The sequence below is a fragment of the Macaca mulatta genome, chromosome 13 (genome assembly GCF_049350105.2).
Source record: "Macaca mulatta isolate MMU2019108-1 chromosome 13, T2T-MMU8v2.0, whole genome shotgun sequence".
Lineage (NCBI taxonomy): Eukaryota > Metazoa > Chordata > Mammalia > Primates > Cercopithecidae > Macaca > Macaca mulatta.
The window spans coordinates 48,407,559-48,479,647 of NC_133418.1; positions in this window are offsets into that span (position 1 = coordinate 48,407,559).

The following is a 72,089-nucleotide window of genomic DNA, read 5'->3' on the forward strand; positions in this document are numbered from 1 at the left end:
GTAAAGCATCAGTTTCAGAGATCGGAGTTCCAGTTATTATCCTGGTTATTCTGCCACCTCCTCTTCTCCCTCTTCTTCTTCTTTTTCTTATTCTAATCTGGTGTTCAATTTAGCCTGGCCTCCTCTAGAAAGAGACAAAGTTATTTTAGAAAAACAAATGCACTGCTCACTTTTTTACTATAGTTTCATGTTTGCTTTTCAGGTTACCCAATGGGGACATTTCTGAAAGCTACCAATTTGCAGTTGCAAAAGGGGTACGACGTGTAATGTGCCCTGCATTATTTCTCTGTGGCCAGCACCACTCATATCCCTCTGATCAGTTTAGTTACCATCATAGGTATGGGCTGCAACATATTTGTGCTCTAGGGTTGCTGTTGCTGCCAGACAGGATGTTGCCTGCCCCACCACTATTACAGGGACAAATTTAAAACAAATGTGCAAACTCAGGAAATGTTTAGGTGTAAATGCAAGAATTAAAAGAATTCCAGTAGAGTGGCATCTATTTTTAAGACATGCAACAAGTGGGTGATAAAGAAATTCCAAGAAGAATCAAGGACTAAAACAAGCACTAGGGAGAATAGAAGATAGTAAAGCAGAGTATAGAGCAGTCTGATCCAACAGCACTGAGATCATAATTTAGAGCAAAGACCATGAATTTTTATAGATCCAGGTCAGGATGTAAAAACTGAGAAGGCTACCAAGGCTATCTCTTTTTTTTAAGTGAAAGATCATACGTATTAAGGATATTTGTAAGAGTGTGGATTGAATTGATGGAGCAGATAGTCTAAGAAGAAAGGAAGTGAATTCTGAAATTTATTGACAATTAGGGAGAATAAATGGGTCAATGTTCCCCAAATGTCAAAGCAACAACGAATAAGAAATAATTGAACAAGTTATCCAACTAGGGAGTAAAGTGCTTGCATCTAACATATCAAAGGTAAAGCTTCTCTGGATGACAAAATATGCTGGATATGGTCATGAAAGGATGTGGCTTTGGTCGTTTAAATAGAGACAAACGCTTTGGAGTAGAGGTCAGGAAACATATGTGTAATCAGGTAGCCATTAAAGTCACCAAAATAATGTTAGACCTTGCTTGGTGGGGAAGAAAAAGAGCCAGAGAACAAAGAAAACGTGAACAATAGGGTGAATTGTGGTTTGAGAACGTAGAAGAAAAATGTAAAAGTTACTCTAAAATGCCTCTTTTTACTCGGTAGAAAACGAATTATGTTTAGATAAATAAAGTGCCTCATCTTCCCACGACACACCCAGCAGGATCCCTTTATGGTGTCAAACGCCATGGCAAGTTCTGAGCTCATACTGGCAAATTCTTAATGGGAGTTCTTGGAAAGGGGATAGTATGAAGTAGATTTAAAGAAGCTAAATGTTATTTTGAAGTCATCTCACCCTTTTCACTAAAGTTGAGAGTTGTCTAGCTATACTCTTTATGAATCCAATAGTTTAGTGCTATCATTGGCTCCAAGAAATAAAGCTTATCCCTGCTTGGAATCCTCCCCTCTATTCTTTTCAAACATAATCAAGATGGCTTGGTAATTAAAAGAAATCACTTAGTTTTTGGAATTCAGTTTGATTTCAAGTATTTTACAAAACATAATTCTCAATGAACTCTATTAGTATTCAGAAAAAAATGTTATCTTTTTTTTTTCTTTTTCTTTTTTTTCTCAGCATTTATTCCCTCAAAGTGAAGTGAATGGTAATTGGGCTAAAAAAATTAATTTAAAAGCATACATTTGTTTCCTACTGTGAAGGATGCACAAGAGCTAGAGATATAACCACTGTGCTCCCAATGTTAGTAGCTAGAGAAGCTTTCAATGTTTACATATTTAGTTGAAAAGGGAGCAAATGAACGAAATTAGATTTCAGGCACTGCACTAAGTCCGAACTGTAAGATACTTGAGATGGTTAGCCTTTTCCCTAAAATGAAGATATAAAACAGTGTTCTTTGCAGAAATCTTTTTCATTCTCATTCATAGGAAGGTGGCAAGAGAATCAGTGTGACATTTGGGAGTGGGGTGGCATTTGGGCCAGAGAGCAGTTGCACACCAGGATGACCACTTGAAAAATTTGGCATTAGTACATTAGCATCTGCCTTGGAAGCCCAGCAAAGTGCCAGATGTTGTTTGTGAAATAATCATTCTTACATGCCTGGCATTTGTTTCCCATACTGTACAACTGAACCTCACGAACATTCACTGGCATAAGAACAGTGCCCACCCTTAAGAAATATATGAGAGGAAAGAAGGCGGATCCACAGAAAATTTTCTTATTGTAATTTAAAACTCTTTTTTGAATAGTTCCATCTTCTTTAATATGCCATGATAGACTCTAAAAGTTTCGTTAGAGCAATATTTTATTTATTTAATTAATAAGATGTCATATGAGACAGCAGTTAGGTACAATTACAAAAATTTATTCTTATAATAATACTTAGTATCTACATACCATTTTGAATTCCACGGCCATTTTGCATTTATTAATTCACTTCATCTAACAAGCATTTCTGTGCATGTGAGACCTGCAGTGATCTTGACTCACAGGATCAAGAGAGGTCATAAAAGATCAGGAGACAAGGGACTAGAGAGGTGACAAGGCATTCTCTGAGCCACCTAGGTAAATTCACGCCCTGCCAATAATACAACAGTTGTATGTGAACCCATTTCATCCTCGCCCTATCTTCAAACATTACAAAGTTACGAAGTTACCAAACCTTGAGACAAGAATTTCTTTTTCATTGATTATTGTAACCAAATGAAATGACAAATAGTTTTCCAATTAAAAAGAGGAATACGAACTGAGCAAATCACATACACATCATAAAATGTGGTGAAAGCATGCAATACTGGTTCAGAAAAGTTTCTGTTTCCTTTGTACATCTGGCATCCCATATACTCCATCACAAAAATAATTATTTTGGAAACTCTCAGAGCCTGTGGTCAGTGCTTGCTCCTATGGAGAGCCCTGGCATCACCCTCCAAGTTAGCCAATGCACATTTTGGAAAGCTCCAACTGAGTGCTCAGTAGTGAGTTCAGTTTTAAAAGAAATATAGTGTAAATCTAAAATATGGCCATAAGGGCTCACAGACTAGTTGTGGAAAGAAGATTAACCCTGATGGAAAGGGTAAATATTAAAAAATAGTATTTGATGAGAAGACCCAGGAACACTCAAATCCTGTCCTTAGGTTGAGATGACTCATTACTGTGTAACAAACTGTTCTAAATGAGTGGAGGAAAACAACACCATTTTATAATTCTCACACACTTTGTAAGGAAGTTACACAGGGCACTGGATGGATGGCTTGCCTATGCTCTATAATGCCAGGAGCCTTAGCACTGAATGCTGGAGATGACTTAAATTGCTGGGAACTGGAATGATCTAAAGGTTTCTTCCTTCATGTATGTGACCTATCTGGTTGGGATGACTCAAATGCTGAGCTCACCTGAGCTCAACAGTTGACTGGGCACCCACATACATCCAACTCATACAACTGTTTTGAGCAGGCCATCCCCGTGTCTATACACAATGCCTATTCCAGCTTACTTTTAGAAAAAGTAACGCCCAAATCATATTAGCAAAAAGGAAGGTAATTTTTCAAGTTTCTTCCCCAATAAAGAGGGAGAAACACATTGGAGACTGTAGAAAAGATAGAAGAAAATTGTATCAGTAAAAGTTTAGTCCAGAGAACAGAGATCACTCTAGGAAAGGATACAATATAGAGAATTTGGAAGGTTTGACAACCTTTGTGAGGGATGGGGGAAGAAATATCAGGGAGGCCACTGCTGGCTTTCAGGAAATCAAAAATGTAGAAATTGTAAGGATGCCACCATCAATGATTTCAGCTCCCTATAGCACGAAATTAGGTGATTCTCAAAAGGATCTCTTTTGAAAATATCAAACAAAACCTCATATGTGCCATCTGCCATCACCCACACACCTGAGGATAATGACCTCTCTTTTCTTACCAAATATCAAAGAGCATCTTTCCCTGGCAGAATTTAACATGAAATCTGCTGGTGATAGGTTCTAGAAAATGCAGTTTCCAAGCTTTCCCCCCAAAATATAGAGATGAGTATGTCATGGGATACAGACAATGTTGAGTGGGTGACAGACAATCAAGCAGAATGCAATTGTATATTTCATTCAATCTAAGGAACCATCAACGGTAAGACAAACTGATTTGCAAGATGTCAATTGCATAAAAAATGGCCAATGTTGTATGCAAGATGCTCTCCAATTTTAGAGATATCAAAATGTGAAAAACATACGTATGGTAAAATTGATAAAATGCAGTACATTTAGAAATGTGTGCTGATAGACAATGTTGGTTGCCTATTTAACCAAGCCCTCTTTCATCTTTGTTAGTTAATGGGACACTCTAGTTTTATTTGGGTGTTAATGTTTTAAGCCTCAAAGTTGAACCAGAATTTTTTTAAATCAGCCTTGCTGACTCCGTTTCTTACTGCCAGTAATTAATCTGGGGGTGGGTATTTGTTCTGTTATTTTATGTGATGGTCAGTCAGGTGAGGCCAAGGAGACATGGGAGAGGCATAAGAAAGCAAAATTTGTTATACTCACAGGTCCTAGAGATGGAGTTGCCATATGGCACTGGGGCCATATGAGAAATGCCAGGGTTTTGGTCAGGTGGCAGAAGACAGGAGCTAAAAGAACTTAGGCCAAGGTCTTTAAAGGGAAAAGCAAGACAGGGCAAAGTAAATCACGTAGGACTGGCTAGTTTGAATAATTTCTGTTGGCTCTAAGCTAGAAAAGTGGGCTAGTTGCCTGAAACCTGGCCCTGGGTTGATTAAGGTGGAAGAATATTGCCTCTTGGGTGTATTTCTGAGGTATATGGGCCCAACAGAGGAGGTATGACTCTGGATTAGTTAGTTTGCATATTAAAGACATGTTCTTAGCTGAGCCCTTCAGCATCTCCAAGAATCCTATAGACCCAGGAGGGGCAGTCTCTTCAGCCAGAAAGGTTTTTAAGATTTTAAAACATAATAATGTACAAAAAAATCACACACACACACACACACACATAGGCATTTAACTTGGTTCTACCCAGAAGAATCTAGAAGGACATGGGAGAAATATTGTCCTTGCTGACCAAAAAATAAACAAATGGTAAGGAACAGCAAGATGAGAAAACCCCTTTGCTCACAGCTCCCTTTTCTTTGCTTGGAGTGCTGAACTCTGAGAGTAGGATGCTTGGGGCAATGGTGGTCATCTTACACTTGGGAGGGGAGACAGCCTCCACATGCTGAAGATAGAAAAACAAAGGTACTATGAGAATCTGGGCTCATATGGCACCGTTGAGCTGGTGTATCAATCCTCTAATGTTTTCTCCTTATATTTATTATTATGTCAGATGAATTCACCCTTACTTTTACTTACGTATTCTGTTATTTACAGCTGAGCATATCCAAACTGAAACATACAAATGTCGACATATTTCTGTGATAGCAGCAAGTAATTTTTGGTTGGATTCATAGATTGAGAAGTTTTATATACAGAGGAAAGAGGAAAGCAACCTTCTCTGACTTTAGAAAGCTTAGTACCACTATTTTGTGTTATGGCCATTTTATATCCTATTCCCATCAATATATTTAGCAACAGCCACTTGAATATGAGAAATCCAAGATCCAGGTTACAATGTCTGTAAAGTTAGGTAGATGCATCCTATTCTGCTCTTCAATGTTATTCAACCAACAAAGAAAAAGGAAAAGGAAAAGAAAAACTGGTTTTCTTTATTGTGCAGCCTGTGTGGTATAAAATGTGAATGCCCTGGTATGATGACCTGAATGTTTACGTTACCCCAGAATTCATGCTGAAATCCTATTGCCTGATGTGATGATATTAATAAATGGGGCCTTTGGGAGGTAATTAGGTCATGAGCTTGAGCCCTCACAAATTTAATTAGTGCCCTAATTATTAAGGCATCCAAGAGAACTCTCTTGTCCTCTTTCAATCATGTAAGAATCACAACAAGAAGATGGTGGCAGTTTGTAACCTAGAAGAGGGTCCTCACCAGAACCAGTCATGCTAGCACCCTGATCTCAGACTTACAGCTTATATTTCTGTTGTTCATAAACTACCCAGTCCATGATATCTTTTTATAGCAGCTTGAATGAACTAAAACACCCTTGGTTTTTATTTTGCCATTCCAGTCACCCATCTAAAGACAGAGTTCTCAGATTTCTTGGCATTTCCTCATCTTGTATCTAAATTCCTGCAGAAGGGTCACTGCTTGATTGGACATCCTCTGTTAACAGTCTGACTGGGAGGGGGCAGAATGTCAGTGACAAATGACAGAAAACAGAGAGGGAAGGGTGAGCAGCAACTGATAAGATCTGCCATTAAGGGACCTCTTGGAGTTAGGCCAAAGATCACCTGGTAAGGGAGCACTGTGGTTGGTCACCACAGGTAATGAGAAGAAGCAAACGTAAGCATGACTCATTCCTTATGCTGTGCAATTCCAGAACAAGTGTCTTAGTCCATTCCAGAACAAGTGTCAGTCCATATCTGTGTTACTATAAAGGAATACCTGAGGCTGGGTAATTTATAAAGAAAGGTTTATTTGCCTTACGGTTCTACTGCCTATACAAGAAGAATAGTGCCAGCATCTGCTTCTGGTGAGGTCATCAACCTGTTTGCACTCATAGTGGGAGGTGAACAGGGGGAGCCAGCATGCACACAGATCACATGGTGGGGGAGGAAGCAAGAGAGAGGGGAGGGAGGTGCTGTGCCCTTTATAACAAGCAGCTCTCATGCGAACTCAGAGTGAGCACTTACCCCCTTCAAGAGAGGTCATTAATCTATTCATGAGGGATTTGCTCCCATGATCCAAACAACTCCCACGAAGCCCTACCTTCAACCTTCGGGACCAAATTTCAGATGATATTTGGAAGGGACAAACATCCAAACTATAACAACAAGATACACACTGTGGCATGAAAGGCACCAATACAGGAAAAATTAGGAAAATATGATTGCTCCCCGGAACACCCAGAACAAAGTTGAAGACTCTGTGCTCTCCTCTCTAGCAGTGTTTGGAATCTTGAACACATCTACTTGGAGCATGGATATTTCAACTATGGTAATATTGTATGATTTAGGATACCTTGATGTTCTCTGACAAATTGCCCCTCTGCCCTCTGGCAGACATTATATTTCTTCAGCTTAAATCTTTATTCTCAGATTTAAATTCACTAGACAGCAAGTACTTTATACAAGTATAAAACCATGCATATAGCCATATAACTTGCTTTCACAAATTAAAGTCTCTGGGTCTCACCTCTTGATTCAGTAGGTGAGGATGAATTGAGGTGCAGAAATCCAGCTGAATCTAATGCAAGTGGTCCAGGGACTACAGTGTAAGAAATATGGCTTTATGGCCGGGCGCGGTGGCTCAAGCCTGTAATCCCAGCACTTTGGGAGGCCGAGACGGGCGGATCACGAGGTCAGGAGATCGAGACCATCCTGGGTAACACAGTGAAACCCCGTCTCTACTAAAAATACAAAAACTTAGCCGGGCGAGGTGGCAGGCGCCTGTAGTCCCAGCTACTCGGGAGGCTGAGGCAGGAGAATGGCGTGAACCCGGGAGGCGGAGCTTGCAGTGAGCTGAGATCGGGCCACTGCACTCCAGCCTGGGTGACAGAGCGAGACTCCGTCTCAAAAAAAAAAAAAAAAAAAAAAAAAGAAATATGGCTTTATATCCTTTAGTGTGAATGCAAGTACCAAGGGCAAGTCTGCTTAAGAAAGTCCTCTTAAGTTACGTAGTTTTGGAGAGTGAGATATAGAAGGGAGGGGGTGGGGTGAGAAGGGGGAAATAGCATAAAAAGAGGTTGAGTTGCCAGGTATAGTTCATACGGCTAAATCCCAACACAGATTTTCCAAGGTGAGTCAGGAAGGGTAGGATATAATGTCCAGAGAAATGTTCTTTTATAAGTGGATTTGATCAATGGGAGTTGAATGAAGACCTGTCTTTATTAATTATTCAATATTTGATATCCTCAGTCACCTCTGCTATGAATTTGAATTAAGAGAGGGGCAGAAGCTCCACCATAGCCCTTTGTCCTATGCCCAGCCCCAAGGAATGCTTTCAAGCAAAAACTGAAGGGAAAAAAAAAAAGCTCAAAGAGGAGATGGAGACCAGCTGGGATTTATTTCGGTGTGTCAGCTTGACACAAACATGGGTGAAGGCCAGATATGGATTGGTGACTCATCCACATTTAGATGCAGTCTGTGTAAAATGTTTTCATTTCCGCATCATGGAAGCAAATCTGAAAGCTTTCACTCAAACCGTGGAATTTAATTTCTTGCAACAAAAAAGGACCTACCTCCTAGAACAGCTTTTAAAAGTCCCCCTTTGATTTCGGCTTAGTTTCCAAATCTTATTTAATTATGTTTTGTCTAATTTCAACATAGAAACAACCAAAATCATGATTATTTTGCCTCGAGGTAAACCTCTGCTTCTGCATGCATTGTTTTTAAATAAGTATGAATTAAAGTTTGGCTAATCATTAGTACCACATAATCCTTTCAAAAGAGACTTTAGATACTGCATATTCTTTTGAAAGGCACTGAAATTACAGCCAAAATGCCTGCATTGTGGGGGTCAAAAGAGGTCAGGAGAATCTGTTAGCCTGTGTCTGTGGCCATTCACTCCTTGAATATTCATTTTGAAGAGGAGTGGTACCATTTTTGTCAAGCTTTCAGAAAAAGCAAGAATTCTAATATTAAGACTTTATCCCCTGCCTTCAGACTTTTTTGTCCAACATGGCTTTTTAATGTTCATGATAAAACCAGTCAAAAAAATTCTCCCTGACTACAGCTGTAATGTGGACATTCCTGCGCATCCTACCATACATACCAAAGGACGTCATCATAACACACAAACATGAAGATCCAGGGATTCCTGACCATTGTCACAGCATCTGGATGACAGGAGATGTGGATTTCGGTGGCAGATAGTTCAAAATTATTTATTTAGCAATTACTATGTGCCAGGCTTGAGATATACCTGTGAGACCAAAATCCACCTCATGACTTCTTTTAATTCATACCCCTTTTTCATCCCCAGCTTTCCCATTAAGAAAGATGGAGAGAATTGAACTGGATCTCATATCAGGTATAGCTTAGCTCTATAATTCAGTAGATTTAAAGAGCTTGCAATCCTTGTGAACTGTCAGTGCGGGCATGTTAGTGGGTATTGGTAAATAAGAGCATTTAACGAATGAAGGACTTCAAAGGGTCTTCAGCATTTTTATCATTCTCTACAATTACAGATGATTATCTTTTTAATCCAGTTAACTAAAAAGGACACCCAGCCAATCCTAGTGGCAAATGTTTTATTTTCTTGCATTGTTTTGTCAGGAATAAATGAAAAAATTATTGTCATTTAAAAAAATATGTATTTCCCTGGAGGACAGAGAAAAAAAGTTTTTGCAGGTAAGCACAGGATCCCTAATGTCCCCAAACTAGGTAGTGATGAGGAATAGCCCCTGGGAAAATAAAGTCCTATTTTATTTTTATTTATTTATTTAGATACAGACTCTCACTATCACCCAGGCTAGAGTGCAGTGGTGCAATGATAGCTCACTGCAGCCTCAGTCTCCTCAAACAACCCTTCTACCTCAGCGTCTTGAGTAGCTGAGACTACAGCCCCCACTGCCTGGCTAATAAAAAATTTTTGTTTGTTTTTGTAGAGATCTCACTATATTTCCCAGGGTGGTTTAGAACTCCTGGGCTCAAATGATCCTCCTGCCTCGGTCTGCCAAAGTGCTGGGATTATGAGTGTAAGCCACCACGTCTGGACCAAAAATATCATTTTAATTTTTTTGAGGAGATCAATATGCTGAAATCTTTTTTTTTTTTTTTGAGACGGAGTCTCGCTCTGTCACCCAGGCTGGAGTGCAGTGGCCCGATCTCAGCTCACTGCAAGCTCCGCCTCCCGGGTTCACGCTATTCTCCTGCCTCAGCCTCCCGAGTAGCTGGGACTATAGGCGCCCGCCACCTAGCCCGGCTAGTTTTTTGTATTTTTTAGTAGAGACGGGGTTTCACCGTGTTAGCCAGGAGGGTCTCGATCTCCTGACCTCGTGATCCGCCCGTCTCGGCCTCCCAAAGTGCTGGGATTACAGGCGTGAGCCACCGCGCCCGGCCCAATATGCTGAAATCTTAAGCTTACATTATCAATCAACAATACGATTATAGCCCCCCCCCCCCAATTTAAAAAAACAATCAAGACAGGCTTTAAGGCTTTGATGGCAATTTTAAAAGGAAAGGACAGAATCATGTAGTGCTTTTACCAATCTTCAATGTTAAGGGAAAAAATATCTTCAGGAATCTCATTGATTGACAATAGAAAATTTTTATTTTATACTAAATTATGTTTTAATTATTTTCAAAGTTGCTTTTAGTTTATTTAAATATAAACAAGCTATAATGGATGAAAGGATAGATGATTGATTGATTGATAGACTGATACATAAGATAGAAATTTAGGTAAAATCCTGGAAATAAACATTTATTTATAAATGTGAAAATGAAAAATATCCCTTTGGATCTCTGGCCATAGTATAAAACAAAAATATTTTCTAAATAGTCATGATATTTTCCCTCAAGTTTTAAGAATGTTTGTTTCTAGAAGTAGTATAAATTAAACTATTTAAAAATTGAGAAGGAAAATGTAGATAAAATTGCTCTCTGGAGAAATCTGACCTATGAAGTATTAGGAAACAATTGTTCCTACATTCTCCATTTCCCTCGATTCTCCAAACCTACTTGCTCCTGTCTCTTCTTACCTTGTCAGATTTCTTTGCTCATTCTTCATAAAATGAATAGAAATCACAGATGGCAGCTCCTTTAAATTCCTTCCACCACATCTACAAAGCTACGTTCACCCTCTACTCCATCTCTTCTTGTGCACAAGAAGTTTCTCTCCTTTCCTAAAGGTCAGTGCTCTCTATCACCCTCTCAGGGACCTCACTCAGCTATTATTCCTTCTGTCTCCTGCCACCAACTCTTGACTCCTCCTAATTAGATATCAAATATGCTCTCCATCTCTCATGTTAAAAATGCTGTCCTTAAATCCTATAACCGCCTCCAGCTATCTCTTAATATTGTGACTCTGTTTCAGCGTGAATAATACCTCAAAGAATATCTGTGTACTATGGTTCGGCTGTGTCCCCACCCAAATCTCATCTTGAATTGCAGTTCCCATAATCCCCACGTATTGTGGGAGGTGCCAAGTGGAGATAATTGATTCATGGGGGTGGTATCCCCAATCCTGTTCTCATGATAGTGAGTGAGTTCCCATGAGATCTGATGGTTTTATAAGGGGCTTCCCCCTTCGTTTGGCTCTCATTCTTCCCCTTCCTGCTGCCAACTGAAGAAGGACATGTTTGCTTCCCCTTCTGTCATAATTGCAAGTTTCCTGAGGCCTCCCCAGCCCTGCAAAACTGTGAGTCAATTAAACCTCTTTCCTTTATAAATTACTCAGTCTTGAGTATTCCTTCATAACAGCGTGAGAATGGACTAATACACCATGTATGCTTGTCTCCACTTCCTACCAATCACATTCACCTATTTTGAACTTGCTAAGGCTGTTTTATTATAACCATCAATAACTTTCACACTACTAAAGAGAATGGGTCCTGTATAGTCTCCATCTTGTTAACTCAGTTGACCACAGCATTCTTGAGAAAGTTGTTCTTTTTCAACTGGTCATTACACACTCTCCTGATTTCCTCTAACCTCTGGCCATGACTATCTCAGGACTCTGTGCTCAGGCCTAGGATGTTCTCATTCTAGTCCTGTCCTCATTCTGTACTTCTCTATCTACACTGTCTCATAATTAAGCTCATTTCTCCCACTCACCACAAGCCACTTATGCACCTCATTTCTGATGATTAACCTTTATAATTACATATACTTCCTATCTTAATATCTCCACTCAGATGTCTCTAAAGTTTTTCAAACCAATTATGTTCAAAACTAAGCCCTCTTAAAATTATTCTTCCACATTAGCATTTTCCACATTAGAAGCCAATGCCATTATCTGTCTCCTCATATCAGAACCATATGGAGGGACTCTTGATATGCCCCATTCATCTCCCAAATGAGTCATCTCTCACCAAGTGAAAATATTGATTCTATCTGCCTCAAAAATATATCTAAAATCTCTCAGCTTCTCTCCCTCTCTATTCCCACCACCTGAGTACAAGTCCTCATATTCTCTTTCTGATGTGTCAGATCAGCTCCTAATAATTAGTCTTTTCTCCTCTCCATTCAGTCTATTCTCACAGCTATCACCTTCATGTTTTAAAACATATCACTACAAAATGCTTCTGCTTAAAGGGTACATCAGAAGCTTCTTTTGCTCATAAAAGTCTGAATTCTTTAGCAGTCATAGACTCCAGGTATCTGACCCCTGGCTGTTTCTGAGGCTTCCCTGAATGCCCAGCTCTCCTCACTGTATTTACTACAAGTCAGCTTGAGCCTCTTTTAGTTCCTTTTTGCCCACAACCTCCTCATGCAGTATTCCCTCTGCCTGGAATCCATCCCTCACCAGTCCACCTCTATCCATCTTTCAGGTTTCCTCAGCTAAAGAGTCACTCCCTCATGGGAGCCTTCTTTGATCTTCCTCCACAAATTTGGATCCCATTTATGTGCTTTTAGAATATCTCATGCTTATTATTGTCTTATTCTAGCACCGCATATTGCCAGGAACATAATAGGCACTCTAAACATATTTATTAAATAAAGAAAATTGAGGGAAAAAAATTTTTCAAAAATGATTTTCTAAAAGGTCAACATTTAAAGGACATAAACATTGAATAAGAAGGTTTTGGGCTCCTAATCAAGATTTTAATCAATACTTAATCCACAAGTGATTTCCACCGTTGGTGCCCTCCATGTACATTTCTATAAAATTTGTCACTGACTGAAGCTAGAACATCCCATAAACAATGTGGCTAAGTTAGTTCAATTGTTGCTTATATCATATAAATAGTTTGACCTTGAAACACTTTTGGAGAAATGCTAGCAGCCTAGAGAGGATTGGCCCGCTAAAGCCAAGCAGCTGAGAGCCCAGGCTCGGAATCTGGCACTGCTTGGGAATCTTTAACCCTGAGGTTAATAAATGAAGTCTATGAAACCTCCGGTACCACTTGTAAAATGTATTTGAAAAAGAAACATTGATTATATTATATACTGTTTTCTTCATGAGGGCCTGAGTATGTATTTGTATATATTTGTGTGTTGGGGAGAAGGATGTTGAGCTCTCCTTTTAGTAATATTTGTGCAGCTCTTGAATAAGTCCTTTGTTTATGAGCCTTATAAATGTAGTAATTTATGATAATTTTGTCTTCATGATGCCTACCAGAATATAAAAACTCAAATTATTCACCCATTTCTAGGACATGTGAATTCAGCCTGTGTTTTGATACTGATCTTATTCCTAGTTTCATCTTTTTCCTACTATTATTTTCATTTGGCTCACTTAACTTGCTTATTGTAAACTTGTTTATTATTATTCATGTGCATACTATATGTATTATACATATATATCTTTTTACATTCACAATCCAAAATTATTTTTAAACTATAAGTATGATTGATGAGATTGCAAAAGATCAAGAATATAGAGTTTATATGTTGAAGATAAGCCAACAATAAAGTACAATAAAGTAAAAAAATTAAAGTCTCAAGGGGCAACAGAGTGAAATAATCAATAGGATTTATCTTGGTAGCACCACAGGAAATAAAGAAGTGATATCAGAGATGAAAAATACTAAAGACTTTTCAATTTTTAAATGTAAACAAAATAAGCAAAGGGTCTTTCACCTCTCAAATTGGAAAAGGTGTTTTTAAATTCTAAGACCCAATATTTAAGAGGCAGAGAAACAGACACTCTCATATACTGGTCACAAGAGAGTGGGGTAATGCAGAAATCCCATGGAACAATTTCTAAAGCCAATCAATAACCTTAAAAAATCTCACACTTTTTTACCTAGAAATTTCCTTTCTGAGAATTTATTCTGAAGTAATATGCATAAAGGTTTACAAAGATTTAAAGAATAGTCATTAAATAATTGTGTATGATATTAAAAATACATACAAACATCCTAGATATCTAAGGAATTAAGAAGACATCATATCTAAATACTATGGCATACTAAATAACCATTAAAATTATTATTATAACATAATATTAGCGTCAAAGAATGAAAATTAGATATTAAGTGAAAATCAAGTTGCAAAATAATAGATGCTAGTCCCTTTATGTTAAACATATTACTAAATATACATTTCAGATACATTTATATATATATGTTTGTGTATATATACACACATATGTGTATATACACAGACGTGTATATGTACACATATGTGTATTAAAATTATCTCTGGATTGTGGTATAAGATTTTTATTTTTCACTTTCTGTATCAATACTAAAGATAAACATTTTTAAGCAGTTGAAGAAGCTATAATGTAAGATTCCTGAAATTGCATATGTTCAAGGATAGCTTATCCCACAGTCATTTCATAGAACTCCTAGATACTATTTTACCATTAGAAACACAGTCCTCTTCTCAGGAACCTATATCCTAAGGTAAGTCCATTACATGTAACATCTAATATAGTGTACATTCTTTTCAATATTAAATTTTCTCTTAATCAAAATCAACCTCAGCTGAATTAGTAAAAAATTAAAATGTTTTGGGGTGCAATGTGGGGCCACACAGGTGAGAACAGTAGAGCTGTCTGGGTAGCAGCTAAAGCCCACCTAGCTAGCCTCTCCTACTTTCTCAATGAAGATGTGTCCAGCCTTATGAGGCACCATGTCCAGGCCTCTGAGCCACGTCTGGCCAGCCCTGAGTGGAAGTCAGGGCATTCCATCTGTAGCCTGGGGCAGACTTCCCATCCCCAGGCTGAACACATTTTTCTGACTTCTGTCTCCCCAGTTGGGTCTTCTCATTAATAGTTTTACAAACTAGAACCAGATCAGGGAGAGATCAGGTCTAAATCTCAGGAGCCCCTGTCCACCTCCCACCTCACCTGTGGATATGCTGCTGCCCCCTGAATGAGCTTGGACAGATCCAGCTATCAGTAGAGCAGTCGTTTGCATCCAAAAGGTGTGGTCGGGGGTGGGGGCACCCTGATGCCAAGGAGTTGGGGACTTCATCAAGAGCCACCCTCATTACGGTTCAGCACAACTCTCCCACCCTTCAGTGCTTCCCTGCACCCCACCCCACCCTGCTCAACATGTTTACAAAATTCTCTGTGTTCCAAGGATCTTTCCCAGTGGTGCTTGCCAAGCCCCCTGAGCCTATCTATCCCATGAAAAGATGGCCACACACCACACTCTGCTTTATGCCTCCTTGAAAGTGGGGAAACATGAGCTTCCGGAATGCTGTGTTATGGGTCTGTATCAGTCAGAGCCCAGTCAAGAGACAAAAGCCACTTCGTTATTTAACAAAGAGAGTTTAATAGGAAAGTATAGGAATCAGCTTCCATCCATAGGGAATAATTGCTCTCCCTGGGGAGAACAATAGGAAGAAGTGGGAATTATTAAAACCTGGAACCTTGAATCTGAGGTCCTGTGGGTCTGGACTCAGATCTCGGAAAGATAAGTGCTTGTTGTAGATGATTGTGTCTCTCAAGTGGACACAATGAGGCTGGTTCTATAAATTGATGGAGAAATTGCAAAGTGGAATCAACTGCTATTACAGAAATGAACTGCTGCTGCAGGGGTGAAGAAGCACTGCTAAGTGATACTCAAAGAAACAGGAATCAGATAGGAGAGCACAAGTCCTTCTTTGGGCTTTGAAGTCTTCCTTCAGTGCCTCTTATTGGCAGATCCTAATAGAGAACAGGTGGAAAAGCAGCAACATAGTTGTCCCATCATAAAGGAGAGTAGAAAAGACTGGGTTGGGAGTGGAGAGAAAATATCTCAATAAGTGGCATAGAGTCTGAGCAGCCCTTGGCTTCCTTTTATCTGCAGAGATTGCTAGCAGGATATACCTGGAGAGGCTGAAACCAAGGGCTCAATAAAGCTTTGAGCTCATGGTTGTTGCTCTGTGGCTTCCTAACTCTGGTAAAACTGTGAATCTTACTTGTTTCCAAGCTGTCTTCCAGAATTGTATCCCTTCTTCTCTAGAAAAAGCTGGCAAAATGATTACATTTTCAAAGCTCTTACTGGAAAGCTACATCTGGAAATCAACCAGTGAGACTACCAAATTCTTGTGATCTAGTCCTATCTCAAGCATCGATGAGGGGATTTTTGCTAAGCCTGTGATAAGTCATAAATAACTGAGCCAACATTCCTGATGATAGAGACATCAGGAATGTGACTCTATCAGTACACCCATTGCAAAGTTGTCTCTATTGCCAAGCCTGTGGGTATTCCTCCATAACCTTTGAGGGATCTTTTGTGGCCTTTCCCTGACCATCTCTAAGAAAATATTTACTTGGGAAGGTGTTTATTTGGGATTTTTTCATCCTTTTTTTTTTTTCAAGAGAAAAGAGCTAGATGTGGAGAATGCTCTAATGTGTGACTGATATCAATAAAAGACATGAAGTTTCAAAAAATTGATGTGACAAAGATTGCTTCAAATCCTCATGCTCTAGTGCGTCAGTTTTCTAGAGCTCCACTGAGAAGACTTCAGAAAGTATATACTATCTACTGCAAAAACAAGCCTATGGGTCCTTGCTAACAACGAAGCTAAATAAAGCTTGTTGAACCAGCTTTCCAGCCACTAGGGCGGTGTTCACTACCACCATTGCATAGCTCTGTGCTGGCACCAGATAGACTGGCATGCCTACAATTCTTTTGTCTTCTCTTTCAGAAAAAGTCAGATGCCTTCAGATGGTATATATGATATTTTATCAACTGATAGAAGAACGACTCTTATGCCTGTGACACTACCATTAAGTCCTGGTCACTGTGAAACTCTTAGAATGCCTTTATACCCCAAACTCCCCAAACTGATGTTTATGTTTGTGCCTTTTTGAGTGAGGATAGGATAGAGAGACAGCATATTTTAAAAGTACCTTTTCACCTGAAAAAACCTTTTGTTTTTCACCCTTGTTAATGTCTTGTTCCTGTAAAATCGAGTATAACAATACTTCCCACTCTTTGTAAATATGCATTTGACTACATGCATTTTAAGAAGATAATATTAAAAATAAAAAAAAATTGACTATGGTGACTGTTATTAGTGCTTTATTTATTTGGAAAAGATAGACTATTTGCTCTAACTTTTTTGCTGCCTTCCTGCATTGCAGTTAGGAATGAAAAATATGTTATGTTTCTAAATGCAATAATACCATAGATAATCCAGTATGAAAGTGTCCAATTACTGATTTTTCTAGTTTATCAACATAGTCTGTTTTTAAAAGGCTTAGTTTTTAGACTTCAGTGGATTGAATTATTCTATTTTTAAATGATAGATTAGAGCTCTTAATTTTATTATTCTCAAAACTCCATTACAGAGAGAGCAGTTTTTAAGGAGCACTTGCATAGAGAAAGTTCCTTTCTTATTATGGCCCGGAAAAGGATGGATTTTTCTATTTTTTATTTTTTGATTTTACTACCCATCTCAATGACACTTTACTCATGGACGGTGTCTCCCTAAAAGGTACCATCGCTAGGCATTTTTACAACCCCCAAACACACACACAATCAGACATGTGCCTACACAGGCACCCACATACACACAGAGCAAGTTCTTTTCCATTACTGTAAACCTTTAACTAGATGAAATTTGAGCAGGGGGTGAAGCATAAAGAAAATGAGAGCTGGAGGACAAGGCACAGCTTCCTAGCTGCCTGAGGCGAAGATGGGTGAATGAATGCCTAGAGTTCTGACTGTTACAGGCTCGGGATCTTTGAGGCAGAAACAGATAGAAAGCGAGGCATAAAACCTCTATAGAAGTTTTAATATTTATATTGTCAATTCCATCAAGCCTCCTACATCTTTTCAGAAGGTGTCTATTTCTTGACTCAAAGTCAGAGAATATCATATGCCAAGCCTTTAAAGGTATTCCTCATTACTGTTCCATCTACCTTATAATTAATGACAATTCCTCCCAGATTCTGGCATCAGGCTGTCGGTCTTTGTTCCCATGTTGCTATGAGTTTTTGCCTCTTTCTGTTACTTCAGGCATATTTTAATGAGAATTTAAGAACCACCATATCGGTGGATTCTATCAAATTCTATTTTGGATTAGCAATTTAATGGAAAACAATCCCAATCAAGAGAGCATTGATCCCTTTTTAAATTCCGGTTAACACATAATTATAAATAACAAAACAAGAAATAAAAAAGAGGAGATAACCAAAATGTTACTAAGGGGATTTAAATGAAGAGATAAACCATGCTCCTTGATAAGAAAACTTTATATTGTTAAAAGTCTGTTTTTCCCCCAAATAATTGTGAAATTGTTTCCAATCAAATTTTTGAGAATTTTTTTTTTTGGGGACTTGACACAATGAGTCTAAAGCCATCTAGACATATGATTCAAAATATGTTGTTTTCAAAAAGAAAAACATCTAATTGAAATTTACACTAAGAATATTAAGAGTTATACAGTTACACAATTCTTAAAGTATAACAAAGGCAGCTTCATAGGCAGAACAATGTCTTAGAACATAGTCAGACTAACTGTACTGACCAGACCCAGTGACCACAGGTCAGCTCAGGTCACCACAGGTCTGCTCAGCAGATCAGAGCAGAGAAGAGCAGGTTCATTGAGAGGGTGTCAGCTGGACCATGGAGAATGGATACACATATGAAGATTATCAGAGCACTGCAGTATGGCTTCTGTCTCACACCAAGCACTGAACACAAGTGACAGTGATCTGTGGGTCTGAATTAGGACATCTGATTGACAAATTAATTCAGGCCCAAATCTTTAGCAACAGTGAGATGCTCAACTTTTTCCAAAGGTCAGTGTTGGCCGACTGGTGTTTGGGTTCCTGAATGGCACAGCGTATGTGATGATGCAAGGAAGGTTCCACTTGTATGATAGATACCTGCTGTGGAACATGACATTTTTGCATGAGGTTTTCCAGCTTGTGGGTGGGAACATCTTGGTGGCCACCAATGTAGCTGGAGGGCTCAACCCCATGTCTGAAGTTGGAAGGATCATGCTTGTCTGTGATCACATCAAGCTACTTGGTTTCTGTGATCAGAACTCTCTCAAAGGGCCCAATGATGAAAGGTTTGGAGTTCATTTTCTTGACACATCTGATGCCTACAACTGTACAATGAGGCAGAAGGCACTCAATTCTTAGAAACAAATGGGGAAGCAGCGAGAGGTACAGAAACATACCTGTGCGATGGCAGTGAACCGCAACTTTGAGACTGGCAGGGACTCATCTGATGCAGAAGATGGGGATGGATGTTGTTTGGCATGAGCACAGCATCAGAGTTAGAGTTGCATGTCACTGTGGACTTTGAGTCTTTGCTTCTCACTCACCACTGACAAAGTCATCACGGATTATGAAAGCCTGAAGAAGGCCAATCATGAGTAAGTATTAGAGGCTGGGCAACAAGCTGCACAGAAATTAGAAGTCTGTCTCCATTCTTAATGCCAGCATTCCACTACCTGACAATGCCAGTTGATCAGCCCTAGAGTGGTCTGATGTCTCCCACATCAGATCCAAGTAGCTGCTATGTACTTTTGCCCCTTGCTGAAATCACATGCCATGCCTCTGCTCTTAGATGGTAGCAGAACAAAGAGGAAGGTTCCTGTTCTTCACCTTCCCCACTTTCTCCTACCAGACCCTCCTGCTTTTGCTTAGTTGTCTTATCAAACCAGTGTCTATCCCTGTTTTTTGTTTTTTGTTTTTTTTCAAGAGCAGAAGCCCATGGCTACCACACAACCATGGATATGCCCAGGATTTGACTTGGGCTTTCAAACTTTGCACAGTAGCTGCTACTAGCATTTTGAGATAATACTCTCACATTCCTGGGGACTCAGTTCTACCTCACCTACCACACTAGAGACCAAACAAAGTCTAACTGAGTACTCTCTGGACTTAATTAAACCATAATGTTTTGAGAATAAAGAGAAATTTGAAACTAAAACAGAACATGGAGTTAAGAAACAATTTATAATTTGATAAATGTAAAACTTCAATCCAATAGAAAACATGTTGGCTTATTTAAAATGTGTGAATTACAGAAAATTGTGAACCACAGGAAATCAAATAATAATATATTTGGTCATTAAGCCATACACTAACAGAAATTCAAAATTAATTGAAAGTTTAATAGAGTACAGAAAACAATAAAAGTGCTAAAATAAAATGTAGGCAAATATTTATATAGTTTTCAAGTGGAAAAGCCCTTTTTAAACATACAAACAAAACCACATTCAGTGAAAAACTTAATTATACAGAAATAACATTGTTGTGCAGCATGAAACACCATGAACAAATAAAGAATAAATAAAAGAGAAAACAAACGGAATATTTTTTAAAAATATTACAGAATAATTCTCCAGGTGGCCTTGGACTGGCCCAATTCCTACCCTTTTCTCAGTTGTAATTCTCAAGCACAATTGCAGAATACTTTGGGAATGTAACATTCCAAGACAAGGAGGAAGTGACCAGAACTGCCTTGGCTCTTTTCCTGCCCCTCTTAGAACAGGATATTCTATAGCACTTTAGTCCAGAATGTTATAGTGCCCCTGAGGTATAAAACCCAGGATGGACTGCTTTCTGGAGCTCCTCAGTGGCAGTACAATGAGACATGTGCAAACAAGATTCTATTTGCCCTGTGCAACTTTCTTGAGCCTTGGGCAAACAACTTGCAATGAATCATAGACTTCTACTGTCCCTCTCTGCCTATTTGTAAGTAGTCAAGTTGCTTAACTTGTTATATGCAAGTGTTCTGTCTCATTGGACTTGTGCAAATGATAGAAGCTATAACCTAAAAGGCAGTGGGCTGAAGTATTTAGACTCCCATTTCTTGTGGTTGGCATAGTGATGTTCTTTGCTATTCTCCATGCAGTGGGAGTCCACCCCTAGGATTAGCAACCAGTGTACAATGAGCCAGCTTCACACATATGACAAACAAATGGCTCATAAAATTTTTGATGACAGATCGCATAAAAAAGTTAATTAAAAATGAATATTCTATTGCCAAAAAGGGTAAAAGACATAAATTTAAACATTATTATATAATAAATAAAATGTGTCAAAAATTAGAGAAAAGCTATTCAATTCTATTTATGAGAGAAACCGTGACAATTTAAAAAAGAAATAAAATGTCATGTTTTAAATAAAATATAAGAACAAAGTAATATTAATTCAGAATGCTTGTCAAAACAGGGATTTCCTTAGCCTTGCCATACATTATAAACTGATAATATAATTGGAGTTAAAATATATGTTAAAATCATTTAAACTGGGCATATTCTTTCAGTTTATCTTTTTTATAATGTCTTCCAAAGAAATTATGAGAGTATTTACAAATAAGGATGTTCTGCATTGTAATGTTATAAAGATTAAAAAATATATAGTTTGAAAGTTCAACAATAAAAACAGTGTTTGAACAAGTATGGCACACTTAATCCGTGATTCTGAAGTGAGTATATTTAAGAACTACACGGGAAAGCATGCTAAAATGCAAATCATAACAACTTGGCATTCCCTTTGTTTCAGTCAAGACTCAGATTCCAATTCACCCATATCTATATTGCCATTATTAGCAGAAAAAAAATTTTAGTAAACGTAGGTAATTGTGTGTAGCCTTCATTTTAAGAATTAGTGATATATTTCAGGAGTAGTATTTAATCATTAAATTGGTGTTGCAGATGAATGCTTATTGATCAGAAATGATGCTCATAGATTTTCAACTTCTAGCAAGATGGTAGACTAAGCTGATATTAATTATCTTCTAATTCAGATATCAGTAGTTCACATGCTAGGCAAAGTATAATACACAAAGAAAATAAGTTTATCACTAATTTCAAAGTTAAAAAGTAAACTCACTAGACACAAAAAAACCACCAGAGTTCAAAGCCAATATAGCAAGCACAAGGTGAATGATACCCTGTCCTTGGGTTATCTGATGCCAGGTAGACCTTGGGCATGAAGAGACGATGCTCACGCCCACATAGATGGTATAGGGGAGACGTGGTCTTGTTAACACTTAGGGTGGGCATGAGAACTAAGATCTTACCTTAAGTCTGGACTCTCAAAGGCATGTTTCTTTTGTATAAAGGGTGTTAGAAAAAGTTCATCCTTAGCCAAAAAAGTAGTAAGAAAACTGCCTTAGCTCAGAACTTGGGTAGAGAAGGACAGTGGGGTATTTCTCATGGGAAATGGAAATTCCAAGCCTAGTCAAGCATGAGCTCAGGCTTGGAAGTTATACCATATGAATGCCATAAATCCCGTGACAGGATGTTAATGTTAAAAACTGGCCTGAAGATGAGCAAGATGCCTTAACCTAAGCAGAAACAAATACAAAACTGCTCTGGAGTGATACTTCCAAAACTCTGGGTGAAAAGTACTACTTTGGCTAAACAGGAAACAAAAACAACTAAATTTACAATAAAAAAACACAAACCACACAAATAAATGATCCATTATGAAAGTGTAACATGACACCAATACAAAAATAAAAGAATTAGCATACCTAGGATAATACGAAAATCTAGACAACCTATGATATATTTCAATAATTTAATGTATTAAAAAATAGAAAACCCCAAAAAGTAATAGGTCATTATGAAACAAGAACAGACATTTGGAAAGAAACAAACAACCTCCCAAAATAAATACTATCATTAATCATAAAACCTCGGTGGACAGTTTAGACCATGCATTAGACACAATTAGTAATGTAATGTTCAGAGAATAAATCTAAAGACTTTATTAGGAAGTATTACAAACTGGTAATGAAATGAGAAGTAGGAAAGTAAGTTTGAGAGATATAGAATTTAAAACAAATATTTAACATATATTTGATATTATCATCAGATGAGAACAGAAAGCAAGTGAAAGAAGGAATGTTTAGAAGATAATGCTAGAAGCTTCTGGAATTTATAAAAGACATCAGGCCTCACAAGCTATCTGAATCTGAGCAGGGTAAATAAACAAAACCAATATCTAGATACATCATACCAAAATTTCTGAATATGAAAACCAAAGATAACAACTCTTGAACAATTACAGAAAGACTCAGATTTCCCACAGAGGAGGAATAATTAGACTGAAGGCATACTTATCTTAAACATCAAGAGGACAAAGGAATACGGAATAATATCTTTAAAGTGTTGAAGAAAAATCAGCTGTCAACCTAGATAGTTTAAAGAACTTGAAGGAAAAAGAAAAATGTCATTTTCAGACAGCCCAAGTTTGCCAGTCAGGATGAAAGGAATACAACAAGAAATATTTTAATAAGGAGATGGGACTATGAAACAGAAGAAGAAAATACGAGCAAAGTGATTTCTTTTTAATCTAAGTAAGTATTAACTTTAAAACAATACTTCTTTCAGCTTTATTGAGGTATATTTGACAAATAAAAATTGTATATAATTAAGGTGTACAATGTGATGTTTTGATACATGTATACATTGTAAAATGGTTACCACAGTCAAGCTAATTAACCTATCCATTACTTCACAACTGCCTTTGTAAGTATGTGTGAGTGTGGTGAGAATACTTATGATCAACTCTCTCAGCAAATTTTAAACATATATTATTATTAATGTACATTAGGATTACAGAACTTATTCACCTTATAACCGCAAGTTTGCACTCACTGGCCAACATCTCCCATTTCCCCCACGCCCCAACTCCTGGTAACCACCCTTCTACTTTCTATTTCTATAAGTCCAGCTTTTAAAAATATTTCATATATAAGTGAAATCATGTAGTATTTGTCTTTCTATGTTGGATTTATTTGGTTTAGCATAATGTCCTCCAGATTCACAAATGTCACAAATACAGGACTTCATTCTTTTTAAAGTACAATAATATTCATGTGTGTGTGTGTTCATATATGCCACATTTTATTTTATTTAGCCACTCATTGATGGACATGTAGATTGTCTTCATATTTTGGCAGTTGCGAATAATGCTGTAATGAACATGACAGCAAGTGCGGGTATCTCTTTTGTATACCGATTTCATTTCCTTTTGGTATTCAGTAAGTCCTCACTTAATATTGTTGATAAGTTCTTGGAAACAGTGATTTTAAGCAAATTGAGGTACAGCAGGTCCTTGAATAATGTTTTGTTCGACATTGTTTCATTATAACGCTGATGAGAATAAAATATTGGTTTCATTATATTTCTCTTTGCTGAATGTCAGTTTCCAAGAACCTATCTATGATGTTGAGGACTTGCTGTATACCTAGAAGTGAGATTACTAAATCATATGGTAGTTCTATTTATAATTTCTTGAGGAACCTTCATATTCTTTTCCATAATGGCTATGTCAATTTGCATTTCCATCAACAAAGTATAACAAAGTTCCCTTTGTGCAACATCCTCATCAGTACTTGCTACCTTGACTTTTTAATAAAAGCCATCCTAACAAGTATGAAGTGATATTTCACTGTGGTTTTGATTTGCATTTTTCTATTGGATACTTAATGGCTAAAGCCGCCAGTTTTCTCTGCAGAAGCAACTGATGGGTTTTGTGTGGATAACACTAAAGGGACTTCCTTTGAAAAAACTGCAGGAAGTCTCGGCTGCCTTGGTGGCTGTTGAGGTCCTCACCAGGATTCTCTGTAAAGCAGGCCACTGGGGATGCTGGTAGCAGCTGCAGTGTGGCTAGTATGTTTCAGATATGCTGATATCCCTAGTTATCTTTTCTGTGTTGTTATTATTTTCTCTCCACTGTGTTGCTGTAGGTTCTTGTGTACATGAACCTTCCCCAGACTATTTGTGTCTGTGGATGTTAATAGCTGCCTACTTGTTTTTAGGGAAAATGAAAGCTGATATCTCCTACTCCACCATACTATTGACATCCTAAAAATGTTTACAAAATGGGGAAGGTAAATATACAAGTCAACATCAATATATTTAACACCAATCACATTGACCATTGGGGAGGGCAATGTGAATCAAACTTTTTAATGTTCTTTGTGTTGTGCAGAAGAAAGATGTTGGTTAACTTTGAATGCTGTTAAGTCAAAATGTGCCTTTTTAACTTCTAAAATAATAGAACTATAATGTATAACATCCAAATGAGCATGGGTAAAAAGAGTATTAAAAAACCTTAATATAAGTAGCCAAGATGAATGGAAAGGATATAAAAAACTGAGAAAATATAAAACCACTGAACACAAAGTTTCATCTCAATGTAGGAGAGCTCCTAGCTCTGTTGATTGTGGAAAAGAAGTTGGGTAGGAAGTAGGGAAAAGACTGTAAAGCCTGCCTGAAGCATTTTGTGTCCTGAAATCATGACGTATATGTGACAAAAATATTAACATTTGTTTAATCTGAGTGATAAACACATGAATTTCAATCATTTTATTTTCTGGAATATCTTATTTGATATATCATAATAAAACATAAGAAAAGGCAATATGTCTCTAAAATACTGGTAATTTCAAAAATATTAATTATAACATTATAATCTCATCATTGAAAATAATGGCTTTATATTTATGTGTATTTATGCATGCATTCTATTAACCATTCTGCAACAGTTATTAAGGACATCCGTATCCTAAAGATAACATTAAGAAACAGTGGCTGTTTCCTTTCCTGGATAACAAAATCAAGTAATTTATCTTTACTAGTTCTCTGAAAAAGTTCTATTGATATTATTTATGAACACCTAGCAAAGCAGGCACACAAAAAATACAAAATAAAAATGCATTGAATATAGAAGTATAGTAAACTTATTCCAGTAAAATGTTTTATGCAGTTATTTGAGGCCTTGAACATACAATCTGTCATTGTTGAGAGTTTTTAAAAATGTCAGTCATTGATTTTGCTGTCTGCTCAAGACCACATGCTTACTGTGGTGGTTAATCTTATGTATTAACTTGACTGGACCACAGGGTGGCTCGGATTAAATATTACTTATGGGTGTGTGTGTGAGAGTATTCCAGATGAGATTCACATTTGAATAGGTGAACACAGTAAAGCAGATTGATGCCTTCTCAATTAGGGTAGGCATCATTCAATTTGGTGAGGGCCTGCCTGAATAGAGTAAAAGGTGAAGGAAGGAGAAATTCACCCCTTTTCTCTGTCTTGCTGCTTGAACTAGGATATCTAATCTCATCTTCTCTTGCCCGTGGACTGAAAGTTACACCATCAGCTCCTCTGGTTCTCAGGCCTTTGGACTCAAGCTGAATTATACCACCAGCTTTCCTTGGTCTATAGCTTGCAGACAACAAATCTTAGGACTTCTCAGCCTCATAATTGCATGAGCCAATTGGCTCACATGATTATGGAGGCTGAGAAGTCCCATGATATATAGAAATACAGTATCTAGTTAGTTGCAAAATTGAGATTATTATTAACTATATCTCTAAACTCAATTACCTTTCTTTTTATTCTATGTTCCTAAATAAAGATAGTTTAATATTACTAAAGACAAAAGCAAGACAAGTAAAGAGCTAAATTTTATTCAGGATATTGAACATCTCAGATCCAAAGATCAGAGTATCAGGCAGAGTCACTTGCCCTTAGATATTTATAGTGGGGAGTTACAGGTAGAAGGATTCAGAGCTAGGATTGTTTTGCAATCACAAACAGTGTCAGTCAGTTAGCTGAACAGGAAATGCTTATCTCTGTCTAGCTAGTTTCAGAGGAGAACAGTTCCAGTCTTAGCTATTCACTCATGAGGCAAAGAACTGGACGTTAGATAGGGATGAAAGTGAGAGAGTCTGTGTCTGGCCTTGTCAGCAGGTTCCGGCAAGAGGAGAAAGGACTTTATTTGGCTTTGCTTATATGAAGGCATATGTCGAATACACATTTTACTTATACTGTAGCAAAACAAGTATAGACAATCTTGGACTTATGATGGTTTCACTTAACAATTTTTCAACTTTATGATGAGTTTATCTGGATGTAATTTCATCATAAATCAAGGAATAATTGGACTTATGGTGATTTGACTTACAATTTTTCAAGTTTCTGATGGATTTGCAGTATATAAAATGAGCTTTAACTTATAATATTTTTGACTTACAATAGGTCTACCAAGACGTAACACCATCATAAGTCAAAAAGCATCTGTATAGCATTGTGGCTAAACATGCAGTCTTAAGATCTAAATTTCTTGGGTTAAATTCTCCATTCTGTTGATTATATGACCGTTGACAAGTTACTTAACCTCCATAAGCCTCACTAGAGCCACCTGTAGAAGAGGAATAATCAGACTACTTACTGCTTTTTGTGATAATAAAGTAAAACACAAAGTATTCAATGAATCTTAAAAATAAATTTAAAAACAAAATTTATATCTCATCATGAGAGAAATATTGAGTGCATAATCAAAGTCTTTCAATGTGAGTAAAGTTGTCATATATATTTCCATTCCAGGCTATCCCTGTCAGTCAATAAAATATACTAAGCTTTTAATTAATGTATTAATTAATTTATTTATTTTTTGAGACAGAGTCTTGCTCTTTTGCTCAGGATGGAGTGCAGTGGCATGATCTTGGCTCACCACAATCTCTGCCTCTCAGGTTCAAGCGATTCTCCTGCCTCAGCCTCCCTAGTAGCTGGGATTACAGATACCACATACGGCTAAAATTTTTTTTTTTTTTTTTTTTTTGTGGAGATGGGGTTTCACCATGCTGGACAGGCTGGTCTCAAACTCCTGACCTCTGGTGATCCACCTGCCTCGGCCTCCCAAAGTGCCAGGATTATAGGCATATGCCCCGTGCCTGGCAATACTAAGCCTTTAAAAGTGTCTGTGTTTCCTATATTCTACTCTTTCTAACATTTTACTATAAAAATATCTAAACCTACAGAAAAATTGAAATAACTGAAGTGAACACCCATCTACCCACCCTAGATTCTGCAATTAATATATCACTACATGTGATTTATCACATGTCTATTTAACTATCCATCCACAATGCACATTATTTATTAAGTGCATTTCAAAGTATGTTTCAGACATCAGTACATTTGACCCTTAAATACTTCCAAATACACGTCATTAAGTAGACTTTGTTATTTGTTTACATATCTTTTTCCATTTTCTACTTTTAACATATAAGCTTCTCCTGTTTTTCTGAAAGATTTATAAATATAGGACCACCATGAATGTGTGTTTATTTTCTACGTATTTGATAATATTTAAATTTCTTGCTAGCATCAACATTCAATTGTATTCCGAAATGACAATAACTTATACATATAAACCACTGCTGTCTTCCTATCAGCCCTGTCAAAAAGAAAAAGAACATAATTTTTCATCAAAAGATCATCAAGAGAATTGAATAACACACCTCAAGCAAATCTAAACCCAAATCCCAGCTTGGTTCTATTCAAATAAGATTAAGTTTTGGTTGTGGTTGATTGAGAACTTTTTCCTTGGGGCATCTTTTAAAAAAAAAATCAGATTCTAGAGCTTTTCAGCTGTTGAAGTATAATATGACACAGTTGTATTGTAATTGGATTTTTTGCATGTAGGTTGAAGAATGCATTTATTTCTAACAATTTAGTGTTATTGAAATTGCTAGATGTTTTTGCTTTTAACATTTTTTCCTTAGTCAAGTAATAGATGTTCACTGTGAAACAAGTTGAAAATACACATAAGTACCCATAATCCAACTCTCCTGAAAATTAACATTAACATTTTTATATTCTTTCAGACTTGATGTATATACACAATAAAATTTATTTTTGTCTATTTGCCTATTATCACATCAAATAAAAAATGTCGTGTGGATGGTCATTGAATTTGAAAGATGTTAGAGATGGACAGACTGAATATACAGGCTATATATATGGCATGCTTAAACTTTACTTCAAGTACCTTAAGAAATATCTGAAAACAAAACAAAACAAAACAAAAAACATGGAAAGCTATTTTCAAAGCCTATAAAATAGAAGCACACCAAGCGGCCCTTGAGACTACAGCACAGACAAAGCATGATGTGCATATTAAGATACTATGGACAGAGGAAACTGACCTTGGCTTCATATTTGATCCCCAAGTAGAAAATCTAAAGTGTAGACAATTGATTTTAAATTATTTTTCACAATGACTACCCTTTATATCCTGTTTCAGTAAGTAGCAGCAGGGACCGACTTGGCTAGCTATATTTGATAATGTTTTGGAATATTATCTATAAAGCCTAATGAGTGTGTATATGAGTTTTAATTTGCTTATTATAAAATTGTTTTAGAAACAAAAATATATATGTAATGGTTTTATGAAAATTTTGTGTATATATATATATATATATATATACATTTTTTTTTTTTTTTTTGAGACAGAGTCTTGCTCTGTTATCCAGGCTGGAGTGCAGTGGCACAATCTCAGCTCACTGCAACGCCCTCCTCCTAGGTTCAAGCAATTTTCCTGCCTCAGCCTCCTAGTAGCTAGCTGGGATTACAGGTACACACCACTATACTCAGCTACTTTTTGTATTTTTTTTTTTTTAATAGAGATAGGGTTTTACCATATTGGCCAGGCTGTTCTCGAATTCCTGACCTCAGGTGATCTGCCCACCTTGGCCTCCCAAAGTGCTGGGATTACAGGCGTGAGCCATGGGGCCTGGCCTGAAAATTATAATTGATAATATATGTTGTAGCTGCATGCTAAAGAAAAAATCAAATTAACATTGACAAAATTTACAATATGTTATTCTGTCAAGCAAATAACCTCAAGTCTAGGACATGTTATACAGTGGCTGCAATAGCTCCATCTATCACATCAGGATTCAAGCTAATAGAAAAAGAAGGGATAAAAGGGCAGTCCCTTTATTTAAAAACAATTCACAAAAGAACTGACTAACTTTCCAGTCAACAAGATAGCTAACTAGAGATACCTGGCACTCATCTCTCTCACAAAAGAAGTACCAAGGCAATAAATAAACAACTAAAATTCAAGTAAAGTGTTTGAGAAATAGTGCTGCAACAAGGGAGTGGTAAGGTCCCTATAGAGCATGGAAGTCTGAGGGTGGAAGCATAAAGAGGCAAGGAAAGCACCCTGCCTCTGCCAACCAATTTCTCCCATTTGGATCAGCTCAGAGCCAAAAGTAACTTCCCTTTGTGGGAAAAGGTAAGCAGAAGACTGCCACCATCCCCCATTGCCACCACAAACAGCTGCAGTTCTTACTACAGTCGAGTCACAGAGTCCTCATAATCCCCAAGCCCAGTTTGGGAGGCTGCCTGGAATTTACAGAGCTGCATTGCTCAGAATTAGGAGCATAGGCTGTGCTCTCTAAATCCTCCCGTGACCCAAACTGCTGCAGCACAGCACAATCTTAAAACCAGAACCACAGCTTAAGTATGCCCTGAGCTGGGGGCCAGTTGCTACTGTGCTTCAGCAGCCTTGGGGTTCCAAGCCTACCTGGATGACTGCAATGCCACGACCCTGGTTTTTCAGAGGCAGGGCTCAAAACAGTCATGACTTTGATCCTGCAAAACACGGAAGACAACCCCATGCCAACTAAAGCACTGGGGAGCTATGTTTTGGCCAAAAAAATAGTCTGGCAGACATGCCCCCAATGGACATGCCCCCAAGCTAATCAAGCAGCCACGTGCTCATGCCACTGATGCCACAAACTTCCACAACCTAGGCCATCGAGGCACTTGCAAACATCATTAATGTAAATTACAACCAAATAAACTACACACAAAAACAAAGTCAATGCACTCCACCAAACTGAAACCCCAGGACCCATCTATAGGAATAAGTATTTCCCAATGAAAGCTACTCCGTTATTTGGAAGAGGCAGCTGCTTAACCACATGTGCAGAAATTAATGTAGAGACACAAGAAATATAGAAAGCAAGGAAACATGAAACCTTCAAAAAACAAAAACAATAATTGTTCAGTAAGAGACCACAAAGAAAACAAAATATATAAAATGTCAGAAAAGAAATTCAAAACAATGGTTATAAGAAAACTCAGTGAGATACAAAAAATACAGATGGACAATTCAACAATATCAGCTATGATTACACTACTGCTGTCTATCCTGGGAGACAGAATGAGACTCCATCTCTTAAAGAGAGAAATAGATCAATTCAGCAAAAGAATATAACAATTGTAAATATATATGCACCCAACACCCAAATATCTAAAGTAAATATTATTAGAGCAAGAGAAAGAAACAGATATCAATATAAAACTATTTGGGGACTTCAATACCCCACTCTCAGCATTGAACTGATTATCTAAACAAAAAGCAATGAAGAAATGGAATGTAAATGGTACCATAGGCCAAATTGACCTAATGGACATTTGCTAATTATTTCACCCAACAGTTGCAGAATACTCATTCTTTGAATACCACATAGAAAATTATCCAAGATTGAAAGTATTTTAAGCCATAAAACAAATCTGAAGTTTTTAAAAATGGAAATTGTACCAAATACTTTTTGTGACAATGAACTAAAACTAGAAATCAATAACAAAATAAACTGTACAAATTCAGAACTGCACAAATACATGCAAATTAAACCACATGCTCCTGAATAAACAATAGGTCATTAAAAATTTTAATTTAAGAAAAAAATTAAAAATTATTTGAAATAAATGAGAATAGAAACACAGCATACCCAAACCTGTAACAAACAACAAAAGCAGTATAAAGAGGCACATTTACAGCAGTAATTACCTACATCAAAAAAATATAAAATTTCAACTAAACTAATCAATAATATAATTTAAGAAACTAGAAAATAAGAACAAGCTAAACCCTTAAATAACAGAAGGAAATAAATAATAAAGATCAGAGCACAAATAAAATTGAGACAAATAATTTAAAAGATCAACAAAAAGAAAATTTTGTTTTTTCAAAAGATAAAGTTGACAAACCCACTAGATAATCTAAGGAAAAAGAGGAGAAGATCCAAATATGTAAAATCAGCAACAACAAAATAAGAAGACATCACAATTGATACTACAGAATTATAAAGAATCATTACTGACTATTGAGAACAACTATTTGCCAGCAAGTTGGAAAACCTAAAGAAAACAGATAAATTCCTGGATACATAAACCTATTAAGGACAGAAGCAAGGAGAAATAGAAAATCTGAACATACCAATAATGATTGAAGAGATTGAACCACTACTAAAAATAAAAGCCCAGGACCAGATTGCTTCACTGCTGAACTCTATGAAACTTTAAAAGAACAACTAACACCGTTTCTTTTCAAACAATTTCAAAAACTTTAAGGTGAGGGAATGTTTTCCACACTAATTTAATGAGACCAGCATAATCTTGATACTAAAAACAGATGAGGGTACAACAACAACAACAAACTCTAGGCCAGTTTTCCTAACAAACAAAATAAAAAATTCCTCAACAATCTAGTAGCATACTGAATCCAGCTGCACATCGAAAAAAATTATACACAATGATGAAGTGAAATTTATTCCAGAGATACAAGGATAGTTCAATATATGCAAATCAATAAATGTGACTTATCACATCATAAGAAAAAGCAACCTGTATGATCATCTCTATAAGTATAAAAATTATTTAATAAAATCCAATATCTTGAGAAATTAGGTATAGACAAAGTATACCTCAATAAAATAAAGGCAGTATATAACAAACCCATAGCAAACATCATACTGAATTGAGAAAAGCTAAAAGTTTTTTCTCTAAGAATTGAACCACTTTTACCACTCTTACTCAATATAGTACTGGAAATCCTACCAGAGCAGTTAGGCAAAAAATAAAAATAATAAAAAGGTAAAGGGCATCTAAGTTGGGAAGGAGAAAGTCAAATTTTCCCTATTTGCAGATGCCATGATCTTATTATAGAGAAAAATCAAGAGTCCACCAAAAAGTTCTTAGAAGTAAGAAACAAATAAGCCAAGTCTCAGGATACTAAATCAACCTACAGAAACAAGTAATGTTTCTGTAAACTAATAATAAATGAGCTGAAATGAATAAAGGAAAAATCCCATTTATAACAGGTACACAAAGTAGAATATCTGCCAGTAAATTTAACCAAAAAGCTAAAATACCTGTACAAAACAAAATAAAAAACAAACTATAAAATTCCATGGAAAGAAAATGAAGAGGACACAAACAAATGGAAAGATATTCCATGGTCATGAATTAGAAGAATTAATGTTGTTAAAACGACCATACTACTTAAAGCAATATAAAGAGTCAATGTAATGCCTATCAAAATACCAATGACACTCTTCACAGAAATAAAAAAAAAAAAATCCTAAAATTTGCATGGAACCACAAAATATTTCAAATAGTCAAAATAATTCTTGGCACAAACAACAAAGTTAGGGGCACCATACTAGCACATTCAAAATATACTATAAAGCTATAATAACTAAAACAGCATGGTACTAAGATAAAAAGAAACACAAAGACCAATGGAGCAGAATAGATAACCCAGAAATAAATCCACAGTTTTATAGCCAACTTATATTTGACAAGGGTGCCAAGAACATTCCTTGGTAAAAAGATAGTGTTTTTAATAAATAGTGCTGAGAAAACTGGATATTCATATGCAGAAGACTAAAAACAGACTCCTATCTCTCATGTCATATAAAAATCAACCCAAAATTGATTAAAGATTTAAACATAAGGCCAAAAACCATAAAACAACCAGAGAAAAACATACGGGAAATGCTTTAGGATATTGGTGTAGGCAAAAATTTTACGACTAAGGTGTCAAAATCATAGGCAAAATAACTAAAAATATAAAAATGTGTCTAAATTAAATTAAAAAGCAAAGGAAGCAATCAAGACAGTAAATAGAAAACCTGTAGAATGGGACACAATATTTTCAAATTATTCATCTGATAAGATAATAATATCCAGAATATATGAGAAATGAAACAATCAATAATAATTCTGGTGAAAACATGGACAAAGGGTCTAAATAGATGCTTCTCAAGAAAAAGACACAGATTGTCAACAAATATATGAAAATTGTCAACAAATATATGAAATAGTGCTTAACATCACTAATGGGAAATGCAACTCAAAACAACAAAGACATACCATCTTACCACAGTCAGAATAGTTATTATTTTTAAAAATCCAATATTGGTGAGGATGTAAAGAAAAAAGAACTCTTATGTACTGTTTGTGGGAATGTAAATTTGTATATCCATTTTAGAGAACAGTACAGAGATTCCTCAAAAAACTACAAATGGAACTACCATACTGAGTATTTATCCCAAGGAAAGGAAATCAGTATATCCAAAAAAACCCTGCACCCCCATTTTATACAGCACTATTCACAGAGCAAATATATGAAATCAACCTAAATGTTTATCAACAGATAAAGAAAATATGGCATATATGCACAATAGAATACTATTCAGCCATTTAAAAGAATGAAATCTTGTCATTTGTATCAACATGTATAAGCCTAGAGGACACAATGTTAAGCAAAATGTGAAGAAAGATAAGTACTGCATGTTCTCACTCATATGTGGGAGCTAAAAATATTAAAGTTCATGGAAATAGAGAGCAGAATTGTATCAGAGACTGGGAAGGGTATGGAATAGGGGAGGATGGGGAGAGATTGGTTAGCAGATACAAAATTACAGCTAGATAAAAGAAACGAGTTCTGGTATTCTGCAGCACTGTAGAATGAATATGGCTAATTATAATTTATTGTATACTCTCAAGAAACTAGGAGAGAGAATTTTGAATGGTCACAATAGAAAGAAATAATATATGTTTGATTATGGTCATGGATAAGCTAATTACTCTGATTTAATCACTACATATTATAAACACATATCAGAATATCACTCTGTGTCCAATAAATGTGTATAATGATTACATGTTAACTAAAAGTAAGAGAAAAGATTTTAATCTTAAGATAAAGGCAGAAATCAAGATTATTATCTATAATATATGAATGATTTTGGCTGGGCCTGTTGGATCCCTGAGATTCTTTTAGGGTATTTGAAAAGTAAAGAGTATTTTTTTACTTATAGGAAGACACTATTTGCCTTTTTACACTCATCATCTCACAAGTGTACAAGGGAAAAAAATTACATTGGTATGATTTCAGACTCCACATTGCAACTAACCTTAAAAAATTACTACTTAAGTATAGAGGTAAAATGCCCACAGTTATTGAAAACACTATCAAAATGTTTCTCTACTTTCCAAATACATATACGTATGAAGCCAAATATACATCACACACCTCAACCACAACAACACAGGGCAACAGACTGAAGGTGGAATCAGATATGAAAATTTAGATGGATGGTGACAGATTATCACATGTTCCTCAAAAGCCAATCTAATTCTCTACCTCAGTAATAGATGGCAGAATAAATTCTAACTTGTTTTCTACTATGTGACTAACTAATAGACAGTGAGCTATGAAAACTGATGTGCAATCAGAGAAATGCAAATCAAAACCACAATGAGATACCGTCTCACACCAGTTAGAATGGCGATCATTAAAAAGTCAGGAAACAACAGGTGCTGGAGAGGATGTGGAGAAATAGGAACACTTTTACACTGTTGGTGGGATTGTAAACTAGTTCAACCATTATGGAAAACAGTATGGCGATTCCTCAAGGATCTAGAACTAGATGTACCATATGACCCAGCCATCCCATTACTGGGTATATACCCAAAGGATTATAAATTATGCTGCTATAAAGACACATGCACACGTATGTTTATTGCGGCACTATTCACAATAGCAAAGACTTGGAATCAACCCAAATGTCCATCAGTGACAGATTGGATTAAGAAAATGTGGCACATATACACCATGGAATACTATGCAGCCATCAAAAAGGATGAGTTTGCGTCCTTTGTAGGGACATGGATGCAGCTGGAAACCATCATTCTTAGCAAACTATCACAAGAACAGAAAACCAAACACCACATGTTCTCACTCATAGGTGGGAACTGAACAATAAGATCACTTGGACTCAGGAAGGGGAACATCACACACAGGGGCCTATCATGGGGAGGGGGGAGGGGGGAGGGATTGCACTGGGAGTTATACCTGATGTAAATGATGAGTTGATGGGTGCAGCACACCAACATGGCACAAGTATACATATGTAACAAACCTGCACGTTATGCACATGTACCCTACAACTTAAAGTATAATAATAATAAATAAATTAAAAAAAAAAAAAAGAAAACTGATGTGCAAGTATTTTTTTTCATTGAACATAATAATTGTACATATTTATGGGGTATATGGTGATATTTTGATACATATGATGTGTAGCAATTAAGCCCAGGGCCTGTGAGGACCAAGGGGCCCTTCTCTGGCTAGGATTTCAGGTGTCCAAGGTAAAATGTAAGCTGCTGAGGGTCCACTGTTTACCTTTTTCTTGCAATGGGGAATCTCTCTTAGCTCCAAGCCAGCCCTCTCCAAGCTAGCTGTTTGTTCCCCTCACCATCAGTGCCTCAGAACTCCCTGTCACATCCTTGCTCAATTCTAGTGTTATCTCTTAGATTCTGTATTTGACTTGCAGTTATCTACTTGCTGACTTGATCCTCCAGTCAGCTACCTTGATTAAGGCTGAGTTTTAATCAATCTTTATCACTTAAAGAAGATTTTAGTTGTATTTCTTACTGTATGGAATATATAATCCTTTGATATTTTCAATGTTAAAAGTTTTCAACTTTCTAGAAATCTTTGCTCCCTCTCATTTCTTCTTGTAAAACTGCCAGTTGCATACGAAGCTAACATCTTTCTTGTAACATACTGTTAAATATTGCCAATACAAACCAGCACATACTACAGTTTAAAGCCTCTTTTGCTACAGATGCAAATGTAATAAACACACAATATGCTTCTTAACCTTGCACACTTAAAAGTTTTACTAAAAGTTTTAGCTGCAAAACATGTATTGCCAGCTTTCCAGCTTTTATGTAATTTTTATTTCCGCCTGCCTTCTAACCACCAAGCAAAAGCCATATCTTTTAGGCCATGCCCTTCCTAGGACCAATAGCTGGATCAATTGCAGTATCAGTAGTTAGAATAGGATAAATTATGCTGCAATACAAAAGCAAATCAATATCTTACTGGCTTACAAAGAATCATTTCTTCCTTATATTACATGTCAAACTTAAATCATCAAGGTCCTCTATCATGTATAGTCACTCAAAGACTAGGCTAGTAGAATCTCCATCCTTTGGTGCTGTTATCTCAGCATCAGAGCATCAAAGCATGAAATGGCAAAATGATTTTGCACATGCTGCAGCAATAGAAGGAAGCAGCAGAGTGTCTCACACTGGCAATTAAAACCTTCAGCCTGGAAGGGACACCATTAGCCAGAATTGATCACATGACTCCCACCTAGCACTAGAAGATTCTGAAACATAATCATTCCTTATGTCTGGAATTACCAAGTCAAACATTTTACTTATAATTACATGGTAAGTCTTACTCTAATAGGTGTAATTCTCTTTAAGAAAACAAAAATTAATTTTCTGATCATAATGTAAAAATGTTAGAAAACAATTATAAATAATTCTAAATCTCTGAGGTAAAAGATGTCAATTCTTTAAGGATATAATTATCTTACCTCAGGCCATTTGAAACCATCTTTCAAACATTTTTGTTATTGCCTGTCAGCTTGAAAAAGTGTTTTAATTAACTGAAATACCTACTGAGTAACCAACCAGATTCTCATGTGTCATACTGATACAATGCACTGGGTCCTATTTGTAATCTGTCAGTGACTCTAGAACAAAAACTTGGTAGTTATCACCTAGCCTATATTAAAGGATTTGAATCATAAGTTAATTTTCATATAAGATTAGAATCTCTGGGTAGAATATCACGTAGGTAACTACAATAGTTGATTAAATGCAACTTAGAGCTATACTAATTTGGTCTATTTTGAAATCTCCACTCTTTATAATTAGTGAAAATTAAAGGCAAATAACATTTTACTGGTTATGTAAATGGCAAAACTGTTAGCTCTATGTTCAAACTCCTGAGATTTGACAGCATGTATGTAATACCATAGCTATCAAATGCATGAGACAAAAATTAACAGAATTACAAGGAAAATTTGAGCAACCACCCCAAAATTTAAAATGCTAGTAAGCCTCTAATAATAATCAATAGATAAGGCAAAGTACTAACAAAAATATATTATATTTAAAATTGCTAGTTGATCTAGTGATTATATTTAGAACCAAAGAAAAACATTTAAAAAACACAAATTCCTCTTAAGTATGTGTGCGATATGGAGAAAACTATGTACCAAACTGTCAAAGAATGAAGAATTTTTAAAGGACTAGTATCATCATAAAGATCTATTCTCTAATCATAATGTATTTGACATAGAAATTGAAAACAAAAACTAAGTTTAAAATAAAATGTACATTTCAAAATAAATACACGTACACAAACACAAATACACATTCTAAGATACTTTCCAATAACTCAATGGTTAATAAATAAATCATGAATGGAAATAGAAAGTATGTAGAATTACACAATTATTTGTTTATTGAAGTCCAAGCCATACTTGATGGGAAATTTATATGCTTAAATGTTCACATAAGAAGTGGAGGTGTAAAAGCTAATGAGCTAATCACTGATTTAAGAAGTTAAAAAAGAACAAATGAGTGTATTATAATAAAAGCAAATTAGCAGAAAAGAATACAGTAAGAACAAATAGAAAAAGATTAACAATGCCAAAAGCACATTTTTGAAGAAAAAAATGGAAAATATTGGGACAAAGCAAGCCAGAAGAAGACAGGCAGAAGGCATGAATAAACAGTATTAAAAATGCTAAGAGCATAAAACTATCAATAAAGCACAGCTTGTGACTCTTCAAGAGAGTATAATAAAAGCTTTATGACAAATTTAGAAAAATCAGAGGAAATGAACTTTTTTTCTAGAAAAAATACTGCAGTTGCTTAAAGATAAATAGCTTTTAAAAATCCTATGTGTATAAGAAACTTAACTAGTAGATAGAAACCAGTAAGAGGATATAGTAGGACTGTCCAGCAACTGTCAAAATGCAAAAATTAGCTGGCCGTGGTGGCCCTTGCCTGTAATCCCAGCTACTCAGGAGGCTGAGGCAGGAGAATTGCCTGAACCCGGGAGGCAGAGGTTGCAGTAAGCCAAGATCATGCCATTGTACTCCAGCCTGGGCAACAAGAGAAAACTCCATCTTGAAGAAAAAAGAAAAGAAAGAAAGAAAGAAAGATAGTAATATATTAATATATTCAAAGTGCTACAGGAAAAAAACTGCCAAGAATACTGTACCTGGCAAAGCTGTCTTTCAAAAATGAAGGAGAGGTAAAGACTTTCCAAGATATAAAAAATCAGAGTTCATCATCATCAGACTAGTATTACAAAGAAAGTTCTCCAAACTCAAAGAACAAACATCAACGAGTAACACAAAAACATCTGAAAGTATAAATTTCACTGTTAAATGAAAGTATACAGTAAAATTCATAATATTTTAATAAGACATGGTGGATATGGTGGTATAAAGATTGAATGATAAAACTACTAAACATAATAATTACAATAATTTGTTAAGGGTTATTCAACATAGAAAATGCAAATTATGACATCAAAAATTCAAAATGTAGGAGGGGATGGAGCTTAAGGATAGAGAGTGTGTGTATGTGTGTGTGTGTGAAATCAAATTTAAGTTGCTATCAGCTTAAAATAAACCGTTATTACTATGAGATTTTTTGGTAAGCCTCATGGTAACCACAATGCAAAATACTATAATGGATACACTAAAACTAAAGAGCAAGAAATCAAAACATAATAATAGAGAAAATCACTTAAGAACAAAGAATGATAATAAGAGAGGCATAAAAATCTACAAATTAACTAGAAAACATTTAGGAAAAAGTTAAAGCAAGATATCACCTATCAATAATTACTTTGAATATAAATTGATTAAATACTCCAATTAAAAACTGAATGGCAGAATGGAGTAAAAAGAAGACCCAACTATATGCTGCCTACAGGAGATTCACTTTACTTGTGAAGACTTACATAGATTGAAAGCAAAGATGGTAAAAGATATTCCATGCTAATGGAAACCAAAAGAAAGCAGGACTAGCTATATTTACATCAGATAAAGTAATCTTTAGATCAAAAACTACAAAAAGAGACAAAAAAAGGTAATTATATAGTTATAAAGAGGCCAACTCAACAAAAGGATTGAGCAATTGTAAAAATATAGGCATCCAACATTGGATAACTTAAATATATGACTTAGATATATGTTATATATATAAGTTAAATATATAACTTAAATATATTAATCAAGCTAGAGAGAGATAGACTACAATACAATACTAGTAATGGGCTTGAACACCTCACTTGCACAAAGGAATGGATCATGCAGCCAGGAAATTAGCAAAGAAACTGCACTCTAGACCAAATGGACCTAACATTTACAGAACATTCGATCCAACAATCACAAACTATATATTCTCTTCAACTGCAAATGAAACATATTTCAAGATAGATAATATGTTAATCTACAAAACAAAACAGCAAATTTAGGAAGATTGAAATTATATAAATTATTGTTTTTAACCACAATGGTATAAAACTAAAAATTAACAAACAATAATAGGAACACTGGAATCTTTTTAAATATATGGAAATTAAACAACATACCCCTGAATAATTAATAAATCTCTGAAGAAAATAATAGGAAAACTTTAAATTTTTTTGAATAAAATGTAAACATAACATACTAAAATCTGTGGTATACAAGAAAAGGAATTCTAAGAGAGAAATTTATAAAAATAAAAGTGTTCGTCAAAAAAGATTTCAACTGCACAACCTAACACTGTATCTCAAGTAAGTCACAAAACAAAACAAGAAAAAACAAAACCCAAAATTGGTAGAAGGAAGACTAAAATAAACATTAAAGCAGAAATAAATAAAATATAAACTAGAAAAACCATACAAAATATTAACAAAATAAAGAGTTGTGTTTTTTTCCCAAATATGAACAACTTGACAAACTTCAAACTATCCAAGAAAAAAGAGAGATGACCCAAATAAATTAAGTCAGCAGTGAAAAAGCAGACATTAGAACTGATGCCACAGAAACACAAAGGATCGGCCAGGCGCAGAGGCTCACGCCTGTGATCCCAGCACTTTGGGGGGCCGAGGCAGGTGGATCACTTGAGGTCAGGAGTTCAAGACCAGCCTGGCCAACATGGTGAAACCTAATCTCTATTAAAAATACAAAAATTAGTAATCCCAGCCACTCTGGAGGCTGAGGCAGGAGAATAGCTTGAACCCAGGAGGTGGAGGTTGCAGTGAACCGAGATCATGCCACTGCACTCCAGCCTGGACAACAGAGTGAGACTCTGCGTCTCAAAAAAAAAAAAAAAATGCAAAGGATCATAAAACACTATTATGAACAACTAAATGTTAACAAATTAGATAACTGAAGGAGAAATGAATAAATTCCTGGACACATGCAACCTGGCCAGACTGAAATATAAACAGAATATTAGAGTAAACCAATAACAAATACAAAATTTCATCAGTAATAAAAAGTATCCCTTCAAAAAAGAATATCCAGGACCTGATGGTTCACTGATGAATCCTATCAAACATATAAAGAAAAACTGATATATAAATTCTTTTCAAACTAGTCCAAAAAATTGAAAAAGAACTACTTCAAACATATTGTACAAGGTCCACATTACCCTGACATCAAAGTCATACAAGAACACAGCAAAAAAAGGAAAACTAAAGGTCAATGGCTTTAATGAACACACATGGAAAAATCTTCAATAAATTAGTAGCAAAGTAAGCTCAACAGTACATTAAAAAAAATCACTTACTGGCCGGGAGTGGTGACTCATGCCTGTAATCCCTGCACTTTGGGAGGCCGAGGTGGGCGGATCACGAAATCAAGAGATAGAGACCATCCTGGCCAACATGGTGAAACCCTGTCTCTACTGAAAATACAAAATTTAGGTGAGCATGGTGGTGAGTGCCTGTAGTCCCAGCTACTGGGGAGGCTGAGGCAGGAGAATTGCTTGAATCTGGGAGCTGAGATCATGCCACTGCAGTCCAACCTGGAGACAGAGGGAGACTCCATCTCAAAAATATATACATATCATTTACCAAGTTCAAGTAGAACTAATCCCAGGATTGCAAGGATGGTTCAACATACGTAAATATATTTGATACATGACATTAACAAAATAAGAGACAAAATCCATATGATCATTTCAATAGATACAAAAACACTTGGCTAATTTTTATTTATTTATTTATTTATTTATTTATTTATTTTATTTTATTATTATTTTTTTTTTTAGATGGAGTCTTGCTCTGTCGCCCAGGCTGGAGTGCAGAGGCTGGATCTCAGCTCACTGCAAGCTCCGCCTCCCGGGTTCACGCCATTCCCGGGTTCACGCCATTCTCCTGCCTCAGCCTCCCGAGTAGCTGGGACTACAGGCGCCCGCCACCTCGCCCAGCTAGTTTTTTGTATTTTTTAGTAGAGACGGGGTTTCACCGTGTTAGCCAGGATGGTCTTGATCTCCTGACCTGGTGATCCGCCCGTCTCGGCCTCCCAAAGTGCTGGGATTACAGGCTTGAGCCACTGCGCCCGGCCGGCTAATTTTTTTTTTTGGAAATGAAGTCTCACTCTGTTGCCCAAGCTGGCGTGCAGGGTCGTGATCTCGGCTCACTACAACTTCTGCCTCCTGGGTTCTCCTGCCTCAGCCTCCCGAGTAGCTGGAACTACAGGCACACGCCACCATGCCTGGCTAATTTTTGTATTTTTAGTAGAGACAGGGTTTCACTATGTTGGCCTGGCTGAGTTTGAACTTCTGACCTCGTGATATGCCCGCCTTGGCCTCCCAAAGTGCTGGAATTACAGGTGACATTTGACTAAATTTAACATTCCTTTATGATAAAAATTCTCCACAAATTAGGGATAGAAGGAACATACATCAATACAACAAAGGCCATATATGACAAATCCACAGCTAACATCATACTGAATGGAGAAAAATTGAAAGTGTTTCCTCTAAGATCTAGAATAAATTCAGAGTACCCACTTTTGCCATTTTTATTCAACAAAGTACTGTCAGTCCTAGCCAGAGCAATTAGACAAAGAAAGAAATAAAAGTTATCCAAAAAGGAAAGAAATAATTTAAATTACTCCTGCTTGCAGATGACATATTATGTATGTACACAATCTATATATATTATATATGCATTTATATATTATATGTATGATACACACTTTACTGAAACAGTTACAACTAAAAAATTAGAATTTTTATACATGAGTATGCAACTATCTGGAAAAGAAAACAATACTATTTACAACAGCTACAAAAAGTAAAATAAAACACCTAGGAATAAATTTAGCTAAGGTGCTGAAAAATCTCTACTACTCAAAACTATAAAAATGCTGAATAAGAAAGTGAAGAAGACACAAATAAATGAAAAGACTTCCCATGTTCATGGACTGGAGAAATAAATATTATTAAATTGTCCATTTACCCAAAGTGATGTACAGATTCAACAAAATTCCTATCAAAATGCCAATGACATTTTTTTCTCAGAAATAGAAGAAACACCCTTAAGATTTGTATGTAATCACAAAAGACCCCAAAGAACCAAAACAATGTTGAGCAAAAAGGAGAACGCTAAAAGCATCACACTACTTGATGCCAAAGTGTACTAAAAGTGATAGTAATCAAAACAGCATAATACTGGCATAAAAAAAAAAAAAAAAAAAAAAACAACCACACAGACCAATGAAACACAATGGAGAGCCCAGAAATAAATTCATGTATTTACAGTCAACTGATTTTTGACAAAGGTGCCAAGAGCAAACAAAAGAGAAAGGAAAATTTGTTCCATAAATAGTGATGGGAAAACTGTATATCCATATGCAGAAGAATAAAATCAGACTCTTCTTTCTCACCATATACAAAAATCAACTCAAAAAAGATTAAGACTTAAACGTATTATACAACATTATAAACTTCTACAAGAAAATATCAAGGAAATGTTTCATGATATTGGTTTGGGCAATAATATTTTATTTGGCCTTAAACTAAAGTCAACAAAAGCAAAAATAGACAAATGAGATTATATCAAACTAAAAAGCTTCGACACAGCAAAGGAAAATAACAGAGTGAAGAGACAACATAATGAAAGGGACAAAGTATTTGTAAACCATACTCCTGAAAAGGAGTTGACTTCAAAATTTATAAGAAACTTAACTCAATATCAAGAAAACAAATAACCCTACTAAAAAATAGGCAAAAGACCTAAATAGGCATTTCTCCAAAGAAGACACACAATTGAGCAACAAGTACATGAAAATATACTAAATATCACTAATCATGAGGGAAATGCAACTCAAACCACATTGGGATATCACCTCACATGTATTAGAAAAGCTATTATCAAAATCACAAAAAATAGTAAGTGTTGGTGAGGATGTGGAGAGAAGGGAACGATATACACTGCTGGTGGGAATGTAAATCAGTAAAGTTATTATGGAAAATAATATGAAGGTTCCTCAAACGATTAAAAGAGAACTACCATATGATCCAGCAATTCTCATAGGGATATATATCCAAAGGAATTCAAATCAGTGTGTTGAAAAGACGCCTACACTTCCATGTTTATTGTAGCACTATTCATGATAGCAATGATATGGAATCAACCTAAGTGTCTATCAATTGATTAATGGGTAAATAGAATGTGGTATATATACACAAGGGGAGGCTATTTAGCTAGGAAAATGAACAAAGTTTTATCTTTTGCAACAACGTGGATGAACCTGAAGAACATTGTGTTGAGTGAAATAAGCTAGGTATAGGAAAAGAAATACAATAGCTCACTCATACGTGGAATAATAAAAAAAAAATGATCTTATAGAAACAGAATAGAATAGTGGTTACCAGAGGCTTGGGTAGTTAGTGGGGATGGGGAAAAGGGGAGATGTTGGTCAAAGGATATATAATTATATTTAGAGATAGAAGGGATATTTTTTAAATGTTCAGAATAGGCAAATTATATATAGAGACTGAACATAAGTGATAGCCTGGGGCCAAGGACCTGGAGAGAAAAAGTAGTGGGACAGGGAGAGTAATGGAAAATGACTATTAACGGTTATGGAGTTACTCTTTTTGGTGATAAAAATGTCACAAAATTGATTGTGGTGATGGTTGCATCACTCTGTGAACAAACTAAAAACCTCTGGATTGTACTTTTTAAAGGGGAGAATTGCATGATATGTGAATTATATCTCAACAAAGTTGTTTTTCAAGAGCATTAACCAATAAATAAAATTCAGTCTCCATTCTACAAATAGTAGGTCCATTAATTTTATAACTGAGTTATACAAAATATACAAAGGAAAAGTCATTCCAATTTTTTTTTTTTAAAGAAAAAAACATTTATTCGATGGGAATAGGAAAGAGGGAACATGCCTCTCCTCTCTCCTTGTTTTATGAGGCCAGGTTAAACTTGACATTTAAACCAGAAAAGACTAGACTAAGCAAAGAAATGAATAGGTTAATCTTAATCATTAATATAGATGTAAAATACCAAATAAGATATTATAAAACCAAATCTATCAATGTATAAAATACGACAATTTATGATCAAATTTGGGGTTATCCAAGGATGCTTTAACATTATAAAATCTAATAATGTAAATTACCACATAAGCAGATTTAATGCAAAAGAACATAAATGATCACCTCTACAGGTACAGTATATTTAAAATAAAATGCAAAACATTTTAATTTGAGAAAATCTTTATTAAGTAGAATAGAAGAATATTGGATAGCCTGATAAGGAGTATCTTTTACAAAAACTACAGCAAGCTGTACAAATTGTAAAACAGTAAAAATATTTTCTTTAAAATCAGGAAAAATATGAAAATTTTTTTCTATTATTACCTCTATTCAACACTGTGCTATAAGTGTTATTCAGCACAGAGGCACAATGAAAATAAATATGAGGTTTAAGAAATGTAAAGACAGTAATCAAATTGTTCATTGCAGGGAACAGTATTATCTATATTGGGCAACCAAAAAGTCACAAATTATTGAAAGTAACAAGTTTAGCAAGAGTGTAGACATAAAATCAAATCTAAAATTCAGTTTAATTTTGAACCAAAACTCAGTTGAGTTTTATATTTGATTATATATATATATATGTGTGTGTGTGTGTGTGTGTGTGTGTGTATATATACATATATATATAGATATGTTTCCTTATACCTACAGGCAAGAGATGGACACATATGTAGTTTTAAAAATATGCCACTCAAAACATCACTAGACATACTTGTAATAGGTAACATAATAGATGCAAACCTTTACAGGGAAACTTAAAAGACCTTACAAAACTTTACTGAAGAATATGAATGGATGCCTAAACAAACAGAAAGAGTTGCTACATTCATATTTAGTGATTCCAAATTATAAAGACTGATCACAATTAACCATGTAGTCAATACATTCTCAATAAAACCCATATTAAGGTTATTTGAATTTAGCATGCTGATTCTGAAATTTAAATTTCAGCAAAACTGAGAAAATCAACATAAGATTTGCCTTATTAGAGATGAATATTTATTATGAAGCTTTAATAATTAGCACAACATTTTACTGGCACAGGGCTAGCTAAATAAAATAATGAAAACAAAAATAAAGTATATGTAGACAATATACAAAGGAAATGTTACAGCAGACTCTTTTGGTAAAGGCAGAATATTCAATAAGTGTGTTCTAATCTAGAAGGTTGTCCACACAGGAAAAAAGAAATTGACATTCTATCTCTACCTTACAACACCTAAAAAATCAATTCTATATAAATCAAAACCATAAATATAAAAGACATAATTGTAAAACATGGGAGAGAAATAAACAAAATATCTTTATGAATTTCAGTTATGGGGATAACTGGGCCATGTGCCTTCAATCATCCAGCAAGCTTGTGCAGATTAGTTCCAGGATGGTATGAGTTTTTGACATCACCAAGAGAAACCAAGTCCCAATGTTCCATCATTTTGCAAATCTCTCTGCAGCATTTTCTGATGAGCCATTGACCAAAGCAAGTCACATGAATTAGACCAGAATCAGTGTAGGAGGGGATTTTGCAAGAGTGTGAACTCAGGATGGCATGAACTAATGGGGTGAGGGTTCCCACAGCGAATACTCTACAACACATACATATTTTATAAAACTAAAATCCAAAACAGAAAGAAAAAAAAACATGAAACTCAGGTTACTGGATACGTTTTGCTCTGCAAGCACAAAGTGAGAGTCATAATTGAGGAAAAATACACAAAGACACAAAACTTTTATTTCTTAAGCTAAATTGTAGGCATAAGAATGTTCACTATATAATTCTCTGTATGTGTGCTCTGATATTACTTGTGTTATTAAATAGTTCATAATACATTTTAACTAAATTATCCAAAAGTCAAAAAAGCAAGTTAGTCATAATTACTTCTTCTGTAACATGAAAGTCAAGAGACAAAAAAGCAGCCTCCCAAAGTGCTGGAATTACAGGCATGAGCCACCACGCCCGGCCGGTAAACGATCTTTTTAATGTGCTGTTGAACTTACTTTGCTACTAATTTATTGAAGATTCTTCCATGTGTGTTCATTAAAGCCATTGACCTTTAGTTTTCCTTTTCTTGCTGTGTTCTTGTATGACTTTGATGTCAGGGTAATGTGGACCTTGTACAATATGTTTGAAGTAGTTCTTTTTCAATTTTTTGGACTAGTTTGAAAAGAATTTATATATCAGTTTTTCTTTATATGTTTGATAGAATTCATCAGTGAACCATCAGGTCCTGGATATTCTTTTTTGAAGGGATACTTTTTATTACTGATGAAATTTTGTATTTGTTATTGGTTTACTCTAATATTCTGTTTGTTTATATTTCAATCTGGCCAGGTTGCATGTATCCAGGAATTTATTCATTTCTCCTTCAGTTATCTAATTTGTTAACATTTAGTTGTTCATAATAGTGTTTTATGATCTATCTTTTTTTTTTTTTTGGAGACACAGAATCTCACTCTGTTGTCCAGGCTGGAGTGCAGTGGCATGATCTCGGTTCACTGCAACCTCCACCTCCTGGGTTCAAGCTATTCTCCTGCCTCAGCCTCCCGAGTGGCTGGGATTACTAATTTTTGTATTTTTAATAGAGATTAGGTTTCATCATGTTGGCCAGGCTGGTCTTGAACTCTTGACCTCAAGTGATCCACCTGCCTCGGCCCCCCAAAGTGCTGGGATCACAGGCGTGAGCCACTGCGCCTGGCTGATCCTTTGTATTTCTGTGGCATCAGTTGTAATTTCTGCTTTTTCACTGCTGACTTAATTTATTTGGGTCATCTCTCTTTTTTCTTGGATAAAGTTTGTCAAGTTGTTCATATTTGGGGGAAAAAACACAACTCTTTATTTTGTTAATATTTTGTATGGTTTTTCTAGTTTATATTTTATTTATTTCTGCTCTGTTTATTATAGTCTTCCTTCTACCAATTTTGGGTTTTGTTTGTTCTTGTTTTGTGACTTCCTTGAAATATAGCGTTAGGTTGTGCAGTTGAAATCTTTTTCGATGAACACTTTTATTTTTATAAACTTCTCTCTTAGAACTCCTTTTCTTATATACCACAGATTTTAGTATGTTATGTTTACATTTTTGCTTTTCTTATTGTTGCTATTTTGACTCTGTATAAAAGTTTTGGATCATACATTTTTTACTCAGAATTCTATGGACTTGGCTGCTCTTTGTGGAGCAGGGCTAACCCATGGGCAATGTGCTCAGAGTAGCAGTGCATGGCTAGCTATATTTATACCCATTTTTAAATTATACGTAAATTAGGGGGCACATCATTCCAAAATCTCTAGAAAAGGGGCAATAACATTTGGGTGTTGCTGTGGCATTTGTAAACTGTTATGATGTTGGTGAATGCCATTTGCTGGTTCCAGCCATTTTTTGTCTTTGTTTTTGTTTATTTGTTTGCTTGTTGGGCCAGGGAAAAAAGTCCTGCCAGACTCCTAACTCATAATGAGGCTATGTTATTCATATAGAAAACCTAGGATGATAAATAGGCATCATTAGGACTAAAAAGAAAAAGCCCAGCAAGAAGGAAAAGTATGAGATCAATATAAAAACTAGTAATTGATTAGTAATAGCAAAATTATAGAATATTATAGACAATAAGATACTATTTATGGTAATAACCAAAAATGTATCATCTAGAGTGATCCATGTAAAAACTACAAAATTCTGCAAAATTCTAATAGAGAAAACTTTAAAAGACCTGACAAAAATGGATATACATATATATATTTGGATATATATATATGGATATATATACATACAATGGATATATATATATTTGGATATATATATACACACTAAGTTAATGGGGGACCACTAAATATTTAGTATAAACTCATTAATTGTCCTTGTTAATAAATAAACTCCACCTAAAGTCATAGCAAAATTGTAAATGAAAATTGAAAAATGACTTCTAAAATTTACTTCCAAGAATATTTTGGCCGGGCGCGGTGGCTCAAGCCTGTAATCCCAGCACTTTGGGAGGCCGAGACGGGCGGATCACAAGGTCAGGAGATCGAGACCATCCTGGCTAACACGGCGAAACCCCGTCTCTACTAAAAACACAAAAAATTAGCCGGGCGAGGTGGCGGCGCCTGTGGTCCCAGCTACTCGGGAGGCTGAGGCAGGAGAATGGCGGGAACCCGGAAGGCGGAGCTTGCAGTGAGCTGAGATCCGGCCACTGCACTCCAGCCTGGGCGACAGAGCGAGACTCCGTCTCAAAAAAAAAAAAAAAAAAAAGAATATTTCATGAGGAGGTAATCAATTTGTAAAAATACAGGATCTTCATTTCATCATATAAGATATATTACAAAGCCTAAATAAATAAAACTGATAATGTTGTGGGGAGATCAGAAACTAGTGCACATGAATTGGCATAGTATGTAATAAAGATGACCACACAAGTCAGTGGATAAAGAATGTATTACGGACTTCTGCATAAGGCACTAGATTGAACACATCTAATTTCATTACCTCCTGAAATCTAACTAAAATATAAATACAGCAAATTATTTTAAATCAAACATATTCAGGAGAGATGAGAACAAGAGAAAAAAAATAGTAACACAATTTTGGAAGTTTGGAAGTGTGTGAAAAGTGATCAATAACCTAGATCACCCAAGACAAGTAAATTCTAAGATAGCAATAGAGAAATCTGAAAAGTAAAATTAGCTAAAATAAAGAGGAGTGGTTAAATTTCATATTGTTATTTAACATGTTCTACTCTCAGTTGCAATGGAGACTGTCACTCCCACACTCCAGTAAAGAACCAAAGATTTATTTACTGTAGATGGTAAACAGATGCTCTTTGGACAAATGGGTACTAGATACAATTTGGAATGGGAATACTATATGTGGGAATTAATGGAGAATGTTTATTAAGTCAGGGGTGATCATTACATGTTTCACAAGAGGCTTTGTGGAAAAAAAATATTATAAACTTTGCTGATATAAAGGATATGTAGCACAATTTAAAGATTATAATGAAATATGCAATAATCTACTATAAATTCCATAAAATTAATTAATTCTCACAATTCTCATTGATTTATATTTTTTGCCAAACTCTTTTATCTACAGTAAATCTAAGGTTGCCATTGGAATAGTTCCAACAAAAATGTGGGTTATTTTTGTTTACATAAGGAAGAAGACAACAGTGAAATTATACAATTTAAATAAACAATGACTACTAGATTCTGAGATTCTGTAGAAAGCCTTGCCAGTTTGCTCACACAGAGCTAGTGCCAGTTTTTCCCTTTTCAGGCTGGGTTAGAGAATTCTTGCCAAATCTGACCAGTCTTATGAGAAAGACCTAAATTTACTGAATCAGAATTTCTCCTTCTAAATAAACCAGCCAGATAGATCCTCCCATGTGGAGGTGCCTTTTGCAGACTGATGCTTCCCATTTGCCTTTTTTCCCCTTAAATATAAGCAGACAACCAGGAATTAGCAGAACCTGAGAAGAGCAACCCACATGAAACATCGAATAAGGAAAGGAAAGAAAATGCGAGGAAGCAACCCTATAGGATTAAGAAAATATCCATGTGTAGACACACGGAAAACTATATTTGGTATTTTTAGAAATAGAAGATGATATAACCATGAAGCAAGATTATAATATTGTAAGAAAGAAATATTGAGACAACAAAATGTAAGTTCTTGGAAATTCTGCATATGGAAAAATTTGAACAAAAATTAAACAATTTACTAGAGAAGAGAAAATTGAACAAAATGACAAAGAAAGATAAAAGGTGAAGAAAGGTATGAAAAGTAGACGAGTCCAAGAAATTCAATATCCAAATAAGACAAGTTCCAAAAAAAGTCATTAAAGAATAAAAAGGCAATGGAATTAATCTAGGAAAATTTCCTGGAAATGAAATACCATGTACTTTAAATATAAAGAGCCCAGGTATTCCCAGCACAATAAATGAAAATTAACTTATACCATTGAACATGTTTATAAAATGTTATAATTCTAGGGAAAATGTAAGTACCTACCAGCTTTCAGAGTGAAAAATTTGAAAAAATATGTAATTTAAAAGTATTGCTTACTACACTAGTTTCAGACTGCTCAACAGAAACACTTAAAGCTGTATGACAGCATAAAAGCACGTTTAAAAATCTGAAAAAATATGTTAAACTCAAAATTCTTTACCCAATTAATTCCATTCATCCAATCTATCAATCAAATGTCATTTCATATATTTGAGAGTTTAAAATTTTCCCTTCCCACGTATTTTTCTGCCCTCAGGAAGCTAATGTTGGATTTGCTTCATAAACTTAAAAGAACAAGCAAAAAGACTCCATAGTGGAAACAGGGCATCTAGTACAGAGGAAAGGCAATAGGAATCCCCAGAATAAAGAAAGCCCCCAGAGTGACAGATGTGCAGCAGCATAGTGGCCACCATCAGCAGACCACAAGGCTTGGGGGAGACTTTCAGAAAGATAAACTTCACAGCATACCCGATTTATCTGACCATCTAAAGGGAGACTTAGACAACTAAGTTTAAGTTTTTGTGTTTGAATTAATAATAAGTATATAGAAAATCAAGCAAGTTAATAATATGTAATTTTAAGGCCGCAGAAAAAATAATTCATCCAAGGCTTAACTATGAGTATCATTTACATACTCATATGAATGTAAATAGCAGTTATGAGTATTATCAAAATATAACTATATTAGGATAATAGAATTGGGAAGGATATACATTGATGTATGTGGTGGGTGGAGACATAGAAAAAGTCTTCCTGCCCCCGGAGCAAGATGGCTGAATAGGAACAGCTCCAGACTCCAGCTTCCAGTGCAAGTGACAGAGAAGACGGGTGATTTCTGAATTTTCAACTGAGGTAATGGGTTCATCTCACTGGGGAGTGCCAGACAATCAGTGCTGGTCAGCTGGTGGAGCCCAACCAGTGAGAGCTGAAATAGGGCGAGGCATCGCCTCACCTGGGAAGTGCAAGGGGGAAGGGAATCCCTTTTCCTAGCCAAGGGAAACTGAGACACACAACACCTGGAAAATTGGGTAACTCCCACCCTAATACTGCGCTTTACCAAGGGTCTTAGCAAACGGCACACTAGGAGATTATATCGCACACCTGGCCGGGAGGGTCCCACACCCACGGAGCCTCCCTCATTGCTAGCACAGCAGTCTGAGATCTAACTGCAAGGCAGCAGCGAGGCTGGTGGAGGGGCACCTGCCATTGCTGAGGCTTAAGTAGGTAAACAAAGCCGCCAGGAAGCTCAAACAGGGTGGAGCCCACTGCAGCTCAAAGAGGCCTGCCTGTCTCTGTAGACTCCACCTCTGGGGACAGGGCATAGCTAAACAAAAAGCAGCAGAAACCTATGGAAATGTAAATGCCCCTGTCTGACAGCTTTGAAGAGAGCAGTGGATCTCCTAGCATGGAGGTTGAGATCTGAGAATGGAGAGACTGCCTGCTCAAGTGGGTCCCTGACCCCTGAGTAGCCTAACTGGGAGACATCCCCCACTAGGTGCAGACCAACACCTGACACCACACACGGTGGGGTACACCCCTGAGACGAAGCTTCCAGAGCAAGAATCAGACAGCAACACTTGCTGTTCAGCAATATTCTATCTTCTGCAGCCTCTGGTGCTGATAGTCAGGCAAACAGCGTCTGGAGTGGACCTCAAGCAATCTCCAACAGACCTGCAGCTGAGGGTCCTGACTGTTAGAAGGAAAACTAACAAACAAAAAGGACACCCACACCAAAACCCCATCAGTACGTCACCATCATCAAAGACCAAAGGCAGATAAAACCACAAAGATGGGGAAAAAGCAGAGCAGAAAAGCTGGAAATTCAAAAAATCAGAGTGCATCTCCCCCTCCAAAGGAATGCAGCTCATCGCCAGCAACGGCTCAAAGCTGGATGGAGAATGACTTTGATGAGTTGAGAGAAGAAGGCTTCAGTCGATCAAACTTCTCAGAGCTAAAGGAGGAATTATGTGCCCAGCACAAAGAAACTAAAAATCTTGAAAAAAGAATGGAAGAATGGATAACTAGAATAATCAATGCAGAGAAGGCCATAAACGAACTAACAGAGATAAAAACCATGACATGAGAAATATGTGACAAATGCACAAGCTTCACTAACACACTTGATCAACTGGAAGAAAGAGTATCAGTGATTGAAGATCAAATGAATGGAATGAAGCGAGAAGAGAAGTCTAGAGAAAAAAGAGGAAAAAGAAATGAACAAAGCCTCCAAGAAATATGAGATTATGTGAAAAGACCAAATCTACGTCTGATTGGGGTGCCTGAAAGTGAGGGGGAAAATGGAACCAAGTTGGAAAATATTCTTCGGGATATCATTCAGGAGAAATTCCCCAACCTAGTAAGGCAGGCCAACATTCAAATTCAGGAAATATAGAGAATCCCACAAAGATACTCCTCGAGAAGAGCAACTCAAAGACACATAATTGTCAGATTCACCAAAGCTGAAATAAAGCAAAAAATGTTAAGGGCAGCCAGAGAGAAAGGTCAGGTTGCCCACAAAGGGAAGCCCATCAGACTAACAGCAGATCTCTCGGCAGAAACTCTCCAAGCCAGAAGAGAGTGGGGGCCAATATTCAACATTCTTAAAGAAAAGAATTTTCAACCCAGAATTTCATATCCAGGCAAACTAAGTTTCATAAGTGAAGGAGAAATAAAATCCTTTACAGACAAGCAAATGCTTAGAGATTTTATCACCACCAGGCCTGCCCTACAAGAGACCCTGAAGGAAGCACTAAACATGGAAAGGAACAACAGGTACCAGCCATTGCAAAAACATGTCAAAATGTAAAGACCATTGATGCTAGGAAGAAACTGCATCAACTAACAAGCAAAATAACCAGCTAATATCACAATGACAGGATCAAGTTCACACGGAACAATATTAACGTTAAATGTAAATGGACTAAATGGTCCAATTAAAAGACACAGACTGGCAAACTGGATAAAGAGTCAAGACCCATCAGTTTGTTGCATTCAGGAGATAAATCTCACATGCAGAGACACACATAGGCTCAAAATAAAGGGGTAGAGGAAGATTTACCAAGCAAATGGAGAACAAAAAAAAGCAGGGGATGCACTCCTAGTCTCTGATAAAACAGACTTTAAACCATCAAAGATCAAAAGAGACAAAGAAGGCCATTACATAATGGCAAAGGGATTAATTCAACAGGAAGAGCTAACTATCCTAAACATATATACACCTAACACAGGAGCACCCAGATTCATAAAGGAAGTCCTTAGAGACTTACAAAGAGACTTAGACTCCCATACAATAATAATGGGAGACTTCAACACCCCACTGTCAACATTAGACAGATCAACGAGACAGAAAGTTAACAAGGATATCTAGGAATTGAACTCAACTCTGCAGCAAGTGGACTTAATGGACATCTACAGAACTCTCCACCCCAAATCAACAGAATATACATTCTTGTCAGCACCACATCACACTTATTCCAAAATTGACCACATAGTTGGAATTAAAGCACTCCTCAGCAAATGTAAAAGAAGAGAAATTATAACAAACTGTCTCTCAGACCACAGTGCAAACTAGAACTGAGGACTAAGAAACTCAATCAAAACCTCTCAACTACATGGAAACTGAACAACCTGCTCCTGAATGACTACTGGGTACATAACGAAATGAAGGCAGAAATAAAGATGTTCTTTGAAACCAATGAGAACAAAGATACAACATACCAGAATCTCTGGGACACATTTAAAGCAGTGTGTAGAGGGAAATTTATAGTACTAAATGCCCACAAGAGAAAGCAGAAAAGATCTAAAATTGACACCCTAACATCACAATTAAAAGAACTACAGAAGCAAGAGCAAACACATTCGAAAGCTAGCAGAAGGCAAGAAATAACTAAGATCAGAGCAGAACTGAAGGAGATAGAGACACAAAAAACCCTCCAAAAAATCAATGAATCCAGGAGTTGGTTTTTTGAAAAGATCAACAAAATTGATAGACCTCTAGCAAGACTAATAAAGAAGAAAAGAGAGAAGAATCAAATAGATGCAATAAAAAATGATAAAGGGGATATCACCACTGATCCCATAGAAATACAAACTACCATCGGAGAATACTATCAACACCTCTATGCAAATAAACAAGATAACCTAGAAGAAATGGATAATTTCCTGGACACTTACACTCTCCCAAGACTAAACCAAGAAGAAGTTGAATCCCTGAATAGACCAAAAGTAAGCTCTGAAATTGAGGCAATAATTTATAGCCTACCAACCAAAAAAAGTCCAGGACCAGATGGATTCACAGCTGAATTCTACCACAGGTACAAGGAGGAGATGGTACCATTCCTTCTGAAACTATTCCAATCAACAGAAAAAGAGGGAATCCTCCCTAACTCATTTTATGAGGCCAACATCATCCTGATACCAAAGCCTCACAGAGATACCACAAAAAAGAGAATTTTAGACCAATATCCCTGATGAACATTGATGCAAAAATCCTCAAGAAAATACTGGCAAACTAAATCCAGCAGCACATCAAAAAGCTTATCCACCATGATCAAGTGGGCTTTATCCCCAGGATGCAAGGCTGGTTCAACATACGCAAATCAATCAATGTAATCCAGCATATAAACAGAACCAAAGACAAAAACCACACGATTATCTCAATAGATGCAGAAAAGGCCTTTGACAAAATACAACAGCCCTTCATGCTAAAAACTCTCAATAAATTAGGTATTGATGGAACGTATCTCAAAATAATAAGAACTATTTATGACAAACCCGCAGCCAATATCATGCTGAATGGGCAAAAACTGGAAGCATTCCCTTTGAAAACTGGCACAAGACAGGGATGTCCTCTCTCACCACTCCTATTCAACATAATGTTGGAAGTTCTGGCTAGGGCAATCAGGCAGGAGAAAGAAATAAAGGGTATTCAGTTAGGAAAAGAAGAAGTCAAATTGTCCCTGTTTGGAGATGACATGATTGTATATTTAGAAAACCCCATCATCTCAGCCCAAAATCTCCTTAAGCTGATGAGCAGCTTCAGCAAAGTCTCAAGATATAAAATCAATGTGCAAAAATCACAAGCATTCTTATACACCAGTAACAGACAAACAGAGAGCCAAATCATGAAAGAACTCCCATTCACAATAACTTCAAAGAGAATAAAATACCTAGGAATCCAATTTACAAGGGATGTAAAGGACCTCTTCAAGGAGAACTACAAACCACTGCTCAGTGAAAGAAAAGAGGACACAAACAAATGGAAGAACATACCATGCTCATGGATAGGAAGAATCAATATCGTGAAAATGGCCATACTGCCCAAGGTAATTTATAGATTCAATGCCATTCCCATCAAGCTACCAATAAGTTTCTTCACAGAATTGGAAAAAACTGCTTTAAAGTTCATATGGAACCAAAAAAGAGTCCGCATTGCCAAGACAATCCTAAGTCAAAAGAACAAAGCTGGAGGCATCACGCTACCTGACTTCAAACTATACTACAAGGCTACAGTAACCAAAACAGCATGGTACTGGTACCAAAACAGAGATATAGACCAATGGAACAGAACAGAGTCCTCAGAAATAATACCACACGTCTACAGCCATCTGATCTTTGACGAACCTGAGAAAAACAAGAAATGGGGAAAGGATTCCCTATTTAATAAATGGTGCTGGGAAAAATTGGCTAGCCATAAGTAGAAAGCTGAAACTGGATCCTTTCCTTACTCCTTATATGAAAATTAATTCAAGATGGATTAGAGACTTAAATGTTAGACCTAATACCATAAAAACCCTAGAGGAAAACCTAGGTAATACCATTCAGGACATAGGCATGGGCAAGGACTTCATGTCTACAACACCAAGAGCAACGGCAACAAAAACCAAAAGTGACAAATGGGATCTAATTAAACTAAAGAGCTTCTGCACAGCAAAAGAAACTACCATCAGAGTGAACAGGCAACCTACAGAATGGGAGAAAATTTTTGCAATTTACTCATCTGACAAAGGGCTAATATCCAGAACCTACAAAGAACTCAAACAAATTTACAAGAAAAAAACAACCCCATCAAAAAGTGGGCAAAGGATCTGAACAGACATTTCTCAAAAGAAGACATGCATACAGCCAACAGGCATATGAAAAAATGCTCATCATCAGTGACCATCAGAGAAATGCAAATCAAAACCACAATGAGATACCATCTCACACCAGTAGAATGGCAATCATTAAAAAGTCAGGAAACAACAGGTGCTGGAGAGGATGTGGAGAAATAGGAACACTTTTACACTGTTGGTGGGATTGTAAACTAGTTCAACCATTGTGGAAAACAGTATGGCGATTCCTCAAGGATCCAGAACTAGAAATACCATATGACCCAGCCATCCCATTACTGGGTATATACTCAAAGGATTATAAATCATGCTGCTATAAAGACACATGCACACGTATGTTTATTGTGTCACTATTCACAATAGCAAAGACTTGGAATCAACCCAAATGTCCATCAGTGACAGACTGGATTAAGAAAATGTGGCACATATACACCATGGAATACTATGCAGCCATAAAAAAGGATGAGTTTGTGTCCTTTGTAGGGACATGGATGCAGCTGGAAACCATCATTCTCAGCAAACTATCACAAGAACAGAAAACCAAACACCGCATGTTCTCACTCATAGGTGGGAATTGAACAGAGATCACTTGGACTCAGGAAGGGGAACATCACACACTGGGGCCTATACTGGGGATGGGGGAAGGGGAGGGATGGCAATAGGAGTTATACCTGATGTAAATGACGAGTTGATGGGTGCAGCACACCAACATAGCACATGTATACATATTTAACAAACGTGCACGTTGTACACATGTACCCTAGAACTTAAAGTATAATTTAAAAAAAAAAGAGTCTTCCTTTTTAATAGGAAGTGAAAGGATTATATTTAAAACTAAGTAATAAAGAAACAACAATATTATTTAGTATGTTATTTAAAGCTATGGAGGTAAATAACAAAAACAATGAGCTGAAAAAATGAAAGTAGATTTTCCCAAGTTACTACATATGTTAATGCAATTGTAATTAAAATCTCAATAATTTTTTTCACAAGATGGTGGGAAGAGAAGCTTAAAAAAATGCTTTAAAGTTGTAAAACTACTTGTAATCATACAATTACTTGCAAATGAGGGTAATTGTATGTACTTGCATGCCAGATAGTACAACATATGCTCTATTTTCTGTAATTTAGATATTATGGTACTGTCTCAAAATTTTTCAGAACAGTGACGCTGAATAAAATGATCAGATGTAGACATAAGACCTTAACAATCTGTAACAGGATAATTTTTTTTTTTTTTTCTGGGACAGAGTCATGCTCTGTCACCCAAGATGGAGTGCAGTGGCACGATCTAGGCTCACTGCAGCCTCCACCTCGCAGGTTCAAGTGATTCTTCTTCCTCAGCCTCCCAAGTAGCTGGGATGACAGACGTGAACTACCATGCCAAGCTAATTTTTGTATTTTTAGTAGAGACGGGGTTTCACTATGTTGGCCTGGCTGGTCTTGAACTCCTGACCTCATGATCTGCCCTCCTAAGGCCTCCCAATGTGCTGGGATTACAGTCATGAGCCACTGTACCCGGCCAGGATAATTTATTAGTGGTAAAACATAAAATCACCTGATAAATAGTTCTGGGATAGTTACTTGAGGAGTAAAAAGTAAGTGCAGACCAGGCACGGTGGCTGTCACCTGTAATCCCAGCACTTTGGGAGGCCAAAGTGGGTGGATCACAAGGTCAGGAAATTGAGACCATCCTGGCTAATATGGTGAAAACCCATCTGTACTAAAAATACAAAAAATTAGCCAGGCGTGGTGGCGGGCACCTGTAGTCCCAGCTATTTGGAAGGCTGAGGCAGGAGAATGGCGTGAACCCTGTAGGCGGAATTTGCAGAGAGCCGAGATTGCACCACTGCACTCCAGTCTGGGCAATACAGTGAGACCCCATCTCAAAAAAAAAAAAAAAGTAGGTGCAATATATTATGTATACATATATGCTTTTATGAGTAATCAAAAATCAAAAATATAAAATATTTTAAATAAAGCATACTTTAATATTTTTTTTTCTTCAGGTGGCAAAGGTATTTCTAAGCAAAACATAAAGAAAAAAACAAGGAAAAACTAATAGTTTTGATTAAATAAAAACTAAGAGGTTATTGTAGATCTAAAAATACCATGAATACAATAAATTTACCTCTACAAAATTGAAATTTTTAATATTAAGAAAGCATTAGTATGTAGTTTATTGAAAAATTATGTAGTATAAAAGTGACTATACTTAGATTGTAATAATATCCCCAATATCTATTTATTTTAATTCTAAGGTAACCTCCTAAAGATTTAAAATATTTCATTCTGAATTTCATTCAGAGCTGTTATAACTTTGTCTCAGATCAGTTCAGAATGACTCTGTCTAATAGGTATAAACAGTAACTAATTTTGCATTAATAAATATATTATCTTTCTTGCCGCTCAGTATTTTTTTTTTTTTTTTTTTTTTTTTTTTGAGACAGAATCTTGCTCTGGAGCCCAGACTGGAGTGCAGAAGCACAGTCGTGGCTCACTGCAACCTGCGCCTCCTGGGTTCAAGTGATTCTCCTGCCTCAGCCTCCCAAGTAGCTAGGATTATAGGCACGTACCACCATACCCAGCTAATGTTTTTTATTTTTAGTAGAGACAGGGTTTCACCATGTTGGCCAGGCTGGTCTTGAACTCCTGACCTCAGGTGATCCACCTGCCTCAGCCTCCCAAAGTGCTGGGATTACAGGCGTGAGCCACCATGTCTGGCCTTACCCGTCATTTTTACTCCAAATATGAAAGCATAGTTTGTATGTAACTATCTAAAATCTCCTTTTACTTTTTTTGTATGTAGCATAATGTATATGTAACACAAAATTAATCATCTCAATCATTTTTAAGTGTACGATTCAGTGGCAATAATTATATCCACAATCGTACAACCATTATAGCTATCCACTCCCACAACCCTTTCACTGCCCAAATATAGAAATCTTATAATCATTAAAGAATCATAATCATTAAACAAACCCCTGATAGCCTCTAAACTACTTTCTGTCTTTATGAATTTTCAAATTCTAGGCATTTTTGTATAAGTGGAATCATACAATATTTGTCTATTTGTGTTTGGTTTATTTCACTTAGTATTAACGTCTTTAACTTTCATCCATGTTGTATCATTTATCAGGATTGCATTTCTATTTAAGGCTAATATTATTCTATCGTATGTATACAGTGTTTATTCATCTATTTAGAGACATGTGGGTTGTTTCCTCTTGAGCACTGAATTTTAAAATGGTATCTTAATCAATTTAGTTCCAGAGTTATTTTAATGTCACATTTACAAGCTTTTGTATTTTATACCCAACTGCCACAGTGAGCATGAAAATACTAATTCTAAACCTCTTCAGTTTATTAGAAGTATAAATACTTGTATTAACCTCTATTGCAAAAAATAAAAAAGCATCAGAATTTTCTAAATACGAATATTATATTTAGAGAATTTTGTACGTGAAGATGCAACTTCCAAAATTTTAAGCAGCAAAAACTGCTTTGCCTTATATTATTATACTGTTCAGAATGTGAACCTTAAAATAATTGATCACAACATTTTATTAAAATAAAGTACTATTCTTATAGATAGCAACATTTGTGAACCTATACACTGGTAATGAGCTGAATTATTCTCTTATTACAGAATTACAACTACCAAAAACATAATATTTTTTAAAATACCAAGCTTAAATTTAATTTGCTTCACATCAGAAAGAATATGTGCATAAGTGACAATTGGACCCCTGATTTATTTCCTATTAAACAATATTTGCAATGATAGTGTTAAATATATCAAAAGACCAAAAAAATAGTAAATATGCAATTTTAATTCAAATTAATGATGTAATTTAAATTCACACATGTTGATTATATGCGAAGAATTTTCTCTAGAAATGTTGGGTGGGGGCTGTAAAAGAGTTAAATTTTGTTGTTTGAAATTAGTTTCTCGGTGGGTGTTTTTTCTAAATGTATTTATGGAACGTCCCTTGATATATTACTAAAGAGTTTTCTTTTTATTTCTTGTTTTTATTTTGTTAAAAATAAGCGTCATTAGGCCTTTAGTTTTTAATAGTTTATTTATACAAATAGATTAACACAAATTTTAGGAAGTATTTTGATGAATAGTGTTAAATTATAATTTTTATTTGACTTTTTCAGCACCTCCATTTTCTTGACTTGTCAAATTTATTTGTATCTGTCAGCCTTTGCCTATCTTATTATCATCTCCTACAAAGTTTTGTGTATTGAGCTATTTCAGCCATTCTCTTAACACTACCCTAGACTTTCTTACTCCATTGACCTTGTATCACAATTATCTTGAAAATTCTTAAGAGAAAAATTGTCAAAAATTATGGTAAATTCAAATAATAAAGTATAATGAAGTTATTTTTTAAAAGCAACATCTATATATATATTGATAATTCTATTTATTTTTCTGCTTGGATAATTTTTAAAATTGTTCTTTATACTTAGAATTTGATAGGTTCTTCATGCTTAGAGTTTTGATATGAATATGATAGGTCTTACTGCATGCCTCATTTTTTTGCTACTCAGCTAATATTTTCAATCTGATCACACAAATTATTTTATTCAGCTCTAAAAGTTTCAGTTCTAATGTATTTCTTTTTTTTATTTATGTGATGTCCTTGCTTCAAGTATTTCTATTTTGTGATCTTAGATCTTGTAATTGTTTTTGTTTTGTATTATTACAAATTCTGCTGCTTGAATTGTTTTCCTCATCTTGTAATTCTGAGTTTGAGAGAGTTTTTTAAACATTTATTTTTCTAATTCAACATTTTGTTCTTTATCCAGTCTTCTTCCTATTAACCTACTTTTAAGTTTTATGATCATGGTTTTTATCTGAGGAAAATCTTTCTAAATCTCAGGATTGTATTTTCAGTTTTCATTTTTGTCCATTGGCGTGTGTGCCTCACATATTTAACTCAATATAGTACTTAATATAGATTTTCAAAAACATCCCTAGTTATTTGCAGGAGGATTTGTTTTTATGTCTTATATTAATTCTCTTTTTAATGTTTATTCTCAGAATGTAGTGACTTTCTTCTATTTTTTCATCCTTAAATAATATCATGTCTTTTTTTTTTTTAACAAAATGTGGAGTTAAATTGTGTTTTCTTCAAAGTCTTTATGTGCCCCTATTTAAAGTATTCAAGTTCAGATGAAAAGAGAAGAGGAACACAGCCCTACTTTTGCCCTGCTTAGTATTCCTCATGGAGGCTGAGAGGAACCCATATTATGTTTGGGTGATCTCTGAAATGCGCTTTCCAGGAGAATAGGTAACATCAATATTTGTTTCCTACCAACATCCCCACATTCCACTCTTGCTACACACCAAAAGCATTTTAAAATCTAATTTTAATCTTGCTATACTACATTCCCTCCTATAAATGCAAAATATGAACATCCAGCTTTATTTACACAAATGATCAATGACTAGAGTCCCAAAGGGATAAAAGGGGGATTCAAACATACATAGAAAGCTAAACATCTCCATATACATTTCCTACCCATTCCTTCTTTAGAGAGGCTACTGTCATCCCTTTATTCTAGATGATTCTAGACTTGTTCCTATTTTCTCTATTCTTTTCCCAAGTAATTTCATCTAAACAGGTTTACATTCCATTTATAGGCCATTGATGTCCAAATTTTATCCTCAGTTCTGACTTCTAAATCCTTTAATTGTGCATGAAAATAATGTTCTAGAAAAGTGTTTTGTACAAGATGGACACTCAATAAATATTTATTGAATGGGCTATACACACAGTATAATATGCGAAGTATATATATATATACACACATACATACACACACACACATACACATACACACACACACACCCCTGTATAATAGTTTTGTTCTCTGAAGTGTGTTTATACAAATATTAGCATTCTATATGGATTTTTCATTTTATTTTCCATTTAACAATAAATTTTAAGTTATTCTGCGTTAGTATATAATGATCTTATTTTGTTATTCTTACCTATGCATAGTTGCATTTTATAATACTTCCTATTGCTAGACATTTGGTAGGTTTTTTTTGTTTTGTTTTGTTTTGTTTTGTTTTGTTTTGTTTTGTTTTTTGCCATTACAATCAATTCTGCAGTGGCCATCCTTGTACATATGGTCTTGTGCAATAAACTAGTTATTGGCAGTTTACATGTTTTTGCACATCAATTTCTATAGGTTAGATACTGAGAAGTGTAATCTCTCTTAAAAAAAAAACATTTGCACACATTTTCTATAAGAAATTTCCATCTTATTATAAGTTTGTAATTTAAAAGTTATATGATGCACACCTGGAATTCTGAGGGCGCAAAACCTCTAGCCTAGTACACCTGAGGCATATATATTTATATGGCCTTACAAACTATATTACCAAACTTTTCTTGAAATTGGGAAGTCTGTTCTTTCACAGCTAATAAAAATCTGTAATGAAAGGAAAATAGAAGAAGTGGGCCAAAGCCACCAGTAAGTTGATATGGTGTATATTTTTATTGAACAATATTTTTTTTTAATTAGGCATGCTGAAATGTCAACAAGGATAGAGATTAAAGGGAAGAATATTTCATAAAGGTACAAAAACAAACATAGGATGGTTCATCTTCTGCTTCAAAAATTTACTGCTATTATCAGACAGACTGTTTCGGGATTATGAAGTTTCTTATAATTTATCACATAAAGTGAAGACAGAAAATGAAGATAAATAATGGCAGTTTTATTCAAAATTTCCAAGTCCTGGATATGCTGTACATCTTTTATCTGGCAACTTATAGGTTAATAACAGAGAGGTATTTTGAATAATAGTCTTAAGTAAATAATACAAGCACATTTATGTGCTATGTTACTAGTCATGAAAAAGTATACTATTGTGTAAAGGTGACTTATTAAGGTAAGAAAATAAGGAATTCATTTAGAAAACATTTTAGTAGAAATGGATGAGTAAGAATATATAATGTGCAATGCTCCAAAATCAATGATCCCATATCAATTTTCGTTTCAGAAAGTGGATAAAAGCAAGCTATCAATGCAGAGTAAATGCTGTCCTGGAGGTTATGGGACTGGATGTAGTCCGAACAAACCCTGGCGGGTAGTGGATAGCATAGGAGGAGCACCTTCCGCCAGTATGAAGGCTGGACCCAATGGGTCAGTGTACGAAAGAGTGTGGAAAATTTAAAAACACAGATTTTTAACTTGTTATCTGCTGATATGGAAGGACAATAAAAATAGCAAACTTGCATTATAGAATTATAGTTTAAGACTTAGGGAAGTTAACCTAGGCAAAATTGTTAAGCAACATATGTTATTAAGTTGCTTAAAGTTATTAAAGCCCATATACTGACATTCGTTAGCCTTAATTCAAATTAAAGTGTCCACATGAGCTTGTGCAAGTCACTTTGCCTTCTCTCTAAAGTTCCTCATTTGTTCAGTGAGGAGAGGGCACTCTGATCTCCACGTTATTGTCTAGTCTTTCATTCCATAACTCTATGGTCTTCAGAATCAAAAGGAGATGGATGCTCAACCAAATTTTTCTGCAGTCTGAATGCATTTCAAGTTTCTTCCCTTGCCAAGAACAAATGCCTAATGTGGCTGCTTTGGGTATCTATAAACACAGTAAATTAGAGCAACTGCTAGGAAGGGCAAGTGGAAAGAATATCAGACAACCTCTTTCACAATCGTTCCAGGTAACCGAGAATGTTGTTGACATAGTTGATCTCATGCTATGCTATAGCCTTTTTTCCCTTTCCAAGTATTCATTAAAAACTTAATCTCAATGAAATAGGTGGGATAAATCTGAAATAGTTAAAGCCGGTGGAATTTTGACTCCAGTCACAAATGCCCATACCTTATTGCTTGCTAAATTCCATTTTTATCTCTATAATATATCTGGTTTTCAGTATGTCAGGGAAAATGAACTTTTCCACCACTCTAGCAAACATTCTTTATGTCCAGTGAATATATTTTCCTTACAAAATTGACAGTGCCTTCAAAAGGTATAGAGCCTATGATTTTTCCTGTCCCACAAGAGTTCAATGTACACCCTTAACTCTGGACTCATACTTTCAGATTCTTTTTGTTGTTGTTGTTAACAATTTTCATGTCACTGGGTCTATCAGACATAAATTACACAATTTCCTTTATGAGTTATATGCTGAAAATGCATATTTAAAAATATAGTTGTCATAGTATCTTCACTAATGATATCACAAATTAATTACTGATTTTTAAAAGGTACATTTACTAATCCACTTTAAGTTTTGATGGCTTATAACGATGTCTGGAAGACTAAGCGTGTGTGTGTGTGTGTGTGTGTGTGTGTGTGTGTGTGTGTGTGTGTGTGTGTGTTATAGACTGAAAGAATATATAAACTGGGATTCTGGAGCCAATAAGTCTTATGACTTTTGCAAGAAAAAATAAAAATTAACACAAAACATAGAGAGACTTAATGCTTCTTGTTAAAAATAAGGGAGGAAAACACCCCCAAACCCCCTTCCCCAGCTTTTCTTTTTAGAGTATTTACTTAAGAAAATGTTGTTAGTACTGTCTCCAGTTAATCTTCTTGAAAACTAGATAGGTTTTATTGTCACCTTTATATCCAAGAAAATCTTTCTGAAGAACATGGAAGCCATCTTACTGAAATGTAAATACCCAAAGAGATACTACCACTTTTCCCGTTTCTCTGGGAAAGTAGGAGCCTAACTTCAGTAAGTTCCTTGTTCCAAGTTGCAAAATTACCTCATGTCATAAATATAGAAGTTTGCTTTTTGTATTTTCCGCTTGATAGGGTTAATTAACTAATATAGATGGTCACTCCAATTACCAGGTAAAGTGAGAATGGACTATGTGTATACAATGGTGATATCAAGTACTATTACTTGATGGCTAGTTATTGTTTATCTTGTTTTGGTAGCTATATTAATTTTATTTTATATTTTAATTTTTAATTTTTTTATTTCAATAGGTTTTTTGGGAACAGGTGGCGTTTGGTTACATGAATAAGTTCTTTAGTGGTGATTTCTGAGATTTTGGTGCACCTATCACCCAAGCAGTGTACACTGCACACAATATGTAGTCTTTTATCCCTCACTACCCCCCACCCTTTCCCTCAAATCCCCAAAGTCTAATCTTGTGCCTTTGTGTCCTCATAGCTTAGCTCTAATATATGAGTAAGAAAATACAATGTTTGGCTTTCCATTCTTGAGTTACTTCACTTAGAATAATAGCCTCTAATTCCATCCAGGTTGCTGTGAATGCCATCATTTCATTCCTTTTCATGGCTGAGTATATATCCATGCCACCCCCCCACCACACACACATACATACATACACACACACACACACATACATACACACACACACACACACACACACACACACTTTCTATATCCACTCATTGATTGATGGGCATTTGGGCTGGTCCTATATTTTCGCCATTGCAAATTGTGCTGCTGTAAACATGCATGTGCAAGTATCTTTTTCGTATAATGACTTCTTTTCCTCTGAGTAGATACCTGGTAGTGGGATTGCTGGATCAAATGGTAGATCTACTTTTAGTCTTTAAGGAATTTCCACAGCTTTCCATAGTGATTGTACTAGTTTACATTCTCACTAATAGTGTAAAAGTGTTCCCTTTTCACCACATCCATGACAACATCTATTATTTTTAGTTTTTTTTTTATTTTTTATTATGGCCATTCTTTCAGGAGTGAGGTGGTATCATATTATGGTTTTGATTTGCATTTCCCTGACACTTAGTGATGTTGAGGATTTTTCCATATGCGTATTGCCCATTCATATATCTTCTTTTGATAATTATCTATTCATGTCCTTAGCTAACTTTTTGATGGGATTGATTGTTTCTTTCTTGATGATTTTTTTAAGCTCTTTGTAGAATCTGGATATTAGTCCTCTGTTGGATGTATAGATTGTGAAAATTTTCTCCCACTCTGTGGGTTGTCTGTTAACTCTGCTGATTATTTCTCTTGCTGTGTAGAAGCTTTTTAGTTTAATTAAGTCCCATTTATTTACCTTTGTTTTTGTTGCATTTGCTTTTTAGATCTTGGTCATGAAGTCTTTGCCTAAGTCAATGTCTAGAAGAGTTTTTCTTCTAGAATCTTTATGATTTCAAGTCTTAGATTGATCTTGAGTTGATTTTGTATAGGTGAGAGATGAGGATCTAGTTCCAAGAGCATTTCTTCTACACTGGCTCCATGTGTAGGGCCAGCACCTGTGATTCTTTGTAGGCAGGTGGGCTCTGGCTGCCAGAACTACTTGGCCTACAGTCCCAAGAGCTAACTTTGAGAATGTAGATCCTGTCCAGGAGCAGCTATTAATCAATGACTGATGAAGGCAAAGGGTACACACATTCCAGCTTCCTGTACCTCTAATTAAAAAGATTCTGAGGTACAAGCTCCACTATTTGTGGAGCTCCCTCACGGAATTAAGTCGGGGGAATTTTGTTCAATATGGCACCCTTGGTTGGCCTCTTACCTTTGGGCATTCCTGATCCCACTTCCCTGCGAGTATTTCCTGGGACCATTGCTATGGGTAATGTTCACAGATCTTCATCTTAGTGTTTGGGTGAGGGAGAAGGGACAAGATGGAGGAAGGTAAACAAGAAGGCACCAACCCTGTTGCTTCCGGGTCCTTCATCACCAACTTTCCCGTGCCCGGGAAGATGCAGATCAACCGAGCATGCGCCAGGTGATGTCAATCCTAAGAGATCGAAACTTACCTGGCCACACCTACGGAGACGCCCCTATCACGCCCTTATCCTGCCCACTGCCTTCCCCCTTCCAGTACCAATGCATAAAAGTCTGCTGCTGGCAGGAGCCGGTGTGACTTCTTCGGCCCCCGCATTTGTGGACCAGGGAACCTCACCTGAGAGCACCTGAGTGACTTCCCTGGCCCCCCCCCCACACCTGAGGACCAGAGAACCTCGCCTGAGAGTGTGCGCATATTTGCAATAAAAGACTGTCACTTTCTTATGTACTTTGGCCTCATATTTAATTATTTAGCTCTCCTAAATTAAATTAAATGAAACAAAACAGTTGGTGCCAAAACCCAACCCAGGAGGAGACCCTTCCTCAACATCCCCTAGGGGTCTAACGAACCTCCTCCCCAGCGAACCGGCTCCCAACCCAACCAGCCACCAACACCGAACAAGTATTCCAGCTTTCCACTGGTGCCGCTCTGAGAATTTCTTCTTCGGTGAGTACTCCCCTTTGTTAACCATCTCCGTCTGTTTCCGTGTCCTTGGCCTAGAGTCGTACGTATGCCCAAGGACGTAGCCACCCTGTGGCGCAGTGAGGTCTTCAACCCGGAGACGTCCTTCTTGAGGTACCTCAATTCTCTGTTAGTGGCTCCAGGAGCCCCCGGTCTCTAGCAGCGGCAAAGGACGCTTTACCACTGCGTGAGGTCGGTTTCCATTTCTGGTGGTTAAACAATGGGAACCTAGACACCCTAGGAACACCCCCTTAGGGTGTCTCCTCCAAAACTTGGAAGCCTTACATCTAGCTCAAGATTGAACATGAAAGTGGCTAATTTTCCTCTCCACTGTGGCATGGCCCCAGTATAAATTAGACAACCAATCTCAATGGCCACCAGACGGCACACTTGACTATAACATTCTATTAGATCTCTCTAATCTCTGCCAAAGTCTTGGAAAGTGGTCAACAATTATCTATGTCCAAGGCTTTTGGGACTTGCACTCTCGCCCAGACCTGTGCGCCCAGTGTTCAATGGCCCAGGTCTTGTTAGTTAAAACCCAGCCCTCGGCCCCCACACCACAAGCAGAGGAAGATTCTACTTCCATCTCAGACGAGGCCGATGGCGGGGCACCTCCTTCCCAACCTACCAACCCCCCTCCCTATGCTCCTCTTACCACCCCTCCCTCAGCCACTCCTCTTACCTCTCCCATTTCCGCCCACACTCACTCCAAGACTGCAGTAGCAGCCCCCACTAGTCACCCCTCTACCAGTCAGCCTGCCCCAACCCCCTCTACCAGTCAGCCTGCCTCAACCCCCTCTACCAGTCAGCTGGTCTCAACCTACCCGACTGGTCAGTCTGTTTCAACCTCCCCTGTTAGTTTGTTGGCTCCCCTCCGAGAGGTCGCCAGAGCCGACGGACTAGAGTCCATGTCCCTTTTTCCTTGGCAGACCTTTCCAAGATTGAAAAACGGCTCGGCGACTTCTCTGCTAACCCCACCCTATATTCCAAGGAATTTTGATACCTATGTCAGGCATATGATCTAACCTGGCATGACTTACAGGTCATTTTGTCCTCCTCCCTTAACCCAGAGGAAAGAGAGTGTATTCTTGCAGCCACCAGGCAACATGCAGATCAATGGCATTTAACTGATGCCACCGTCCCATTAGGAGAGATGGCTGTCCCGTCCATAGAACCAGATTGGGATTACCAGCCACAGCAGCCCGGCCGCCATAGGAGAGACATTATGGTTCAATGTCTCATGGCCAGTATGCAGGCAGCCTCTAACAAAGTGGTCAATTTTGATAAACTAAAGGAAATCATCCAGCACCCAGATGAGAACCCGGCTTCCTTCCTAAATTGCCTTACAGAGGCACTAGCCCAATGTACTCCGCTAGACCCCACCTCCCCAGCCAGAGCAGCTGTCCTAGCCTCCTATTTTATCTCCCAGTCAGCCTCAGATATTCGAAAAAAGCTAAAAAAGGTTGAAGATGGGCCTCAAACCCCCATGCAGGACTTAGTAAAATTGGCCTTTAAAGTTTTAACTCCAGAGAAGAAGCAGCTGAGGCCACAGAGTTAGACAAGGAGAAAAGAAGGGCTGTGCTTCAGGCGCAAGCTCTAGTGGCTGCCCTCTAACCAGCGTTGCCCACTCTGCCGGCAGGGAAGACACAGGGCAAGTCTCCCAAGGGCTCCTGCTATAAATGTGGAGACCCAGGACACTGGGCAAACCAGTGTCCCCAGGCCAAGCCGGCCACTCCATCTGGCCCATGCTTTAAATGTGGCACAACTGGGCATTAGGAAAAAAGGTGTCCAAATCCTCACCTGCCTACCACGCTGTGCCCAACCTGCCAACAGGAAGGACACTGGAAGTCTGATTGCCTCGCCAGCAGGGCAGGCATTGCGCCTCAACATGGTGCCTCTCCTCAAGGGTTGGAAGGCTCCTTCCAGCTCCTACACCTGGACGACGACTGACGGTGCCCACACTCAGAGACCCCTGTCACCCTTGCCAAGCCTAGGGTAACTCTACAGGTAGCGGGTAAGCTAATTTCTTTTCTCATCAATACGGAGGCTACCTATTCTGTTTTGTCAACCTATGGAGGTCCTAGCCAGCCATCCACTACCTCAGTAGTTGGGGTAGACGGTAAACCGTCTAACCCTCGCCAGACCCCAATGTTAAACTGTTGCCTGGACTATGCATATTTTGCCCACTCTTTCCTCATCATGCCCTCTTGTCCCACCCCCCTCTTGGGATGAGACATCTTAACCTAACTCAAAACATCTATTTCCCTTCCCTTTCTCCAGGTGACCAGGTTCTACTCAAGGATCAACACCCTCCTCAAACTTTCCCGCTTCCTCACTATTCTTCATCTTAACTTAACTGATTTTTCCCTTATAGACCCCATAGACACCCTCCTGCCCGACCCATCCCCCAACCAGTGGATTTCCCAACTTTTTACTCTCATAAAAGACCTAGCTTGGCAGGGTGCCCTTTGTAATTTCAGCAATGTTGAACTTACTCTCCACATGCTTGCCACCATTATTATAGTTCACTCTAATCCCCCTAATTACCCCTACTAATCCTAAATTTGTATGGAGGTTTTCTATAACTGAAACCTGGTCTACAGACAACCAGGTACACTCAGTCATGCAGGGCACTGCAGAATGTTCCCCCCACCCCCAGGGTTGTCAATCTGCCATTTCCCTAAATTTTTCTCTAAATTCCATCGCCAGAAGGTGGGGCCTCCCAGCCATATGTTTTTTGTACGACCAAACGCAATATAATTGTAAAAACTACTGGCAAGAAACCAACCTAGTGTGTCCATACAATTACTGCAAAATCCATCCTTTGTATGACTTCAATGCACAATCCCAACATAAGAATATGTTTCAAAGCCCTTCGCCAGGAACATATAGTCTTATTATTAATGATCCCTGGGACCCTCGGTAGGCCCAGGGAGTTAAAGGTGGACTACATGCATCATCTGTTTCCTCATATCCCACCGCAACCATCCAGGT